We start from the raw sequence: 72,089 nt of genomic DNA on the forward strand, positions 1-72,089 counted from the left end.
TATTAAGGGCTGTCAATTAAAACTAGCAGACTCACTATCTGTTTTATAAGGACTTAAATAAACAAAAACATATAATACAATTCTCAAGTTGCCTATAATATTTAAACTGTTTGAATACGACATAATTAGAACCATAGTTAAAATAGACCAATGAAATCAAGTCTACATTTTTCATTTTTTAAGATAACATGGATTTAATATATTTTATATTTCAAGAATTAATAATTGCAAAGCATTGTGTTTCAAATTATGAAAAGTCTTGTAAAAATGCGAAACGATGACTAGTTAGTTTCGATCTTTCTGAACTGGCACTCTTCCTCTTCGTCACACATCCTATTACAAATTCCACGCCCTCTACCTGATTCTCTTCGGTGGGGGGGGGGGGGGGGGGGGGAGGGGGGGGCAGGGCCCCGGAAGAAAGTCTACCGCCCCCCCCCCCCCCCCCAAAAAAAAAAAACGAAATGAAAATTATATTGAAAATATATACTTTTAACAGTGTCCACCCCCACCCCCCGCCGAAGAAAGTTTACCGCCCCCACCCCCCCCCCCCCCCCCGAAAAATTTCAAGTGCCCCCCGGAGAAAAAAAGTTTGGAAGAAACACTGCCCCTAGATGTGTGACTGCATTTATGAACGACATCTACATAATACAAAATGCGTAATATTTTGTCTTTAAGCTTATGGTAAACGTCGACATTCTCTTCTCATGCCTCGTTGTGATCAGTCCTAAGTTCTTACTTGTTTTCTTTCCATCTACAGTTAGGGGGTCATTCATAAATGACGTCACGCTTTTTTGACGATTTTTACCTCCCCCCCCCCTTCCCTCCGTCACACGTCGTCACAAAAAGCCAGACCCCCCCCTAAAATAACGTCACACCTCAGCCTATAACCCCCCTCAATATTTCAGGTGAATTTTCCTTAAAATACGATACTTTTCCAAAATCTTGTCTGAACTCTGTCAACATAAGAGTATTTTAAGCAATTCCTATTACAATTTATTAAAACAGTTTCTAAAACGCGAAATAACGGCTAAAATTCGTTTTCTATATTGCTTTTTTTGTAATGCAAGTGTGACGTCACATCATATGAACATCCCTCCCCCCCCCCCCATACTCTTTCTCCACCTCAACACACACCGTCACAAAATTACGGATCCCCACTCCCCACTACGAGTGTGACGTCATTTATGGACGACCACCCGTATACACTCATTTAATCAACACTTCGATAAGCACATTCTCTTTTGGTCGGATAAAATTTTCATTTATTCTAACATATCTTACACCACACTATACAGACAAAGGACAAATGCAAGTCCGATAAAAAATAATTTTATGGGTCTTCATAAAATTTGAAGAATTGTTTATTCAATCATCCTGAATACCAAAACAAAAAATAGATGTTTGAACTACGATTATTAACTTATATACATATCCTGTATGACATAATATAATTCATTCTGTAGGACATAATATAATTAATCCTGTATGACATAATATAATTAATCATGAATGACATAATATAATTAATCCTGTATGACATAATATAATTAATCCTGTATGACATAATATAATTGATATCCCACCGTAAACATTAGCAGTGATATCAATGTCTAACATACAAGCAAGCATGGAAAAATGTATTTCGCCTGATAAAAATATCGATCTAATTAATTTGTTGTTGTTTTTTTCGTTAGAAGATCAGTGTGTATCCCTGAAACAACTGTCAGTATCAACATCATTCTGTAACAACATTATTTATCAACTATTTCATTCGGATTCAACATCAGTGACATCTCTATCCACATCAACACATCATCAACTTTCCTGCCAGATAAGCATCTGAATGAACATTTCTGGCAATATCAGCATTTCTGACATTATTAGCGCTTGTAATATTACCAACAATCAGGGACGTAGCGAGGGAAGGGGGGGGGGGGGGGTCGGGGGGTACGGACCGTACCGGGTGACACCATTTAGGGGGGTGACACCAAGGCAGAAAATAGCAAGATATATAGAGAAAAACTTGAGGGGGGGGGGGGTGCAAATCGAAAGTTTGAATGTTTGTCCCCGGGAAGGGTCGTTACGCCTCTAGGGGGGGGGGTGACACCATTAAGTTCCGCACCGGGTGACACTCGACCTCGCTACGCCACTGCCAACAATTCTAACAAAATCAACATTTCTAACATTACCTACATTCTATAAGTAGGTGTATCAGCATTTTTTCCAGTGTTTAAAAATGTATGGACAGATATTTTCAAGTTTGGCTGATATAATCAAAACTGTGTATCGTAAATAGTTATGTTCTTGCTCATTTCATGGTGTTTTCGTTTCCTATTATTTAATTACAAGGAATCAGTAGTTAACATTCTAATGCTCGCGTCATAGGACAGCTACACGTTAAAAGTCCTATTTCTTCCTTTACGACATAATATATAGGCCAGAAAATTCACCCGAGACAACATTACTACGCTTAGTAGATTCCATGCAATTTTTACAAGCATTAACAAAATTCTCATTTGATTTACTTTCATTACTCCGAGATAACTCTTTTTTTCCAGGAAGCTGTAAAAATGTCTTTGTTGTCTTTCTTGTTCAAGTATTACCTCCCTTAGATAAGATTCACATGTTAGAGTAGGCCTCTATATTGTCAAATTTAAATTATACATAGTTTTTTTATGTATATTAGGGAGGGGGGGGGGGCGGAGTGCTGTGGGAAGCAGTCATCACTATTGATTTTAACAGACTGTAGGGAAATGTTGACTTTTTTAAAAAATCCAGCACTGTGCATTTATATTCATTTATATACATAAAGTAACAAAATGGAAAGCTAGAACTATTAACTCCATCAGAGTTGTAAAGTTTGAGGCAAAGTTATACTTTGTTTTAAATTTTAAAAAACGTAGAAAGTGTTTCTGAACACCACGAACGTAAACTTGAAGTACAGTTTCATGGAATCATCAAACATAACCAAAGCCGGATTTTCCTATAAGCTTAACAAGCTTTAGCTTTGGGCCCCCGCTTTCCTTGGGTACACCTAAATTAGTATTTTCGTTTTAATGGTGGTCGACATTTTGGCGACAAATTTAGTTTTTATTTTTTAAAATTAACTTGTTTTGTTGTTTTTTTTAAACCATGGTAGAGACCAAACTATTTTTCCTATTCAGTTAACTTAGGCAAACTTTCTTTTTATTAAATAAAAAATATTTGACACTGTAATAGCCTATAGGCCTAATATCTGGACTTATAAAGGGCCTCATATTGAAAATAGCCTAGGGCAGGGGTCGGCAAGCTTTTGCGACGGAAGAGCCAAAAGTTACTATCTACAAAATTTCCTAATCTTCAAAGAGCCACTAACATTTTTATGCACTTCAGTAGTGGAAAGTTTTGAACAATTGCCACGGCGCTGGACACAGCACAGTTGTGGTGCTGGGCATAATGCCCAAAGTTTCTTCCAGGCATCTCTTCAGGGGTCCCCCCTCCCCCCTGAGAAAGTCTACCGCCCCCCCCCCCTCCCAGAGCGAAATAGAATCCATATAGAAAATATATACATTTAACGGTGTCCGCCCCCCACCCCCTTCCTGGAAATTTTAGTACCCCCCCCCCCCCCTCTGGAGAAAAAAGTCTCGAAGAAACGAAACACTGCTAATGCCCAGCGGCTGTCAGCTGTCCATATACGCTCTACTCCACCTACTCATTGTTTTTTCTTTTGTTTAAAGTTGTTTTTGTTTTTACGTTTTTACAGTATAATACTTAATGAGTTTTGAAAATAAAATAATATAATTGTTATGGAAATGGAGAGCCGCATATTGACATCAAAAGAGCCGCTTGCTGCTCGCAAACCGCAGGTTGAAGGCCCCTGCTCTAGTCGTAACGAGGGTCATGATCCATTCTCAGAAATTCAACTTAGTTTTTGCATTGGGTTTTTTTCCAAGGGAAAAAACTCAAAACTAGATTTCAAAATAACGAACTTTTAAAAAAACAAACTATGTCTTAAACGCTATAACACTATTTTTAATTGTAAACAACAAAATTTTAAGATTTAAAAGCAAATTTAAAAAATATTTATCTATTGCTAGTTAATTCAATATTATAGTGTATCATTAATCCAATAACATCAGTAATATGAAACCCTAATAAACATAACATGGTTGCTAGTTAAAATACAATCTTTTCCAAGTAATACTGTTTTGAAACATATGGACTCTCTTCTTTATTATTGGAGATATCGGATGATGTAAAGTGTATTACTAAATCGAACACAAATGCAAGGCATATGCATGTAGATATATTATAGATTGCCGGAGCGGGCGATGGGGCTAGTGTTAGTTTCTCGTATAAGGAGTATAGAACAGAGGTCGGCAACCTTTTGATACGGAAGAGCCAAAAGTTACAATTTACAAAATTACCCAGTTTTTAAAGAGCCACTAACATTTTTATTTCAATATAAAATTTGATAAGGATTATAAATAAATAAATAAATAAATATATATATATATATATATATATATATATATATATATATATATATATATATATATATATATATATATATATAAATAATTTAAAATAAATAGCTTTACATTTGAAATAATATTTATTCATTTAAAAATACACATGTTTTGCAAACAAAATATTAAAGTATTTAGGTATTTCTGCTAGAATAGTGAAATCATTAATCAAAGTATATAACTTTCATTATTGAATACTATTTACAATAGTTTGGCCTTGCATGCCTTTTGAAAGTTTGTTTCAACCTGGCTCAGAACTTGTTGTTTTTTTTCAAGCATTCCTCTAGATTTTATTTGTTAGTTGGCTTCTTTACTTTTTATTATATTTATACAAGAAAACGCTTGCTCGCATGAATATGTTGACCCAAATGCCAACTTCTTCACCTCAATGTAGCATCCTGGAAGACTATTCCATGCGTCACATGGTAGGGCCTCAACTCGCGGCATTTTTTTTACAGCTGTCCACCTGTGCAGCGAAACGTGCAGGTTTTTCTGGACCTCCAACTCTCCTAATTTGCTCTTGAGATCTGTGAACTTACCAAGCCAGAAACGTTTGGTTTTCAAATCCAGCAATTTCATTTGAAACGAACCAGCATGAATTCCAAATAGCTCAAAGTTAATCCCATTTGTTTTTGTGTTGAGGGAGTCTACTATGAACGTCAGAGTGCTTGCATTTGTTTTGAATTGCTCAAATCTCTCAGTGAACCCATCCTTCATTTTGTTTATTGTAGTAATTCATGTTAATAGTAGCATTGGTTTCATCGTGATTTTCGAAATTAAGCAATTTACCGCTCTCCGTATCTTCAATAAAAACAAGTATTTATTTTTCAAAACAATCCACTTCTTCAAGCAAGGTATTGTCTGGGTTTACATTTAGCTCGTTTAGTTTCTTTATGATATCCACCATGAAGTTGAATGTTTCAATTCGGGATGGATAATTTAATAGGACATTGAAATGGTGAGTAAATAAATAATCTAATAGAAAAGCGAGTGTTTATTGATTATATTTATTATTATATCGTTCATTACCGAGTGTAGCAGAACAATATTTTTTAAGTTTTGAAAATAAAATAATTATTAATATTTGTGCATGGAACTGAAGAGCCGCATTTTGACGTCAAAAGAGCCGCTTACGGCTCGCGAGCCGCAGGTTGCCGACCCCTGGCCCAGGGTTCTTATTAAGTCTAAATCCGGTCCTGGATATTACATAACTATATTTTTCATCAAATGTTAGTTTTAGTTAAAAAGCTACACATGCATACAACACAACACATATATGTTGACACAGATATGTTGACACAGATCATTCAATATTTACACACAACATATAGCCACATCCAGTTGGGACAATCATAAATTTAAAACTTAAAACGGATATTTCTTAAGAAACAATGTATAATTTACAGTATGAAAGAAATGGAAACGAAACAAATATTGCAAAATATAAGTTTAATCAATCTTAAATAATTCTCAAATCTTCAGCCGTGTCGTTTGTATTTAGCACAAGACATCCAGTAAATAAAATACCTAATGCACTGGTTTATACAAGACAAATGCAATCTGACCATGGAAATAAAAAATGGTTACAACATTCACATAGTTACCACTAGACTATCGACTTCACGTGTACAGTAGACCTGTAAACAAACAAAACCTTTTAAATATAATATCCTCAAGGCGGAAGTGTGCAATTCTGTATAACTGCAATGCATATGGAATGGTGTTCGGTTTGAAAGCCCTGATTATAAACAATATATTTTAAATTTATAATGGACGATTGGCCTCGTATGTAAACGAATGCTCAATTCCACCTGTTAAAAATGTGGCATATAATAAATACAAATTAAAAATCTAATGAGTTTTGAAATGCATAATTGGTTATGGTTGTGTAAACTAATTAGGGAAAGTAAAGGTGACTGGGCATAGTGCTGATCAATATCTTCGTTATCAGAGGAACAGATTAATTGTTTTTTATATACCTCATCTGTTATAATCTACCTCATCTGTTATTATCTACCTCATCTTTTATAATCTACCTCTAGTTATAATCTACCTCATCTGTTATAATCTAACTCGTGTTATATTCTACCTCATGTTATAACCTACCTCATGTTATAATCTACCTCATGTTATAATCTACCTCATCTGTTATAATCTACCTCATGTTATAATCTACCTCACCTCACCTGTTATAATCTACCTCATCTGTTATAATCTACCTCATCTGTTATAATCTAACTCTTGTTATATTCTACCTCATGTTATAACCTACCTCATGTTATAATCTACCTCATCTGTTATAATATACCTCATGTTATAATCTACATAATCTATTATAATCTACCTCATGTTATTATCTACCTTATCTGTCATAAACGGAAACATAACTATCTTTGCTTATAAAAATATTTTATAATTTTATTTATGCTATTTATTATTTAGTCATGAATATGACTCAGTGTTTGAGTGTTTTATTGAAAAAAAAATATTTGAAATGTCAAAAGTGGGCCTTATAAATTGGGGTTTTTAGAAAATGGGTGCCCCTACGTGGGCTATCAACCCACTACACATGTAGGTACAGAGTTATATAAAACTTGATATAATAATAAATATAATTCTTTAAATAAGCACATCTAAATCTAATAGTAATGGTTGTTAAATGACAAGCGATATGACTTAATTGTATGAGTAAGTAGAAAATATTTATCCGAATTTCTATCACAATTAACATTTTAACTAGATTAATATTTAAATTTTTATCTGCATGAATCAGAAATATTATAATGAAGAAAACTCATTTGAAAAAGATGATCTTCTCTTACTTTTTTGGTACTGTTTTAATTATCATAAAAATGAACTCTAAAAATAATAAATACTAGTTTTATGAACGATCATTGGATTTAATGTTTTTTAAAAATAAATGAACGTTTATTTTCATAACCGCGTAACACTTTTGTCAACATCACTTATATACCCTAGATTGTCCTTGCCCGCGTCTCCGTTTTCAGTGCCGACTTCCAAGGAGACTTTAGAAGTTTTCGTCTCGTTGACATTGTCAGACAATACATCTGGTGTGAGGCTGGTCTGAGAGGCTTTTAATGTGTTGGACGATGATCCCTTGATGGACATCTCAATGTCCGTTTTGGCCTCTTTGTCATATTTCTAAGTGGACGGGGGGGGGGAATCAAATACAGCAACATTGTCAGTAGAAAATTAATTGACAAAAAAATTAACCGAATGTCCTAGAGACAGATTTATTAAAATCTATAGTTGTAAATAGAATCACACTTTACCATGAAAAATTTAGAAGCATTTTAAAAATTAATGTGTAGCGATCGTTAAAAGTTATGTGACGCTTTTACCCCCATCCCCCTTCCCACACTCCCCCTCCCACACATCATCACAAAAGTCGACACTTTAATAATATTGACTTCTTGTATGGTCGATCTTTTATAAGAAAAAAGAAGTTTATAAAGGCTGCTTGTTTAATTAGAACATCACAAAATATGAATTAGTATTGGTCTACTCACCCCTTCGTGGACGATACCAAAACGAAAGAACTTTTTAACTTTAGCTGGCAGACATGGAATCATTTCCTCAAATACCGGGCAGATGAGACGAGGGTCAATGGTCTCTGGTCGGGTGTAGCCTGGGGTGATGTGAGCAGAGGATATTTTAAAAATGTAAATTATGCTGAAATGTACAGGTAACCCATCACAAATCTATAGTAAAGATGGCTCTATAAACCAGACCTACATGAAGCAAGGTATAGGTACACCCACACTTCATACTTATAGTCGCTAATATAGCCCTAGACTCCAAAGTTACCTTAGCAAATGTAGCCACACACCCAAGACATACATTTAGCATGGGTAGCACTATACTCTAGATCTACATGATGCATAAATAGCCCTACACCCCAGACCTACCTGTAGCAAAACTTATAGGTAGCCCTACACATACCTGTAGCAAAACTTATAGGTAGCCCTACACATACCTGTAGCAAAACTTATAGGTAGCCCTACACATACCTGTAGCAAAACTTATAGGTAGCCCTACACATACCTGTAGCAAAACTTATAGGTAGCCCTACACATACCTGTAGCAAAACTTACAGGTAGCCCTATACCACAGACCTACCTGTAGCAAAACTTATAGGTAGCCCTACACCTACCTGTAGCAAAACTTATAGGTAGCCCTACACCTACCTGTAGAAAAACTTATAGGTAGCCCTATACCACAAACCTACTTGTAGCAAAACTTACAGGTAGCCTTACACCTACCTGTAGCAAAACTTATAGGTAGCCCTACACATACCTGTAGCAAAACTTATAGGTAGCCCTACACATACCTGTAGCAAAACTTACAGGTAGCCCTATACCACAGACCTACCTGTAGCAAAACTTATAGGTAGCCCTACACCTACCTGTAGCAAAACTTACAGGTAGCACAACACCTACCTGTAGCAAAACTTATAGGTAGCATTATACCTACCTGTATCAAAACTTATAGGTAGCATTACACCTACCTGTAGCAAAACTTATAGGTAGCATTACACCTACCTGTAGCAAAACTTATAGGTAGCCCTACACCTACCTGTAGCAAAACTTATAGGTAGCCCTACACATACCTGTAGCAAAACGTACAGGTAGCCCTATACCACAGACCTACCTGTAGCAAAACTTATAGGTAGCCCTACACCTACCTGTAGCAAAACTTACAGGTAGCACAACACCTACCTGTAGCAAAACTTATAGGTAGCATTATACCTACCTGTATCAAAACTTATAGGTAGCATTACACCTACCTGTAGCAAAACTTATAGGTAGCATTACACCTACCTGTAGCAAAACTTATAGGTAGCCCTACACCTACCTGTAGCAAAACTTATAGGTAGCCCTACACCCCAGACGGCTAGCATGCCGAGTGCTGTGTAGTACATGTAAGACAACTTGTACATTTCTATGAATGGATCGCTGCAACACAAAACAATTGTGTAATTTAATCATATCAACACCAGGGACTACACATACATGAGCTAACGTTTCTGTACAGTCAAATAATTACTGTAGCTCTCATATCAAATGACAAATATAAATAGGTAAAGTTTGTTGTATTTTTAATTTGGCACGCAGTTTGGAACTAAATTAGTTTAAAGTGTAAGTAGGCTATAGTTGTTTTTGAAAAGTAAAGTTCCCAATTGAACCTGACGGTCCATATACTCAGCTGCCTTAACTTTCCCTAAAGTGAGTCAGGTACACATCAGAGCTGGGTGGATTCAGGGAAGTTTTACCGACTTAAACCCGGATTCGAACAGGAGACTTTCAGGTTAACAGTAGTATGCTCTACTATTCAACCATGTCGTCTCTTATTTGATATTTTTTTTTCACGAATAAAAAAAAATGTGTTTTCTTTATTGTGTCGTTTAAGAACATCGTTTAGTTATCTAACTCACAGAAACCAACTGCAGTACAACTTTTACATCAGTCGCTATCCTCTTCCTAATACTTCACCTTAACTCGAAATAAAAACATAACAATAACCATAATCCTAATGCCCAGCAGTGGTACGTCTAACCAACATCCCTCTCACAACAAGCCACTCACCTGGACTCTGTGGGGGTGGCCGGTGTGGTTGTCACGTTGACCGGAGAGGGGGTTGGCTTAGCCGTGAAGTTACAACCCGTCACGAAAGTGGGGGAGACGGGTGTCTCTATGTTGTAGACGAATGATCCGATGCCGATCCAGAACAGGATGGCTAGGGAGCCAATCAGACCACCAAAAGCGCCCTATAGCAGAAAAGGGGGGGGGGAGTAACATGATAGGAGAAGGCATTGTTTCTCTTCAAGGAAGTCTGTTACAAACATATTGTTTTAACAATAATAAAGCTCATGCTTGCTAAACCGAAAAGTCTCGAGTTCGAACCCTCGGGCAGATGAGGCTCGTTAGCTGGGGACAGCAACTCTTCTAGGAGAGACAACTCCAAAATTAAACAACTGCTGCCTTGTAGTTTGTTCTTGGTTGGACAAAGGCTATGGAAGCAAATCCAAAAAGAAAAGCAGGCTGAAATCGGAGTCAATGGCATCAATGGCGCATAACCAGTTGACACGTAACGCTTAATTGTGTTGGAGACGTGGTCGAGTAGGCAAAAAGCTCATGGTTGATAAATTCGAACAAAGTCTCGAGTTCAAACCCACTGGCAGATAAATCTCGATCCCCTTCAACACTAATAATTAAGAACGAAGAAGAAGAAGAAGAAGAACAAAGTCTAATTACAAAATACTTTTTAAAGAAGTCTACACTAAACACGTTTTTAATAGTCTTTTTAGCGTCTCTCAATATGCCAGATCCCCCCCCCCCCCTCCAAAGCCCAGGTTGTTCATATATCGCAACAATCATGTCAACCAATTCACACAGCGTGTATCTCAGGTAAACATTCAGCTATAAATAGATGAGATCAAATACTCACCCGTCTGTTGGCCCACGGGAAGAACATCCCCAGGGTAAAGACACCCAGCAGTGGCCCGTTCAGTATACCAAACACGATGTAAACAGCCTGAAAAAAATGCAGGTCCTTGTTTGATTTGGTTTCATTTTTTTTAGATTTGGTTACAAATTAAAGATTTTATTCTGATGGTGAATGGTCGTGCAACTGTTATATAACACAAGCATGATAGAGGAGGCTTTAATACCATACAAGGATGATACAGGTTGAGGTGTTCTAAACGTTGAATAGAATTTTCATGTTTCTAAGTGACTTCCCATGTATTAATTTCCAGCAATCAAGGGAGACAAACAATTCATATATTCTTATAAGTCGTTAACAGTTCCAGAATAATAAATTTAAAATATGCCTTCTTTTTTTTACATGTAAATATACATGGCTATTAACAATCAAAATTATTGTATATTTAGGTATTTGTGATGTTTAGATTTTGTAATTGCCATTAGAATTTTAATTTAAAAGAAAACTTTAATCGGTTTGAATAAATAAATTTTAAACCCAAGCAAGTACTACCTGACGAATGTTCAATACCTCAGATACACTTTTGTAGTACACATTGTCTATATAAATAATGTACATACTATTTCGCCCTTGGGGGCGGTGGGCGTGCAACTTACCTGTAATATAGACCCAAGGTGTGACACAACATAAGCCAATCCAATAGCTAGGACACCGTAGAAAAAAACTAAAAAAAAAAAAATATCAGATAATTAAATCTTTTATAATATATTGCATATACTCAAGATAAGTTTACATATAATTATCCACAACTTACCTATTAGTTTGGGTACAATATACTTACCTAACACGTTTGGATATAATTATCCACAACCAGTGCCGGCGCGAGGTTGTTTAGCGCCCTAGGCAAAACTTATTAAAACACCCCCCTCGCAATTTTTTGTCGGGCCCCCTTATTTTATATATATATATATATACATACATACATACATACATACATATATATATGTATATATATATATATATATATATATATATATATATATATATATATATATATATATATATATATATATATATATATAAGACGGTCTATAAATTAGAAGACTGTCTCACTAAGTTTTAAATTAAATTATTTCATTGCAAAGTATGTCCGTCACAAGACAACAAATCACACACAGAACTCATTTCTGGCTTGGAATAATAAAATTTTAAAATTTCTTATTTACGCCCAACAAAAATTAGGAATAGTAATAGTGTTCCTTCTTATTTGGCAAGTCGGTCAAAGACTATGAATCAAGGAAACTTGATTTTCCATTTTATAGCTTAGTTATTCGTCAGGATGCTAAAATTTAATAATTCTTAAGAGAAGAATTTTTAGTTTTAATTCGCTTAGTAAAAAACTATTGTAATTAGTTTTATCGGACCCCCGATTCGACTATTTAAAAGAGAGAATAAGTCATGGAAGTGGTTTAAAGATTTGCCTATTTTTATACTATATTGGAATTTATATAGAAAAAAATATTTTAAAAAGTCTTGAAGAAACACTGGTTATAAAAGCCCCCCGACCTTTTCAAATAAGGGAAGTGGGGGCGCATTTTCACCAACGCGAATACTTATAAATAGGTCTAATTTGAAGGTGGGCGCAAAACTGATAGTTCGTCCTAGGCACCTAAATAGGTCGCTACGCCTTTGTATATATAGTCAATGTAATCTAATCAAAGTTGTAAATTATTAGGTAGTTTTAAATAATTGCGATTTCATATTTTTGCGCCAACCCCCCTTCCCCCCCCCCACGGACAGCGCCCTAGTCGACCGCCTAGTTCGCCTTAAACAACTTACCCATAAGTTTGGATACAATTATCCACAACGTACCTATAAGTTTGGATATAATTATCCTCAACTTACCTATAAGTTTGATTATAATTATCCACAACTTACCTATAAGTTTGGTTATAAGTATCCACAACTTACCTATAAGTTTGGATACAGTTATCCACAACTTACCTATATGCTTGGATACAGTTATCCACAACTTACCTATAAGTTTGGATATAATTATCCACAACTTACCTATAAGTTTGGATATGATTATCCACAACTTACCTATAAGTTTGGATATAATTATCCACAACTTACCTATAAGTTTGGATATTATTATCCACAACTTACCCATAACTTTGGATACAGTTATCCACAACTTACCTATAAGCTTGGATATAATTATCCACAACTTACCTATCAGTTTGGATACAGTTATCCACAACTTACCTATAAGTTTGGATACAGTTATCCACAACTTACCTATAAGTTTGGATAGTTATCCACAACTTACCTATAAGTTTGGATAGTTATCCACAACTTACCTATAAGTTTGGATAGTTATCCACAACTTACCTATAAGTTTGGATAGTTATCCACAACTTACCTATCAGTTTGGATACAGTTATCCACAACTTACCTATAAGTTTGGATATGATTATCCACAACTTACCTATAAGTTTGGATACAGTTATCCACAACTTACCTATAAGTTTGGATATGATTATCCACAACTTACCTATAAGTTTGGATACAGTTATCCACAACTTACCTATAAGTTTGGATATGATTGTTGTCCTGAACTCGCTGATCTTGGTCAGGCTGGAACATGACTCTTGCATGATGTCACGTAACGTCACAGCTGACAGGGCATTGAGGCCAGATGACAGGGAGCTGTGGGGTCAAATGTCAAAGGTTAGATGACAGGGAACTATGGGGTCAAATGTCAAAGGTTAGATGACAGGGAACTGTGGGGTCAAATGTCAAAGGTTAGTTGACAGGGAACTGTGGGGTCAAATGTTAAAGTTTAGATGACAGGGAACTGTGGGGTCAAATGTCAAAGGTTAGTTGACAGGGAACTGTGGGGTCAAATGTTAAAGTTTAGATGACAGGGAACTGTGGGGTCAAATGTTAAAGTTTAGATGACAGGGAACTGTGGGGTCAAATGTTAAAATTTAGATGACAGGGAACTGTGGGGGTCAAATGTCAAAGGTTAGATGACAGGGAACTGTGGGGTCAAATGTCAAAGTTTAGATGACAGGGAACTGTGGGGTCAAATGTTAAAGTTTAGATGACAGGGAACTGTGGGGTCAAATGTTAAAGTTTAGATGACAGGGAACTGTGGGGTCAAATGTTAAAGTTTAGATGACAGGGAACTGTGGGGTCAAATGTTAAAGTTTAGATGACAGGGAACTGTGGGGTCAAATGTCAAAGGTTAGTTGACAGGGAGCTGTGGGGTCAAATGTTAAAGTTTAGATGACAGGGAACTGTGGGGTCAAATGTTGAAGTTTAGATGACAGGGAACTGTGGGGTCAAATGTTAAAGTTTAGATGACAGGGAACTGTGGGGTCAAATGTCAAAGGTTAGATGACAGGGAACTGTGGGGTCAAATGTTAAAGTTTAAATGACAGGGAACTGAGGGGTTAAATGTCAAATGTTAGATGACAGGGAACTGTGGGGTCAAATGTCAAATGTTAGATGACAGGGAACTGTGCGGTCAAATGTCAAAGGTTTTATTACAAGGAACTGAGGGGTTAAATGTTGAAGTTTAAATGACAGGGAACTGTGGGGTCAAATGTCAAAGGTTAGATGACATGGAACTGTGGGGTCAAATGTCAAAGTTTGGAAGCAAGGGAACTGCGGGGTAAAACGTCAATGTTTAGATGACAGGGAACTGTAAGAGAAAAGTTTAGATGACAGGGAACTGTGAAGGTAAAGTTTAGATGACAGGGAACTGTGGGATCAAAGTTTAGATAACAGGGAACTGTAAGGATAAAGTTTAGATAGCAGAAAACTGTAACGATAAAGTTTAGATTACATGGAACTATCAACTCCTCGCCACACAAACTATATATAATTCTAGTATTACACATACACTGGATGGAAAACACTGTGTTAGGGCAGGGCAACCTTGTGAACAAACCACTCTTGTGATCAAATCTCGCCACAACAACACAACAGTCCACATGTGTAAGTAAACAAACCGGCAGACAAACCGGAAGTAACGGCAGTGTTTTGATACCGTTGTTATGTTTGAAGCGAGGTCATGGATACGGATCAGTTGAAACTGGTTTGTTCGGCCTCAATACCCAAGTTCTATTTATTGCGTTCTGAAAAATATGCTAACAGCCCTGTTTCGGTGTTTTAAGTCTACTTCAATAAAATAGTTTTTGTGATCAGTTTCTTTCAGGCATCGCCCCTCCCCCCGAAGAAAGTCTACCGCCCCCCCCCCCCCCCTCGAAGAAATTCTACCCCCCCCCCCCCCCAGAACGAAATGGAATTTATATAGAAAATTTATATTTTTACCAGTGTCCGCCCCCCCCAGGAAAATGTTGTCCGCCCCCCTCCCCCCCCCCCCCCGAAAATATAAAGTGATAGATTTAGAAGACCAGAGGCGTAGCGAGGGGGGGGGGCAATTGTCCCCGGGCGCCGACCTTAGGGGGCTCCAAAATGGGTTGGAAAAATAAATTGAAAGCTCGAGGTGAGGTGCAAATCGAAAATTTGAGAGGGGGGGGGGTTGCAAATCGAAATCTTGAGGGGGGGGGGGGGGGTGCAAATCGAAAGTTTGTCCCCGCCTCTGAAGAAGACTAAATGAAAAAAAAAATGGAACCGAGAGGGTGCTAAAAAGAGACCGCAGGTAAAGCTAAAAGGTCAGACCTACCTGAGACTAGAGCTCAAAGGTCTGACCTACCTGAGACTAAAAGGTCTGACCTACCTGAGACTAGAGCTAAAAGGTCAGACCTACCTGAGACTAAAAGGTCTGACCTACCTGAGACTAAAAGGTCTGACCTACCTGAGACTAGAGCTCAAAGGTCTGACCTACATGAGACTAAAAGGTCTGACCTACCTGAGACTAGAGCTAAAAGGTCAGACCTACCTGAGACTAAAAGGTCTGACCTACCTGAGACTAAAAGGTCTGACCTACCTGAGACTAGAGCTCAAAGGTCTGACCTACCTGAGACTAAAAGGTCTGACCTACCTGAGACTAGAGCTCAAAGGTCTGACCTACATGAGACTAAAAGGTCTGACCTACCTGAGACTAAAAGGTCTGACCTACCTGAGACTAGAGCTAAAAGGTCTGACCTACCTGAGACTGCCGCTGACGACACACGAGACGAAGACACCAGGCAGGCCAGGAAAGTCTCCGAGGATGTCCATGACGTACAGAGGTACAAGCTGGTGGGGGGGGGGGAGAGGACAGGAGGTTGAATAATATTTTTAGAGCATTTTAAAAATATCCATCTCATAACGAATAGACATGTACCTGATAAATAATAAACTATTTAGAGATATTTTACAATACACGGCTCAAATGATTCCAGGGATGTGGAGTTGATAGTCATAATTACCTGATTCCATAGGGGGTAAGGGTAATTTTCATCTAAGCAGAGATGGGTAAAGGGGGGGGGGTCGTGGTAGTCATATTCACCTGGTCAGAGATGGAATGTTGTATTTACCTTTTCAGATATGGGATGTTGACATATTTATCGTGTCAGGTATGGGATGTTGTCATATTTACCTTATCAGAGAAGGTGTGGTAGACATAATTACCTGGTCAGTTTTGTCCACAAGACCGTAGGTGATGGGGTGGCAGTCGACGTAGAAGGCGAACATGACGATGCCGATCATGCAACAGGTGCTGACTATAAACATCAGACCCGGCAGGTTGATCCACATGGCACTGGTGTGATACAGGTGAGCACAGGTGAATATAATGTACACAGGTGGGCGCAGGTTAAACCAGTACACAGGTGGGCACAGGTTAAACATGTAGACAGGTGGGCACAGGTTAATCATGTACACAGGTTAGCACAGGTTAAACATGTACACAGGTGAGCACAGGTTAAACGTGTACACAGGTGAGCACAGGTTAACTATGTACACAGGTGAGCACAGGTTAAAAAAGTACACAGGTGGGCACAGGTTAATATAATGTACACAGTTGAGCACAGGTTAATTATGTACACAGTGAGCACAGGTTAAACATGTACACAGTTGAGCACAGGTTAATTATGTACACAGGTGAGCACAGGTTAAACATGTACAGAGGTGAGCACAGGCTAATATAATGTACACAAGTGAGCATAGGTTAATATAATGTACACAGGTTAATATAATGTACACAGGTGAGTACAGGTTAATATAATATACACAGATTAATATAATGTACACACGTGAGCACAGGTTAACATAATGTACATTGATGAGCACATGTTAAACATGTACACTTGAGATTTCTCAATTATATGTACACGTGATTAATTATTAATCATTTACATAAGTGATCAATCGTTATTTATGTACACAATTGATCACAGTTAGTGGTGTAAACAGCTGATCTCACGTTAATTATATTTACAAGTAATTTAAGGTTACAATTACGGATACATAAACACTTTCCACTACTTGGAGACATTGTTATAGGGCTGGTAAGTAGGTCAATAAACAGTTCTATTGCCCATGCAGGTTTTATTGAGCCATAGAACTGGTTGGTGACCTACTTACCAGCCCTATAGTGTAAGTAAACAATAAAAAAAAAATAACCTCATAGATGATGTGTTGAAATGTAGCCTTACATTTTATTGCGATTTTTAAAAATTAAGTAAACATTTGATCTTGTTTCTTGTTTTGTCGAAACTATTTTAAAATGTATCATTTCACGGACGTATTTTCACTAAACTGTGATTACCATATGCATGGAAAAAAGTGAAGTACACTTTTGAACCTGACGGTCCGAGGAGCAATGAAGTAGAGTTCACTTGTTTCAGTGACCTCGGCATATAGAAGAAATAGTGAGGTCATCACTATGCTCAGCCACTTTTTACTTTCCCTAACCTGCGTCAGGTACCCATCAAGCGTGGCGTCGTAAAGTAATAATTCCGATGTTTGTAACGAGTAGCAATGAATGAGGGCATGATGACCTACAGCTGAGCTTTCCTGACCGTGGGGCAGCTCAAACAGCGCTGGACCTGGGCCTGGTTGACCCCGTACAGGTACATCCAGAAGGCCCAGCCCCCAAACACCATGGACCAGATGGAGTGACGGACCTTGGGGTCGGGATTCGCCCTGTGGAGGGGGAGAGAGAGAGAGATTACAAAATTAGTGGAGCAAGTTTGATTGTAAGTGACTTCAATAACCAGATATCATCCTTCATAGTAGATGTAATCGTGAAGTCTACTACATGAATTGAAACATTATGTCATCTTGAGATTTGGCGGATATCTAAGCAAACGTTTTAGCTTATTGATGAAAAATTAACTTACTTATTGATGGAAAAGAAATTTACTCTTTCGGGTAAAACAGACTTACTCATTGATAGAAAACAGACTTACTCATTAGGGTAAAATATAATTACTCATTGGGGTAAAACAGACTTACTTATAGAGCTAAAACAGACTTACTTATAGAGCTAAAACAGACTTACTTATAGAGCTAAAACAGATTTACTTATAGAGCTAAAACAGACTTACTTATAGAGCTAAAACAGACTTACTTATAGAGCTAAAACAGACTTACTCATAGACCTAAAACAGACTTACTTATAGAGCTAAAACAGACTTACTTATAGAGCTAAAACAGACTTACTTATAGAGCTAAAACAGACTTACTTATAGAGTTGAAACAGACTTACTGGGCTAAAACAGACTTATATATAGAGTTGAAACAGACTTACCGGGCTAAAACAGACTTACTTATAGAGCTAAAACAGACTTACTCATAGACCTAAAACAGACTTACTTATAGAGCTAAAACAAACTTACTTATAGAGCTAAAACAGACTTACTCATAGACCTAAAACAGACTTACTTAAAGAGCTAAAACAGACTTACTTATAGAGCTAAAACAGACTTACTTATAGAGTTGAAACAGACTTACTGGGCTAAAACAAACTTACTCATCAAAGACAATCCGCCCGTGTAGGTTGGCTATCTCCCAGGCCTTGTCAAAGCCTCCCTCCACCATAGAGCCCTTGATGAGCACCGCCAACAGACCCGCTATGATCACACCGGCCTGAAAGGTGTCCGTCCACAGCACGGCTTTCATGCCGCCCTACAAGCAGGGATTGGGGGAGAGATTGGGGTAATGATTTGGGTAAAGATTGAAGTAAAGATTGGGGTAAAGATTGGGGTAATTATTGGGGTAATGATTGGGGTAAAGATTGGGGTAAAGAGTGGGAGAGATTAGGAGAGATTGGAGTGACAATTGGGAGAGATTGGGGTAAAGATCGGGTTAATGATTGGTGTAAAGATTGGGAGAGATTAGGAGAGATTGGAGTAAAGATCGAGATAAAGATTATGGTAAAGATTGAGGTAAAAATTGGGAGAGATAAGGGAAGATTAGGATAAAGATTGGGCTAAAGGTTGGGAGAGATTGTGGCAAAGATGAGGAGAGATTGGGGTAAATGGGGCAGAGATCGGTAAAGAAAGTTTGGGCAAAGAGTGAGTCAAAAATTCTCGTAGTCTCTGGTCTCGTGGTCCCTGTCTAAAGTGTCGTGGTCCCTGTCTAAAGTCTCGTGGTCCCTGTATTGTCTCTTGGTCCCTGTCTAAAGTGTCGTGGTCCCTGTCTAAAGTGTCGTGGTCCCTGTCTAAAGTGTCGTGGTCCCTGTATTGTCTCTTGGTCCCTGTCTAAAGTCTCGTGGTCCCTCTCTAAAGTCTCGTGGTCCATGTCTAAAGTCTCGTGGTCCCTGTCTAAAGTCTCGTGGTCCCTGTCTGAAGTCTCGTGGTCCCTGTCTAAAGTCTCAGGGTCCCTGTCTAAAGTCTTATGGTCCCTGTCTAAAGTCTCGTGGTCCCTAACCGAGGTGTTGAGTTACCTGTCTGAAGAAATCAAAGACTCACCAAGGTCGTGTAGAAGGTGACCACACATCCCATCCCTATGACTGACCCCCACAGGTGGACGCCAGTCACTGGAGAAAACCAATCAGAACAATTAGGTCATACAAATTATAGAAGTCACCGCCGATAGCACATAAAGCACATAATTAAATTAGGGCAAATTTATAGGATTAATTAAAGATAAAGGCAAGTTCCCCTTCCAAATCTGACGGTCTATAGGGGCAGGTGAAGTAGAGTTCGCCTGTTTCTGTGACCTGGGCATATAAAAGGGTATAATGTGGTCAGCACATTTGCCCAGCCGCGTGAGGGAACCCATCAGAGCTGGGTGAACTCAGCTACGGTCTACTGGCTTGAACCCGGATTCGAACTCTAGACTTACGTGTTAGCAGTCTAGCCCTCTAGGCCACTTATATAATGGTAATATGTAATACTAGTAATATAAATGTCTAGTACCAGACTGTTCTAACGCCATTATTCTTTTTTTTTCCGAACATATACATTGTTAGGTTATAAATCCACCTAGGCATGATTAAAAAAAAAATTAATTCCATTTTACCAAGTGCTTAAATACAAAAATTCTTAATGAAATGAAACTTTAAAACCTAATTGTAAACATCTTTCAAACTGGTATTACAACAGTCTGGTTACGGTGAAGCGAATATATTGACGATTAAATAAATAAATAAATAAATTTTATGTATATATATATATATATTATATATATATATATATATATATATATATATATATATATATATATATATATATATATATATATATATATATATATCGACAATACCAAAGTATAATTTATGTTATATCGGCGATACAAATGTTGACACGATGAATGATTAAATGAAATAATAGTGTATCTTCCCCTACTATCTCCCACCACCCCAACCCCTCACCTACCTGCATTAAGTGCCAGGGCCGGGGCATAGAGCAGAAACGCCATGTAGATCAGCTGTAGGGAGTAGAACAAGAGGTCAGGGGTCAGCTAAATCTTAAGATTGTCACGTCTAAACACGGCATACTTCACTTGTCCCACTAGATCAGTCAAATCTCGTGCACGAGATGTCTGAAGTATTTGTTGCTGAGATCTTTACGTCCTTGAGATAGTTTGTGCGTGGAAGATTTTGTCTGAGATATCTTGTCCTATCGTCATTTTGTCTAATGTATTTTTTCCTAGGACCATTTTGTCTGAGATACTTTGGTCCTTGAGATATTTCGTACTTGGATTATTTTGTATTATATATTCTCTCCTAAAATTATGATTATAAATAAAGAAGAAAAAGCGATCTAACCAAGTTATTTAAATCTTATAAAGCCTTACGAGCAGAATTGAGAATAATTGTAATGTTTACATATTAAATTAAAAATATAATCCACGTGATTGGTCTCAGCTTGACTGAACATCATCTCAAAGCTTTTAGAGAATAAACCGAACACCTTTCATTTAATCAGTCACCTTTCTGTCACCTGTCTGTCACATTTCCGTCAACTTTTTGTCACATTTTGTCACCCTTTTCTTACCGTCTGGGCGATGAGGATGTAACAACCAAACAGGCTGGTGGCCCTGTCAAATCTCATCTGCAGGTACTGGAAGTATACAGGTAGTTTACATTTAGTTTACACAGGTAGTTTATAGTTAGTTTACACAGGTAGTTTATAGTTAGTTTACACAGATAGTTTATAGTTAGTTTACACAGATAGTTTATAGTAAGTTTATACAGATAGTTTATAGTTGGTTTACACAGGTAGTTTGTAGTTAGTTTACACAGGTAGTTTATAGTTAGTCTACACAAGTAGTTTACATTTATTTTACACAGGTAGTTTATAGTTAGTTTACACAGACTGTTTTTAGTTAGTTTATACTTAATTAATTTACACAGACAGTTACATTTAGTTTATACATTTAGTTTACACAAGTAGTTTACATTTAATTTACACAGGTAGTTTACATTAAGTTTACACAGGTAGTTTGCGTTAAGTTTATACAATTAGTTTACACCGTTTGCAGTTAATTTACGAAGACTACAGAGGCGACGTACAATTTACAATTGCAGTTTACGACTAATTTACACTGGCAGTTTGTAGTTAGTTTGAACAGACAGACAGGCGGATAGACGAACAAACAGACAGAGTGATAGTTAAAACGTTTTTTCTAAAACGCGTGTGTAATATTTTATAATACTTTTTATTTTTATTTTTTTAAAAGCCAGTTTCACCATCGGAATAATTAATGCAGTACGACTAACCCCACAATAGCTTTCACTTACTTATGTTTTAAAATGCTTATTTTGAACATAAGCAGAGTTACTTGTATTTACGTGGGGTGGCGTGGCAGTTTTTATGAGTCCTGATCAGCTTGTTGTATATCACAGTAACACAGTAAATCAGAGGCGTAGCAAGGGTGTGTTGAGGGGTTACAGCCCCCCTTTATTCTTCCCAAAACGACAGCGGTCTCAAGTCGTTACGGCTATTTGCGGATATTAGGTAGCTATTTTGATCACCCCCCCCCCACACACACACTCCTATAATAAAATCCTAACAATGCTATGAGATCTAGATAGGCTTGTTATTGTCACATTGAAGACTACAAACATCAAGCACCTGTCACGTACTGTTGTTTTATATTTATTATTTTATTTGATTAGAAATTTAAGGCTGTTCTTCTTTCGTTTTCATGTTACGTTAGCTGGTCAGAATATGTTTACAACAGACTAATCCCAGACTACACCGCACTACGAATTATATATATATATATATATATATATATATATATATATATATATATATATATATATATATATATATATATATATATATGTATATATATATATATATATATATATATATATATATATATATATATATATATATATATATATATATATATATATATATATATATATATATATATATATAAATTCAGCTGTCTAGCATTTTGTGTAAGCTAGAGTGTAGTTAAAACTAGCAGTTGGAGAACGGAGTAATCAGTCAAAGGTAAGGCTGATTTAGAAAACTCACTGACGCGAAACATGACGATTAGTAACATGACTACAGTGTTGGATGCAATCATATAGGACAATTCGCTATTTGAAGCACGCTTAGTTAAATAAACCGGGAGTGATCTCCCCTAAACTTTCTCGAATATTCTTATATAAAATAACAGGGGATGGGAACTCGGGCTATAGACATGATTTTTAATCCATTTTAAATACTTAAAGTTTTAAAAATAGAATAAAATCTCGTAGACAAATTAATTGCACACCAAGTGAACGCCAAATAAATAAACCGGTAGTGATCTCCCCTAAACTTTCTCGAATATTCTTATATAAAACAACAGGGGATGGTAACTGGGGATATAGTTATGATTTTTAATCCATTTTAAATACTTAAACTTTTAAAAATAGAATAGAATCTCATAATTAAGAGACTTAAAAGATTTCTTTAAAAACCCGGCGGTTCAGTGGTAGTTATGTTGTTTTTAGTAGATAGTCTAAATCCAGATCTTAGCGACTACGTATAGTTTTTCCGTAGATCTAGTCCAGATCTAGAATCGAGATCTAGATCTATATCTAGAATCTAATTAGAATTTAATTAGATAAAGTAAAAAGTTATAAAAGTTTAGGCCGAGAAAATCGTATTGTATACATTTCTCGTAGACAAATTAATTGCACACCAAGTGAACGCAAATAAAAAAAAGCGCATAATAGTGCGCAATATTATTAGTACTTTTAAAATTTACATTAGTTTTTTGAGAAATCGGAAGTAGCGTAAATTACTACTTCCAGTCAACGGAAATTACTCAAACTTTAACAGAAGGTAGAGAATTAGATCTTTTACTTACATGTGAAATTTCATTTATCTATCTGAAATAGTACTCAAGTTATAGGCTTTTAAAAAATTCAAAGTAGGAAAAGTACCACTTCCGGTTATCGGAAATCGCTCAAAAGTTGATACGGATCTACGATTTTGATAAAATACTTATATATGAAATTTCATCAACCTAGCTGTAACGGTACTCAAGTTATCGTGTTTACACACGGACAGACACACACACGGACAGACACACACACACACAGACATACGGACAAGATTGCAAAATTATGTTTTTCCGTATCAGTGAGGTGTAAAACGTCGAGATTTGTAAGAATCTCGATTTTTTTTTTTGCACGATTACAATACTTTCTCTATACTACATATATACGAGAAAGTAAAAAGTAAAATTGCAGCACGCTTTATGATGTGTGACACACAATTGAGTTTTAATTAATTTTTGTATACACCGACTAAGACATTTTGTCGAAACCCTGTCACTGATTTCAGTATCCGGTTACATTGATTTCAGGGCGCTATGTAAACATTTTCATGACTAAGATATACTTCTTTTGTACACCCGACCAACACCATCCATCACCATATCAATTTACAAAGTAGGGTTTGACAGAGTGTATTCTTGTATTTTATTCTCTTGTTTTAGTTTAGCACTTGCCGCGTTTAAAACATTTAAAATATTTTATGAGCGACCATTGCTTTTATTTAAAAAAAAAAAAAACATTTTTCCTTTTTTATTTTCAGTACATTTTAAGCTTACTGTTATACAAGATTATTACATGTGTTAATGGAAGCTTTTATTTAGTTCACAATATATGTCTGTCTGTATGTGAGTGCAAATCTAGTAACTCATATTGGAACCATGTATTAGGTCCAGGATTTGGTTTTGCATATTCATTCTCAGCCGAAGACAGGCTAAATCAGTCATAAAAAGCTAATCAAAGGCCAATTAAATTCAATAACAACAGGGGAGAGAACAAGATTTATCTTCTTCTCCGTACTTAATTCCAGTGTTGGAAGAGATCCATCCCTCCAACACCATTAAGCCTTTGTCCATCCAAGAACCAACTACATGGCAGCAGTTGTTTGATCTGTCCGGGGGTTCGAACTCCGGATTTTTCGGGTCACCAACCATGATCTTAACCGACCCGACCACGTTAGGAAATCACACACGTTAGCGACCAAGACTTTTACTAAAAAAAAACTAATTTTTAAAATTATTATTTTTCTTGTCTTCGTTGCATTTTTAAAGCTTATTATTTTACATTTGTTTCATTATATAATATCATTGTCGTTAAACCTGAGACCACCGCCACGTCTAAATGCTATCCAACTCCAGCAGCCTAAAGAGATTAAAAGATCTCTACCGTTTTACTACGTGGTGTACTATCTACCGTGATAAACCCATTTAACGCTCCTGTATTGTATGGTAATGCGGCTCTCTACAACATGACAGTACCTGGATACAGGACAACGCTGGCACAGAGTTACGGGTTAACGGTTTAACTTGAAAATAGTGGTTGAGTTTAACCTTTACCTATCGGCCTACCTGGTGCCGTGTTTTATGGGTCGATTTTATACGGTGAAGACAATGAACGAGGTGTTGAGATTATGTTTACTAGGTCGCTGCTAAAAGCGAGATTATGTTAAAACAAAGTTTTAGATTTAATAGTATCATTAGAGATACAAGCTAGCTAGCAAAAAAAGTTGTAGACCCAATTGGCAGACAGCCAAAGGAACTAATGATCAATAGCTTTTAAGCCTTCAACATCAATACAATGTTACAAGTTATCTTGATTAGGTTGGGGTTTTTTCTGGTGTAATTTGATTCAATCGAAAGTAAAACCAAATAATGTTTGGTACCAGGTACCAGGTAGGCCTATGTATTTATAGAGCATAATGAGAAACTAATGATGGTTTGTCTAAAATTATTTAATGTACTAACAGACATTTCCACTGCCAAACCTGATTCAATTGGTTGTTAAAATAGAGAGTTAAGCATGAAATTGGAGGAAACAAGTTTTTAAAGTTACGGGATGACAATTTTAAGACTAATTTTAATCTAACAGTTGCGGCTCTTAAAATTTTGCCGTGTCCTGTTATCACCATACCCACGGTTTCTTACATACATTTTTCTCAGTGTGAGGCGAGGGGGTGTGAATTAAATATTTCCGGTGGGGGGGGGGGGGTCGCTTAAAGTTTCCAGAGAGAGGGGCGCAGTGTTTCTTCCAGACTTCTTTCTGAAATTTTCGGGGGGGGGGGGGGTAGGGGCACTGTTAAAAGTATATATTTTCTATATAAACTCCATTTTGTTCGGGGGGTAGGGCGGTAGACTTTTTTCGCCCCCCCCCCCCACGAAGATATGCCTGGAAGAATATCTGGAGGGGCGGACGCTGGTTAAAGTATACATTTTCTGTATAATTTTTTTTTTTTAAAAGACCAGAAGATTTAAGAAACCACGTGATAGAAATTACCGCCGTCGTCAGCACTAATAAACGTGCAGATGGCGGTTTTAAGATAATTGCAATCACGCCGCTAAATTAACTTAACAAGGTATGTAAGTAAGCAAAGTGTGTGAGGTGATCAAAATGGATACTAACATTTTATACTAGAGAAGCTACGATAAAACATAAAGGGATGGGAAGGCATACCTAAATATACTGAATTATTAAGTCACATTGATGCTAATACATAATCAAATATGTATTTTTATAAAAAAAATTTCAACATCAATTTCTTTCTATAATGCCAAGCTTTAACCATTTATTACAGCATAATGTTTTTGGTAATAAAAAATAGTTTGAGCTCTCAACTCAGAACACTCAGATGATTTGTTTATGTTGTGAGAGCGAGAAGATTCCCTTACCTCGAATGTGCTGGTTATCTGAAGATGGTAGAAGAAAGGTATGACGATGTAGGCGGAGAAAGAAATGGCCGTCACGAAAGCGACGATCAAATACCAAAACATGGTGTTGTAGTTGTAGATCTCCGCCGGGTTGCCCAGCAAGGTCATGGCCGACATGAAGGTCACCATCAAGGACATGGCCACGGGGAAGACGTTCATCTTCTTCCCGCCCAGCAAAAACTCGTCCGTCGTGTTCTTCTTCCTGTCAGCTATGGCGAACCCGATGCCGATCCCGGCGGAAACGAGAAGCGTCAAAGAGAAGAGGATGTAGTCGGCGATGCCGAAACTCTTGACCACACCCGTGTAGATGCTGTAGTCTTCAGACATCTTGTGAGGTTCTGCTCTATACTTCCTTATAACGCCTGGATTTCTATAACGATATCCGTATTTCTAGATGACAATACTTAGTTCTGTAATCGTACACTTCCAAGATTTTGTTAGTTCTTTAAGAAAACAATCCAACACTTCCCAGTCCAAGATTATTTTAGTTCTTTAAAGAAACAAGTATCAATTAACTTTCTCATAATTTAGAAACGTTCAGTCTTATTTTCCACGGAACATTTTCCTAGTACGTGCGATCCACTTCCCAGAATGTTAGCGTTTGTGAATTGATCCCGTTCCAATCACGACACTAACATATTAACGAATAAAAAATCACATTAAAATTTCGGCTCAAACATCAACATAAGACAGGCCTACGGTGCTATTACTGGAAGTTTTATACCAGGCTAAACCTGTCGGCACTTAACTAATTCACACCCCCTTGTAACATTTCTCTGAAATTGACAGTACGATCAGCCATAAACTTTTATGACCTGAAGACAAGGTCATAGACCTAACATTGTGGTATTTGTTATGTTTTGTGGAGAAGATATAGTGTTAAAAATGGACATCAAAGTTTATAGAGTAAACTAAACATTTGTCTAACATTAGGGTAAACATTAGGATAAAATTCAATATTAGAGAGTATTTCACGTTAAAATAGCTATACTAGCAGTAGGACGGGAAGACTAAGAAAAATGTATCCGTTGTGATTGTGTCGTCAAATAAGACTGACAGTGGTAGATATGACATAAGGATTGGGAATATAGCAGCAGAGAACTAATGTTTTGAATAGAAGTCGAATTTTTAATCACAACATTTGGAATAATCTTTGTAATACTGAGGGTATGGCGTGATCGGATAGTACAGAATACGACTGCCAACCCGAAACTCTCGAGTTCGAACCCAAGTTTGTGTCAATAGAACGTCGCTGAGTCCACCCAGCTCTGATGGGTACCTGGCTCACGTTAGGGAAAGTGAAGGCGTAGTGTGCATAGTGCTGACAACACTATCCCTTTCTATGCCGAGGTTACTGAAACCGGTGATGTTATGAAGAGAAGATACGGTGTTAAAAATGTAATTTTTTAATTGATAAAATGCTTTGAACACTTTTTTGTTGTTGTTGTTGTCTAGAGACGAGAGAGTTGCTATACTAATTCTATTAAACAACGCCATTAGACGTCAATAATGAGTCGAAAACTAAACCTAACTTGAACTTTAAAATCCCCAAAGAAAGTGGACATAGATAGTCCAACTACCATCGAGACTGGATGCTCTAAAACAAACACAAAAGTTCGGCCAAGAATGACTGGACACTGATTAGCAAGATAGGGGCAGATGGGCAGCTATTGTGGGCATATGCCCAGGGTAGCTCAGAACAGGGTAGCGTGAAGATTGGTCAAAGATTAAAAAAACAGGCTCAGACCGTTCACGGTATGTAAAACATGTTCACACTTTGCATTCGTTGTAAAACATGTTCACACTTTACATTCGTTGTAAAGCATGTTCACACTTTACATTCGTTGTAAAGCATGTTCACACTTTACATTCGTTGTGAAACATGTTCACACTTTACATTCGTTGTAAAGCATGTTAAAATATTAAATGTTCAGATTCTGGCTTCACTGGTTGAATAAAAGAGAGTCAAGACTGAATTTTATTTAATGAATACACATTTGATTACTAGGATTCATTATCCACATAAATGACAGAGACGGATTCACCGAAGCAAACGACAGTACACGAAGCAGAAGTGCAGCAGACGAGATATGTAACTCGGTCGTCTGCAAGACAGAAGAGCCTTTATTCTGTCTCAACTTACATCTGCCTTGCTGTAATAAATCATCGCTGGCAGGTCAAGGGTTAAAACTGGATTTTGATGTTCAGTGCACTAGCTGTCGTGTTGTTCTTGTTATATAGTGCGGTATGGGTTTGTGTTTGTGGTGTTTTTTGTGTGTTATATAGTAGGGTATTTGTTTATGTCTATGCTGTTGTCTTTTTGTAAAGAGCAATATCTGCAAATGTATGTGTCATTGTTTTTCTTAATATATTTTATTGTTCGTGTTGGTTTAAGTACAACATACGTTTTAATTTGTGTGGTTGTATATCACATCTAGTGGTGTTGTTGTTGTATAGTGCGCTATCTGTTAATATCCGTCTTGTTGTATAGAGCGCTATCTGTTGACATTAGTGTTGTTCTATCTCATTGAAAAAAGTAGACCTCACTGACGCATGCGTCACTGCATCTACACATCTATATACTACTAAAAGTCAAGTTTGTTTACATGTTTGAATATTTGTTTGTTTGCCTGATTGAAAATTGTGATATGTTCGACTCTATCTGGAGAGCTGTAAAATAGTATGTAGGTAGAGAATAATTTTTTAATGCAGACAGACTGTTAATCACAAATTTATTTAAAGACGTTAATTAATTTATTGATTTATTCATACGTACAGTAACCCATTTTTTTAAAAAAGATTTGAAAAGCCACTAGACTCGGCGGGACCGTGACGTCACAGGTTTTTGTTTACTCTTTAGTACAATAAAATGGCGGCGTCTATCGAAGAAAATTGTGTTCCCATTCACAAGTTTAACGCGTTCTAAATCTAATTTTCTGTCGGTCATAACTTTAACAATACGTCCGTTTGCTGTATTTATTACGTTCCAACACTTATATCAATGTTCAACTGTCTTTTTCATTTAGTTTTACAATAAATTTCTCTAGATCTAAAGATCAGCTGTCGAAGAAAAGTTATGAATCTAGAATCTAGCCTAGGGCCTAGATCTAGATCTAGATTCTAGATCTAGGTCACTAGACTCAATGTAAATTCTAGATCTAGATTAATGTAAATTCTACATCTAGAATCTATTTCGGGCCTTAATTATTTTATATAAATCTTTGTTTAGCTTCAATGATCATCTAATTCGAGAATACATGGGATTTTTTTGTTATCTACGTTCCATATCTAGATAAAGTAGGATTACTCACTAACTTGGAGGCGTGGTCGGCTGCTAACAACAATATGGCGTACGGACCGGACGCATGTCTGCCGATCATTTTTAGGCCATGTTTACCACGAACAAAATGGCGGGTGTTCACATTATTTAAACATTGTATAGGTGGCCAGGGCTAGATATGCCAGAAAAGCATTTTAAAATTTGCTTTGGAGAGTGAAGGCTAAATTTTAAAGTCAGTGTCATAAACATTAATAGAACTTTTTTTTTTTTTACGTTTTCAATTATTTTTTCTTAAGCCCTATATGTGAATGATAAGGTTGACTATCAGGACCTCGCGGGGCACAGGGCAGGTGAAGTAGGGTTCATCTGTTTCTTTGTCCTAAGCAAATTAAGGGATAGTGTGGTCAGAGACATGCTCGGCTGGAATAGTTTTTGTTGTCTGAGACTTGGCGGGACACTGGGCAGGTGAAGTAGAGTTGAGTAGGTCACCTGTGACGTCAGTATATGAAGGGATAGTCCGAAATCGTTGTTTTCGGTGTTTTTAAAAGATAAAAAACATATTTTTGAATGTGGGGTCTGTTTTTGTGACGATAAGTGACACTGCAGTAGCGTAGCGAGGAGGGGGGCGGGAGGGGAGGGGAGGCGGGGGGGGGGGGGAAGGGGAGGTGGAGGGGGGAAGGGGGGGGGGGACATATGTTGGGGCGCTAAAATGGTTTGGAAAAATAAATTAAAAGGTTGAGGGGGGTTCAAATGGAAAGTTTGAGTGGGGGGGGGGGGGGGTGCACATCAAAAGTTTGAGGGGGGGGGGGGGTTGAAAATCGAAATCTTGGGGGGGGGGGGTTCAAATCGAAAAGTTTGTCCCCGGGCGCCGGGAAGGGTCGCTATGCCTCTGAGTGACAGACGTGATGTTTTTTGATGGATGACCCCCGAAGCCCACAGTTATCCAACGGATGACGGGTATTCTAGTCTCTATTGTTTCTATCGACTCACCACCGGATGTAGTTTGACCTGTGTAGCCTTGATGTGTTAGGTGTGTAACGTGTGTAAGGTGTGTACACAGAAGGCAATGACACATATATACACGAAACACGAGATGCGTGTAAACAAATCTAGGTAAACTTTCGAGCAAAGAGCAATTTAGTTCATTTAGAAATTAACTGATCAAGAGAACTTCCAACGAGAACCTAATAGAAACAGAACCACAAACTTCTATTGTCTGCGTACTTGGCTATATACTATGTTAAAACGATGTTGAAATTAAGTAACAATAAAGTAAAGTAAACCACTAATGGAAAGACCTTAACTTGTTTTGTTTTTCAAACCAGCCTATATCAAACTTTAAAATTAGATCTAACCTACAGCATAAAACGATTAGAAAAACCCCAACAGTAACCAAATGCGCTACCTAAATAAACAGCGACATCACATATATTCATGTGAGGGTTATTCGTCCCAAAGTAATTTATCTACAAATTTAAACATCTAATTACGAATTGTACTAAATTAATAGGTCAGAAAATAAAAACTACATCCAGGGCCAATAAAAATGAATGCAGAACAGAATAAACCACAGGATTTTAACTACGATTATCTACATATTTTAAACATCTAATTACGCTTTTCTCTAATTACGAATAGACTAATTAAAAAAACCACATCCACGGCCAATAAAAATGAATGTAGAACAGAACAAAACACAGGATTTAAACTACTATGATGTCACACACTATGTGGTCTTGGTGGAGACTACAAACCACGGAAAATTTAATTAGGTTTATATCATGTGAAAATTGTGTCAACGTCGTTAAAAAAAAAGATGAATGTGACCAGGCTATAATGTGGGTCAAACCTAGACGTTATACCTGTACCACGTGACTTGGTGGTTATACCTGTACCACGTGACATGTCCTGCCTGGGACCTGCCACAGGAGACTGGCAGGCGGCGTCCACGTGTTGCTAAGGAGGCAGGAGTTTTTTGGGGCGCTCCACCCTCGGGTGTATACGGTGTTTTTTCCAGACTTTTTTCACCGGTAGGGGGGGGGGCACTTAAAATTTTCAGGAGGGCGGATTAAAATTTCCGTGTGGTGGGGGGTGGGGGGTGGGGTGGTGGCGGACACTGTTACAAGTATATATTTTCTATATAAATTCCATTTCGTTCGGGGGGGGGGGGCGGTAGACTTTCTTCGGAGGGCTGAGCCCCCTCTCTCGCGAAGAGATGCCTGTAAGAAACGCTGGGTGTATAGGGCGGTATATGGTACGGGTGGGGTTAAGAACTGAGACTATATTTTTAAAAAAAACGAACTCAAATTAACTTTTGTTTTAACTTTTCTTCAAGTCATCAAATGTTATAACAGAAAAACCCAATACCAGAATTGAACCTTCTGACCATTAATCAACTTATACATGTATCCCGGCTCGTTTAGTAAGATACGCAGGCTAGAATTAGCTCAGGTTTATTTACATGCGTTGTTTCTCATATTGCCTATCTAAATTACATTACAGTCGTAGACAGTGTAGTATCTTGTAGCGATAATATTTGTTTAGCGGCACATTAAGGTAAGGAGCACCACCTAGGATCCTCCAAGCTAGAAAACTTGGGCGTATGCAAGAGTTCTTGTAAGGGGAGATCACTCGTAGGCGGAACCTGGGATTTTTTTTTTAAAGGAGCTCCCTTAATTTTAATAATGTACTATTTTATAAGAGCTAAATAATTTGGAAATTCACTTTCAAGGGTCTGGAGTAAATACAAACTTTTGTTTTTTAGAAAAAGAATTTTAAAATTTAGTTTAAAATTAAAATAAAAATATTCTTGCTGGTTTTTAATATTTATAATGTTAATGCTTCCTGTTTGAAATTTGTAAAAACTTCTGAGCGCTGAAGAGTGACGTGATTTTAGATAGGTCTTCATTTTTCTCAATGTTTCTTCCAGACTTTTTTCTCCAGGTTGGGGGGGGGGGGGCACTGTTGAAAGTATGTTTTCTATATAAATTCCATTTAGTTAGGGGGTGGTGTAGGTGGGGGGAGGGGGTAGACTTTCTTCTGACCCCCTGTAATAAAGAATGAAGGGGATCCATACTTTTAAAAAGTGGCAAGATTATGGGTGAGCACTTTAAATTTGTAATCACTCACTCTATCACCATGCACTGTGCTAGAGAGTTATTTAAAGCGCTCGATGCCATAAGGACTCCACCTTCAACCTACCCTCCTCCACCTAATATCTTTATACAACAACAACCCATGTTACACAGACCACCCATTGCGACCCACCTATGACTGGATAATTGACCACGCCGATGAACGAACCTATTAACACATAATCGAGCAATTAGCCTTGTAAAAACAATACATGGGCATTCTTCTGTTTTTATTATGTAATGTACATGCATGGAAGAAAAAGAAAATGTCAAAGTAGATATGACAGAAACTTGTCGGTAAAAACTCTGTGATAAGGGGTGTCGGGGATCTAATTAGCCTCTCCGCCAAATTGATAGAGGAACAGATACAGTCTGAAAATGTATCGGATAATGGATCGTGATTTACAAAGTCCAACTATATAAACCGAATTCAGAGTTTCTTCCAGGCATCTCTTCGTGAGGTGGGGGGACCCCCGAAGAAAGTCGAAAGTCCCCCCCCCCCCGGACGAAATGGAATTGATGAGTCGTAAATTTAGGCCGCCCAACCGAAAAAAACCCGGATCCGATGACTACGGGTCAACGCAATGCCCGCAGTTTACGGCCTGTAATAAAAGTTTAAGTTACTTAATCAACACATCGTTAAATGCCCTAACCCTAACCCTAAACCTAGACCTAGCCCTAAAACTAAACATAAACCTAAACCTAACCTTAACCTTAACCTTAACCTTAACCTTAACCTTAACCTTAACCTTAACCTTAACCTTAACCTTAACCTTAACCTTAACCTTAACCTTAACCTTAACCTTAACCTTAACCTTAACCTTAACCTTAACCTTAACCTTAACCTTAACCTTAACCTTAACCTTAACCTTAACCTTAACCTTAACCTTAACCTTAACCTTAACCTTAACCTTAACCTTAACCTTAACCTTAACCTTAACCTTAACCTTAACCTTAACCTTAACCCTAACGCTAACCCTAACCCTTCACAAATCATGACTACATCTAACATAACATAACAGTAATACTAAACAAAATTAACAAGTTTCAATTTTTTATTTAATTTTCAGAAATGTAAAATACCCGTCGTCCCAGTGACTAGCTCCAACGTAAAACGTGTCACAAATGGGTAAACCGTCACTCCCGTTTAATTTTGTGACGTCATTTAATTTTGTGACGTCATATAAGGATACAACTTCTCTCACCCACCGCAGAACCCCCCCCCCCCCCAGCCCCTAAACATTAATATCAACTATACCATCAAACAAAGAACAGCTGTTTTATGCAAATCTCTCAGCTAACCTTAACTAATCCCGCTAAATATTTCAGCTAACCTTAACTAATCCCGCTAAATATTTCGGCTAACATTTATTTCAATATTAATCACGTTAAATACAAGACATATAAAGTTATATGTGAAGCTATTGTTGAAGGGCCGAGCCTTAATGAGGCACGGATATTCATGTCACTACTTAATTAATCCGTGCCGTCAGACTTTCAACACACGCATCTAGAGACGCACCTTGGTCAACGGACGTAGCTTGAACTGTATCGTCACGCTAAGGGTCGTGGAGGGATCAGAAGTTGGACGTACCCCTGTAATGGGATATCCGCACTTTTAGTAGGGGGGGGGGAGGGTTTAAGGGATCAAGGTTGTGGGAAAATTTGGTGGGGGTTAGAGTGGAGTGGGGGATTAAGCTGTAGTGGAGGTTATGGTGGAGTCGGGGTTATGGTGGTGTGACGGTATGGGTGGAATACAGTTTAGGTTAAAATGTGGTTAGTTTGGGGTGAGGGCTAGAAAAAGATAAGGGATTGAGTGGGTTAAAATGGAGATAGAATGCAAGGATCGTCGGTACAGTGCCTTCGGCTCAGGTAGTGAACATTTAGGTTAGGGTGGTGTAGGTTAATGCTAGGGGTGTGTAGGTTTGGGTTAGGGTTGTGTAGGCTTATGTTAGGGTAGTGTAAGTTTGGGTTAGTGTGGTGTAGGTTTGGGTAAGGGTAGTGTAGGTTTAGGTTAGTGTGGTGTAGGTTTGGGTTAGGGTAGTGTAGGTTTGGGTTAGTGTGGTGTAGTTTTGTGTTAGGGTAGTGTAGGTTTAGGTTAGTGTGGTGTAGGTTTGGGTTAGAGTAGTGTATGTTTGGGTTAGTGTGGTGTAGGTTTGTGTTAGGGTAGTGTAGGTTTAGGTTAGTGTGGTGTAGGTTTGGGTTAGGGTAGTGTATGTTTGGGTTAGTGTGGTGTAGGTTTGTGTTAGGGTAGTGTAGGTTTAGGTTAGGGTTATGTAGATTTGGGTTAGGGTAGTGTAGGTTTAGGTTAGGGTAGTGTAGGTTTGTGTTAGGGTAGTGTGGGTTTGGGTTAGTGTGGTGTAGGTTTGTGTTAGGGTAGTGCAGGTTTAGGTTAGTGTGGTGTAGGTTTGTGTTAGGGTAGTGTAGGTTTGGGTTAGTGTGGTGTAGGTTTGTGTTAGGGTAGTGTAGGTTTGGGTTAGTGTGGTGTAGGTTTGTGTTAGGGTAGTGTAGGTTTGGGTTAATGTGTTGTAGCTTTGTGTTAGGGTAGTGTAGGTTTAGGTTAGAATTGTGTAGGTTTGGGATAGAGTAGTGTAGGTTTAGGTTAGAGTTGTGTAGGTTTGTGTTAGGGTAGTGTAGGTTTAGGTTAGAATAGTGTAGGTTTGGGATAGGGTGGAGAAGAGTGAGAGATGAGCTAGAATCTCCTGATGTATTTGCAATACACGACATACCGTAATATGAAAGAAAAGTACGAGGTGTGTAACACGACATCCTAACCACATTTCTCGTGGACGTATATTTAAAGAGTTATACGTTGTGGGGATTAAGTGTGTTAGTGTGTGTGGAGAGGGGATGGTAGCAGGCAATTATGGGATATCTAATCACAGGTTTCCTGTGTCTACACGTTACGTTTGGATTAATGGGGGACACAGACCTGGCCTTATAGCTTCCAAAATATTGTCTTTTCATTGTTTACTGTTTTAACCCTGTATTCATAAAAGTTAGAACAAAACATCAACCCATCCCCCTTACATTGTCGTCTAGAGCTGACATTTCATCCACACAAAACCTCACTCGTCGACTTGCCTGTTATTACACATATGAAAATTTACACATCCTTATTCGTGCCAAATTTCAAAATATACAAAACGTGAGGCCAAAAGAAATAATCAATGATCCTCATCCGAATATACACCAATTAAAAAAACGGATAAAATAAGACGGAGTTTTCTGGAGTTACTAGGCGGCTTACTGATATACAGTAATATATCAATAAGCTCGGGAATTACTGAATACCGTAGACATTACTTTATACCGGGGGCTATTAATTAAAGATCAAATTTTGTCGTGTTTGAAAGAGTAATTTGTCATTCTGTAATTCTTACGTCTTCGTTTAATGTTTTTTTTTAAACTATATTAAAAGCTAAATGTACCTCACCTGGAATACACTCTCATTTTTCAGGTTGTAGAAAAACGGCGTGTATACGGTACACGTGGACCACATGGCCAGCACCATCCCTACCACCAACCACCAAAACATGGTGTTGTACTTGTACATCTCCACGGGGTTGCCCAGCAAGGTCATGGCCGACATGAAGGTCACCATCAAGGACATGGCCACGGGGAACACGTTCATCTTCTTCCCCCCCAGCAGGAACTCGTCCGTCGTGTTCTTCTTCCTGTCAGCTATGGCGAACCCGATGCCGATGCCGGTGGAGATGAGGAGGGTCAGTGAGAACACGATGTAGTCGGCGATGCCGAAACTCTTGACCACACCCGTGTAGATGCTGTAGCCTTCAGACATCTTCACTTTTTTTAGTTTAAAGTGACCAGATGGTATAAAATTAGAATGAAAATACAATCCTTAATTCCAAAGGCAGATGAAAAACAAACACATCCAATTTACACAGAAATATCCGATTTAGTCTGATAGTTCTTTGGCAGAAGTCACAACAAAAACACTCAGACGTTTATCTTTGGAAATTCCCCGAATCGCACCGAAATTCGGACACAGTAAATCTATGATTTCTGTACCTTTAACCTCAAAGAGAACCGTACGGTTGAAATGTCCACCCTATATAAATTTAAACATGCTAATTAAATTAAAGTGAAGCCAATTGTGGGGTCACGGTTCTTGAGACCGTGGGGCTCTTCATCTGGTGGGGATACATTCTTGACCAGAGTGACGTAGGTTTCCTGTCACCGCTTTGTTGCTTCAGTATATGACCAGTCCATGCATATCTCACTAAACCACTTCACTCACCAGGTCTGATAGACGGAGTTGGCTCATGGAATCTCAGCTTTTAACTCAGAGAAATTTATTTTAAAATATTTTAACCAGATAGCGAATAAGTTCAATAGAGTAATACTGAACACAAGTCATAAGTATGTGGTGAACGATGGCAAGTAAACAAATCCAGTTTCAAAATAAAATAAACAACTACAAATTATCCAGAATTGTTAACACCTCGTCTTTTTCATCTCGTATTGTCCACACAACGAAAGTACAAAACTTATCTCACCACTATAAACCACATATTATTTAACAAGTTAATTGACTCTAAGTGAGGCCAATTATAAGATCACGGTGCTAATTACACTGAACACCTCATTAATAGAATATTAACTTTATCCACAGTGCTGCGTCAGCTTTCTGTCGATATTTGTTTTCTGGTTACGACAACCTTAAAGTATTTCATAGTATACACACAACTTCATAATCCCGGGCTGCTGAATTAAATTACTTGACTTTAAAACTAGAATCACAAAGTGGGTAATTAAAAATAAACATTGCTACGCGTGGTATCAGCTAAAGAGTATGTAGAAAAATGAACTGTTCGTTGGCTCGTCCCCCATATCCTGTTTTGTCGTTTACCTGCCTGTCAACTGGGTTGTCGGCTATACTTACGTCATTGGTTTCTAATATATATCCTGCTCTGATCCTTAAATACTTTCAAATTTACACTGGCCGCTGTTTTGAGTAACCTTTAAAGTGCACTTCACACACACACACACACACACACACACATACACATTTATATATATGTATGCCTATATATATATATATATATATATATATATATATATATATATATATATATATATATATATATATATATATTCGCAATTTGTACTATACAGATCTCACACTAGCACAAGCTTGATATTTTATTAATCTTTAAGTGTGTTTAGCTTCTCGGATTAGATTGAATACCCCCAACCTTCTCCTCCCTCTCAGTTTTAAAAACTGAAACTCGGCCAGTATTTAAATTATCCTATAAAAGACACCACAGTCTTCACGGTATAAAGTATTTCTCTATGTAAGTTGAACGGCCAACGGACGAAAAGTTTGGAAATATAGGCCTATCTTCATTTTTATAACACCATTGACCACTTAGAGTGACTTAAATTGGACCAGAGCCGTCATATATGGCATGATCGGACCCAGCTAGTCAGAGACGCATTAACATTCGTAAGACTTATAGATTTAATAACATGTACTTTGCTGACTTTACACTTAAATAAGGGGCGTAGGCAGATTTTCAGGGTATTAGGAGCGCTGAATGCACGAAATAGCCCCAACTTTTTACTTTGCGGTCTAAATTTAACACATCTTTCAATGTTATTTGGTTTTTAAATTTTTCCGAATGACTATATAAAAACAGCGGCTCTCTAACTCAGTTATCAAGGAGGGGTGGGGTGATAGCTCCCTTTATTAAGGTGGAAAACAACAAGAAATTAAAGTACAGCGGGTGACTGTATTAGCGATACAAAAGCGGCTGACAACTAGGAACACACACTCAAAGAAAATATGATGAAACATTAAGCGCGACTGAAGCTATTATAGATGGAATCTAGGATATTAATGTTACGTTTTCTATGTGATCTCATGTCATGGTCAGAGCTATTAATACGTGAATTGAACAGGCAAGTTGAAATACATGAGTGAGTATATTTTAAATACAACATGAAATCAAGTTTGTTGTAAATATTAAGTGGGTATATCTAAAGTACAAGATGTAATCAAGATTATTGTCAGTCTCTGTGGGTATATTCAAATGTTCAAAATGTAATCCAGTTTGTTGTAATTCTAAGTGGGTATACCTTAGTTTAAAATGTAATCAAGTGTGTTGTAAGTGTAAATGTAAGAGTTTACATGATAGATTCAAGATGTAAACAACTTTGTTGCAAGTGTAAGTGTAAGCTTTGTTGGGTATATTCTAGACACAAAATGTCTGATGTAAGTGGGTATCCCATATTTTAGACTAAATAGTCCCCAGATTTCATGTTTGTTGATACAGCAGGTATTAACTAGTAAAACCTACAGTATTGTACCTCCTCCTGAGTGAGATTATTATAAGATTATAGAGTAGCATTAAGTTATTTATATTCTATAGCTCGCATTAAGCTAAAAATAGAAGAACCATACCTCGAAGACACTTTCAATCTTGAGGTTGTAGAAGAACGGCGTGAAGACGCTACACGTAGACCACATGGCCAGCACCATGGCAACCACCAGCCACCACCACATGCTGCTGTAGTTGTAGATCTCCGCCGGGTTGCCCAGCAAGGTCATGGCCGACATGAAGGTCACCATGAGCGAGCAGGCGACGGGGAAGGGGTGCATGCTCTGCCCGCCCAGCAGGAAGTCGCGGGTGGTGTTCTTGTGGCGGTCGAGGATGGCGTAGAAGAGGCCGATGCCGCAGGAGACGACGAGGGTGGTGACGAACATGGCGTAGTCGACGGCGCTGAAGTGGGGGATGATCCCGGTGTTGATGCTGTGGTCACCATCTTTCGGCATCTTCGACAGGCCTGGGGAAAATATAAAGGATGTATGTTAGTTTAAGGGACAAAGGAACTGAAGACAAATGATCTCAGGGCAATTGATCTCAGGACAAATGATCTCAGGGCATATGATCTAAGGACAAATGATCTCAAGGACAATTGATTTCAGGACAAATGAGCTCAGGACAAATGAACTCAGGACAAATGATCTTAGGACAAATGATCTCAGGACAAATGATCTTAGGACAAATGATCTCAAGGACAATTGTTTTCAGGACAAATCATCTCAAGGACAATTGATTTCAGGACAAATGATCTCAGACAAATGACCTCAGACAAAATATCCCAGACCAAAAGTTCGCGCGTGAAAAAACCTACAAACCTAAACTCCTCAAGATAAAAAGTTTTTATTTTGAGAGGGTTAGGTTCGGGGAAAAATAATTTCTTAATTAATAAGTTTTCTAAAATTGTTTTTGTGTATCTAAAAATACTTAAGGACAAAAATTTGCCTGCATCAAGGATTCTTCTCAAAATAAGTGACCATAGCATTTGGCGGCCATCTTGAGAAATATAACTTTTGAAGATGTCTAAAGGTTTAAAAACGAACATATATATTGATCATATAATCATTTATATTAATTTGCCTAACTATGTTAGTCAGCTGGCTAGTTATGTATAAAAAAATAAGCTAGAATTTATTTTTACAAATTTTCAAATATTTGCCCTTAAATGCCCTACCTTAGATAAAGAGTTTCTTCCAGGCATCTCTACACACAAACAAACAAAAAAGGTTTATTAATTAATGATTATTTTTATTTCGAAGCCTAACCTCTCTTAAAAATACATTATCCTTATAAAATGATATATTTAATAATGAAAGTTGGCCAAGATTATTTTGACATGAACACACACGGGTTCTCTGTGCTAGTTTTTTTTTTACTCTGTGGGTGTTGACTGATAGAGAAAAAACGTGAAACGAAAATAGAAATCTGTAATTTTATTAGATTTTTTTTTAAAGAGTTGTAATTTTATTGCTGTATATCGGGATCGCATATAAATTCGGAGTGGTTTTTTTTAGCTGGTGTGGTGTTATATTTAATGTAGTGTTGTGGTATGTGTGGGTGAGGTTGTTAGTGTGGTGTTGTGTTTGACGAAGTGTTATAGATCGCGAGATGCTGATGTTGGGATTTTGATAAAGTTGGTGAGGTGGTGAAGTTGGTGAGGTGGTGAAAATGGTGAGGTGGTGAAAATGGTGATGTGGTAAAGTCAATGAGTTTGTGAAGTTGATGAGGTGGTTAAGTCGATGATGTGGTGAAGTTGGTGAGTTGGTGAGGTTGGTGAGGTGGTGAAGTTGGTGAGGTGGTGAAGTTGGTGAGGTGGTGAAGTTGGTGAGGTGGTGAAGTTGGTGAGGTGGTGAAGTTGGTGAGGTGGTGAAGTTGGTGAGTTGGTGAGGTTGGTGAGGTGGTGAAGTTGGTGAGGTGGTGAAGTTGGTGGAGTTGGTGAAGTTGGTGAGGTGGTGAAGTTGGTGGAGTTGGTGAGGTGGTGAAGTTGGTGAGGTTGGTGAGGTGGTGAGGTGGTGAAGTTGGTGAGGTGGTGAAGTTGGTGGAGTTGGTGAGGTGGTGAAGTTGGTGAGGTTGGTGAAGTTGGTGGAGTTGGTGAGGTGGTGAAGTTGGTGAGTTGGTGAGGTGGTGAAGTTGGTGAGGTGGTGAAGTTGGTGAGGTGGTGAAGTTGGTGAGGTGGTGAAGTTGGTGAGGTGGTGAAGTTGGTGAGGTGGTGAAGTTGGTGGAGTTGGTGAGGTGGTGAAGTTGGTGAGGTGGTGAAATTGGTGAGGTGGTGAAGTTGGTGAGGTGGTGAAGTTGGTGGAGTTGGTGAGGTGGTGAGGTTGGTGAGGTGGTGAAGTTGGTGAGGTGGTGAAGTTGGTGAGGTGGTGAAGTTGGTGAGGTGGTGAAGTTGGTGGAGTTGGTGAAGTTGGTGAGTTGGTGAGGTGGTGAAGTTGGTGAGGTGGTGAGGTTGGTGAGGTGGTGTGGTTGGTGAGGTGGTGTGGTTGGTGAGGTGGTGAAGTTGGTTAGGTGGTGAGGTGGTGAGGTGGTGTGGTTGGTGAGGTGGTGAAGTTGGTGAGGTGGTGAGGTGGTGAAATTGGTGAGGTGGTGAGGTGGTGAAATTGGTGAGGCTGTGAAGGTGGTGAGGTTGTGAAGTTGGTGAGGTTATAGTTTTTGTGGGTGTCTTTATCACCACATTTTCTAAACTGTGAATGGCTTTTAAATGCTGTTTGATAAGTAAATCTTTAAATATAAAAATAAATAAATAACAGTGTATGCAGTAGGTCAACATAGAAGGACATCCATCTTCAAAGATTTAAATACATAGACCCGACCTGTGATATCAGCGATGACGTCACACCGTAATGACGTCACACAATGTGGGAGGCATCTAATAAAGTGTGTCATTAATTCGTGTTTCTTTCTAAATTTAGTCTACAGCGATAGCAAATTCTACATTCTGTGTGCTTATCCAATATAGACACGACTATCAAGAACAAAGTGGATAATATAATAAATCAGAGGCATGGTCTATCAATATAAAACAAAAGCAATTGCTGAGGAAGGGAAACATCAGCTAGTCCAGTATCTGAAGCCGTGCTTTTAAACATTGTAGACTGAAAGTTATAAAAGTGTGAATTAAAGGGCGATAACAATTTATATTTGATAACCAAGCAGCGACGCAGTGCATGATGGAGGGAGGGCGTGGTCTGGTAGTATGCGGATTTTAGAGATACCTTGTTGCTGTCTTTGCCCAACCACCTTCCACCCACCTAAAGAAAGTAGGTAATGGTTTTGGAAATGGTAGATTTATTTAACTTTTAAAATAAAATTGACTTATTAGCAGTAATTAATATATTTAGCATATTTTATGTGTTATATTTTGTCATGGTAATTTAAAAGTATATAACCGTTTGCCTACTATATGTGATGTGTGCATACTATGTTGTGTATGAGTGCTGTGTTTGCCTACTATGCTGTGTATATCTACTGTGTTTGCCTACTATGCTGTGTATATCTACTGTGTTTGCCTACTATGTTGTGTATGAGTGCTGTGTTTGCCTACTATGCTGTGTATATCTACTGTGTTGGCCTATTATGTTAAGTATATGTCCTGTTCAGAGACGTAGCGACCCCTCCCGGCGCCCGGGGACAAACTTTCAATTTTGCGCCTCCCCCCCCCCCCCCCCCCCCAATATATTTTGTATATTTATAATTCAAAATAGCAGCTAAATAAGCTTATTTTGGCCCTCCTAGGGTAGACGCCCATGGACATATGTACCCCCCCCCTCCCCCCGTTGCCACGCCTCTGGTGCTGTTAGCCTACTTTGTTGCGTATATGTACTGAATTTTTACCTACTATATCGTACATGTGTGCTGTGATTTGTGTTGTGTTGATTCTATTTAAACACACACTACAACCCGCGATGCTATAAATAACCCCCTGTCGTGCGCACCTGCTATCTGTCCTATATGTCAGCATCTCTCGTGAGTCTAGCACTACGGGATGGGAAGGGAGATAACAAAATGGTGCCAGTGAACCTTTTAATCAGGCCCCTGACCTAGTTTTAAAGCTACAGTATCTGACTATTACATAAGTGTGTTCATATATTTATATATTTACACAAAATATTTTCTTTGATTTTTTTTAAATATAAAATAAATATTTTGAAATTAGATTAAAAAGTATTTTAAAAAAAACCAACACGTGGTCAGATGACCACATGGTTTTTGACCGTAGGCTACAATCATCAACAGTTATAAAATTATGATTTTTTAAAAGCAGAACGCTAAAGAAAAGGTAACATTAGATGAAAACAAAACCTACAAAGAAAAAATTGAAACAATAGTGTTACACTATTAAATTTTTAAATTATGGCAAGGTTATAAAAAACGAAAGCGAAGATTGTAAACTCTATGATTTTTTTTATATTTATTTTTTTTAAATAAATTAAGAAAAAACAAATCTGAAATTGGGAAGCTTCAGTAATCTAAATTTAACAATAAGACGTGCGATGTTTACGTAAAGTGAATGTTGAAATACTTACTTATTTAGAAAACTCCGAAACGGTAAAGCGCTTACTAGGCCTGTTGGTAAAGAAAGTTCATCTAGCGTGAGTGCAGCGCGTGCATACTGAATGGATGTGTGAGGTCAAGCGTGCAAGGGTGAGTGGTTTATGTACACGTCCAGGAAATTAGAATCATTGCAAGGTGTGTGGGGGGGGGTAGATGGAGAAAAGGGCGGGATAATTTTATTGGGGTGTGAGGGGGAATGATAGTAGAAAGTGTGTAAGGAAGTTAAGTCTTGAGTACGATAATCAAAATGGTGAGTCGACTGTGCGCGGTCATGTGTGTAGGGGATGGAGGGGGGGGGTATTGTATGGTGATCAGATGTTTAACGTGTGTGCTGTTGTAGTATGTGTTTGGTTATTGTTTGGCTTGTTCAAGACATATATGTGGGTTTTGTGTGTTTTATGCTTGTGTGTGTTCGATTTGTGTTTGGTTTGTTCAAGGCATATGTGTGGTTTATGCTTGCGTGTTTGATTTATATTTAAATGTGTCTGAATTTTGTTTGTATAAAACTTGATTCATCTCTTTCGCTTTCTGTGTTTGGTTTATGTGTGTCTATATACATATTATAAATTTTTGTTTTTTGTTTTTAGTTGGCTATATTTTGTTTTGTGTTTGGCTGGTTTATAATTTATAGGCTATTGAGTTTATATTTGGTTGGTTTATAGGCTGTTTAGTTTGTGTTTGATTTGCATGTGTTGTTTTTGGTTTGTCTTTGAAAATGTCTTCAAATCTTATCCGTGTTCTACACAGTGCCATAATTCCAAACATTGATTTAAACAACGAAACTACTCGAAACCAGCCCGAGTGGCCAAAAGCTTCCAGTATCACCATAGCAACCCTTACCTCTCTTTCAACTAATAATCCTCGTCTGCTCCACCATCGTCAGGCGGGAAGATGAGTCGCATCACGCAACTTTTGTTGTTTCTGATGGTCTGAATTTCCTGCCATGCTAGACTTGACGTGTCTGTGGCCTTCTGTTCCATCGCCCCCCCCCCCCCCACCATACCCTTCCACACACCACCCTCTCAACCCCACCCCATCCCACTGTTGATAACATAACCCGCTGTAAATCAAGTTGTTACACAGGGGATAATTTGTTAAGGAATATTACGTTAGAGTGATTATTTCCTCTAGAAATAACGTTCCACTCCAATTACGTTATTAAAAATTGTATTAGGGAAATAATGAAAAAAATCAATGATGTGTTCGACAGCGTAACGTGGAATTTCAAAAGTGACAAAATGTTCAGTACAATATTAACGTCTTTTTTTTTGCCAGTTGGACGTTATTATGTTAAGGTATTGGTCTTTTTTTGTCAGCGGTTCAATAACTATACAATGTTATTTTTTTTTTTTACGAAATGTGGTTATTGTCAAGTATAAAAAAAATGTGGGAGGGTGGGGGGGGGGGGGGGACCTTCTGAATTTTTTTAGGGCGCATGATTAGAAGTTAAATAGAGGATGGGCATGTAAAGTTCAAACCGTAAAGTCCCGAGTTCGAATCCACAAGCAGATGAGGATAAATAGCTGAGGACAGCAATCCATCTAGGAGGAACAACTCTAAAATCAAACTACTTTTATCTTGTAGTTTGTTGTTGGATAGACACAGGCTATGGAAGCAATTCCAGAAGGAAAAGCATTCTGAAATCGAAGTCAACGGCCTATATGGCGCATAACACGTTGACACGTAATACTTAATTGTGTTGGAGGAAATTCCGTCCATTATTACAATAAAGAACGGGGGAAAAAGTTTAGTGAAGAGCTGTCCAGTATTGTTGTATGATGAATCGTGTTGATGTGTCCTCTTTATGTTCACTGTTGTATGATGAATCGTGTTGATGTATGTTCTCTTTATGATCCATATTGTAGTTCTCCTTCTGTGTGTTTCAATGATATTGTAGGGGGTATCCCCCAGCACAATGAAATATAGTGCGCCAACAGGTGCGGCTGTATGGCCACTTGACTCTGACTTCAGCCTGCTTTTTTTTCTGGGTTTGTTTCCGCTTTAGGACCAAGCGAAGCAAGAATTTTTAATTTTTTATTTTTTTATTTTAGAGTTATCACGCTTTGAACCCTCATCTGACCGCAAGTCTAACCGCGAGATTGTTAAAGTTAACAAGCATCCGCCCTCGTGACCAATATAATTAAAAATTAATTCAAGGTACAATAAACTGTTATTATAATGTAAATTTGCCGTTGTTATTAGTCATAAATGATAGCTGATATTGGAAGTAAATCAACGTGGTAAAAATGATACATTATTTCCCATGTTTTGATTAATTAACAAACTAGGGGAAACAACCTAGAGTAAAAATTGTGGGATTTATAACGGTAATTAAATTAAGATGTTTTTTTTTAAGTACATTATAGATCCGTTTGTTGGTTTGCATATTTATAATATATTAATTATTTAAAGAAATACTTGGAAAATTTGTTACTTTAAGACATAATATTTTTTTAAAATTTAATATTTTAAACTATCGAAGCAATAAACTTTAAACATTTGTATTTGCTTAAATAAAGCAAAACACATAAACTGTCGTTACCTTGTAAACAAAAAATACAAGTTATTTAATATGATACTTAAAAAAAGAAAAAAAGAAAAAAAAAACTTAATAAAATAAATAATTAAAAGCATTAAAACATCATATGCAAATGGGTAAAATACAAAAAAAAAAAAATACAGTATTGATATCGCGGCCCTTTGGCTAAGATCAAAGTATAGTACCTGTTATGGATCTACATAAATCTTAGTCATTTCGTTTGTCAGCCCCTTTTAGGGTTAGGCAGCCGGGGTCGAGAGGCGGTCAAATCTACTACTCAACTCATCAAGCAATCAATTGCAAATCTCGCCATCGATCGCTGTGGTGTTGCGCCCACACATCCCTCGAAGTGTACCATGCCCAAAATGAGTCAACCAGTGCTTGTATTGGATGGCTTCAAATGTACAAGTGGCTAATTTTTAGCGCAATTTCCATTCTGGAGAATTGCGTTTATTAACCCGTCATTTCTGGATGTATGAATGAATGGATGGATGGATGGATGGATGTGTGTCCGCAGCTTTAAGTCGTATCTCCTCCTCAACGAAGCAATATCGATGACTAGTTCCAAAAGCAATTATGTTAAGCAAGTTACGAGGATGAACATAGGCCATAAAAATTACGGGTTTCTTTCATGGATTTCCCGGAAAAGCCAAAAAAACTCGAAAAAATGCAGTTTTTGGCCCATATCTCGGCAACCAGACCACTTAGCGACTTGAAACATGTACCAATCGATTCCTGCCATAATTTAGAACAATATTGCCGAAGAAAGTTTTCAAAAATATCCTTTCGTTCGGTCACACAAAAAAATTTGAATTAATTAAAATTTGGACCGGATTAGTAGGCATTTTATGCAACCACACCACACGCGTCATCACGTTCAATAGCTGCGCCATCACGTTCAATGGCTGCGACGTCACGTTCGGTAGCTGGGCGCGCAATGGTTATTAGTTATGTTACTCTATTGTAAATAAAACATGTAAAATACTGAAAAAAAAAATTAATAAAAAACGTTTTAATAACTAACCAATGGTTTTACTAACCCTGCTCTTGATTTACGCTACGACAGAGCTATTTTTAGATAACACAAGGAAATTGCGCTAAAATTGTCACTAGACTTTTTTTAATTACTTGTTTTTATTTTTCAGCTTGACGACACCCACCTAGGAGAAATCTTAGGTGGGAGGTTCCGTCACAAATGCCATCAAATCAACTCATCATCTCTCAAAGATCAACTACGCAAAACTTATTCATCTACGATACACAATTAGTTCGATATCAACAACTTCACGATCACTCTGACGACACCCACCTAGGAGAAATCTTAGGTGGGAGGCTCCGTCAAATACCATCAACTCGACATCCCTCAAACATCAACTACTCAAATAACTTCACGATTACTCAACTCTCGTAAAATAAACACTCGTCAACAGCCTCACTTCGCCCATTTCAACTACTCGACCACTCTCAAAGTCTTCTCATCCACAATCCTCGACACAGCAATTTCACGAAAATTAAACATTCTTCAAACATCATTTCGCCCACTTCATCAAATTGACTACGCAAGAATACCCTACGATACAACGTCACTCCCTCTACAATAAACAATAAATCAAAGCAACCGATGAAAAAGGACATCTCAACACGAGGATACTACCTCAACTACCCTCTTCAAGCTCTACACCACTCGATGAACTCTACCATCAACGACAAGACACCAAACTCATCCTCCCAATAACGGAACATCCCTAATTGACACTCAAACTACAACTACCAACTAAGAATCAACCACTGCTCAACCAAGATTTTAATACGCGCAAGAGGCAAGGCCAAATGCAAGAAGCGATCATGTATTGTCCTGTACTCTATGTTATATCAAAGGAACCAAGAAAACGGAAATGAAGACAAGAAATCAGAAGAACACGAAAAATGAAACCAAGAAAACGGAAGGAAAATCAAGAAAATGATATTGTAAAAATTGTATGCAATACTATGTATTACATGTATATTTTAACATACAACCTATCCACACAGCTAGCTCCTGACTCGAAGGGAGTGAACTGTGTGAAAGGAAATCTATTAAACGATTAAAAAAAAAAAAAAGAATTACAGTAATGACACGCAGAATCGTGAAGCGTTACCAAATTTTTCGAGAAAAAAAAGTTTTCTACGTGTGACGATTAAAAAAGAAAAAAAATCTACGTGGACGATCTTACAACATATCTTCATTGAGGGGTATTGGTTCTTAGTTAAACTCATGAGACTCGCTCATGAAAAACACAGCAAAAATATCACAACCAGAGGAAATGTCCCAAAAACATTGAAAAACTCTGAAGACAAATACTCTGTAGGACCGGCTCTGATGGCTTTGTTTCTCCTTGTTTGTGGATCAGCTGTCTTCCAAATCATTCAGAGCATCCGCATATCATGACAGACGTCCCTAAAAGAAGTAAATCTTATGTAAAAAAATTTGATTTATTTAAAATAAATAGCTTTAAGTATGAAACAATATTTATTCATATAAAATCATACAAATTTTTCGCCAGAGTAATAAAATCAGTAAACAAATAATATAACTATAGGACTATCCCAATCCGCTTTAGAAGCTGTAAACTTTTTTTTTCTGTCTTTACGGATATCACCGGCTCAGAAGGTGTCTCCCAATTAGCCATGCAGGCCTCAACACGGTAAACGCCGACTAACTGGCTTCGATATCGGTTTGATAACCGTGTATCTGTCCCTTCTGTCCTTTGGTTCTCCCAAGGCTTATCTTCCACCCCACTGAACGCAGGGTAAACTCGTACCCCACCGTCCAGTACCCGGCTCGACCGTAGGATGCTAATAGCTAAATACCTACGTCACTCAGGTCAAATTAATGATTACTGACAGGTATGGAAATGCATTCTGAATAAAAAATAATATTCCCCATTCAACGATATTCGAAAAAGTTGGCACTTGAGCAGTGGCAAGCATGGAATTATTGCCACGGGGCTGTCCATAGCACGGCTGTAGGGCTGGACCTAGTTCCCAAGCGGATGTCAGCTGTCCGTATAAGTTCGACTGCACCTATTCTCACTGTTCTCTGTTGCTTGTTTTTATCCGGTTTAAAGTTGTGTTTCTTTACAGTGTAATATTTCTTTTGAATTTTGAAAATGAAATAATATGACTATAATATTTGTGCAAGGAGCTGGAGAGCCGCATTTCGACATCAAAAGGAAATGTTTCAAAGGGAGGTAATACAACAATAACAATCTATTTCTTTGTCAAAAGGTAAGTAGATTTCTTTCCCCTTAATAATTAATAACTTCAAGCTTGTAAGTAATCTAATAAGTCAAAGTCTCTTCCGCTTGCAGTTCGAAATCTCGTTAGCCAGGTAAATATATACATTTTCGAACTAAAATAATTGTTGTGAACATGATCCCATTTGTTAAAAAAAAAAATCACGGCAGCTATTTTTTTGTAAGCATCGCTTCATGATTGTGAAATACTAAGAATCCCCAAAATGCTACAATTGTTACAATTGTACTAATAATAAAAATTAAATGAAGTACTGTATGCATAGGCTATTATTATTAAATTAATATTGTAGCTACGTTTAGAATAACTCGTTACTTTTTATTTTTTATTTTTTTTTACCGATTTAATGAAAAAAATTTATATTTGTTTTGAAAAATAGTAGCTGGCAAGTACGAAAATTAGAAGTTAGTGACCTACTTATAAGCCCTATTATTCACAACATAATATTAAATTTGTGAAGCACAATAAAGCACGATAGACCAAAATGTGTGATTTTTTGTTACACTGGATTTCAACTTTACTATCAATTGAAGCTCTTTCATAGAAAAAAAAAACTTTTTTTAAAAAAATCATAAAACATTCGGAATCTAAGAGAAATCAATTTAAACTTATAAGCCTTTCATATGAAAGTCAGCAGCAAAGTATAGCAATAATGTCAAATGGTAAGTTTAGGTAGCAAAACAAAAATTAATAGCAATGAAACATACATGAACTTTAAAAAAAAAAGAAAAGTAAAAGTGTATTTATTATCCGTTTATTTAATCTAAAATAAAAATATGATTTTGTTGATTTTGTTATGTCCAGTGTGTTGTTTGTATGATGGTTTGTGAACCTGGCATATGATTGTGTTGTCCTCTGCCTTTCTGAAGCTCATTGATGGTGGTCCAGTCACTACTGTGTAATGCTGCATGGACTCGGTACACATCAAAGCTGAGTAGGCTCAGGGAAATCCAACTAACTCCCATCTGGGGAAACGACACACAACATGCGTATAAAAATGGTATGGTTAGTGTTAACATTACAGAAAACGTCACAGATTTGCTTGTAAATGCGAAAGGGTTAGGTTTTATGTTAAGTTCTACAAAGTCATTTTTCATTAGAGAAGCAACTTAACACTGAGGTGGTGACCTTGAACTTCTATGTCAAACCTGTAACCTCGGTGTTATCAATGTAATCCTGGTGACCTTCTAGTTAAGATAATCCCAGGTCACTTTCTAGCTCAAGATAATCACTTTTAATCTGTTGAATAGGTAATTGTTTAACAACATGTAGGTCTGCACAAAAGATGTATGGATACCAATGTTCACATCAGTCATTATGGCAGAGGCGTAGCGATTGGGGGGGGGGGTACAGGGGGGGACATATGGGTTGTAAAAACAAATTAAAATGTCAATTTAGCTGCATTTTTGCAGTTTGATAGGGGGGATGCAAATCGAAAGTTTGAAAGGGGGGGGTGCAAATCGAAAAGTTTGTCCCCGGACGCCTCTGCATTATGGTGAGGGATCTTTAAAATTTACACTGGCCTACAACTAGAGTCGCGACATACTGCTGGATTTGTGAAGGATCTGAATGTGGTTGTCCTAAAATTGTCTACTATACACACCAGACTTTGGAGTAAAATAAAGGTATTACTTCCCTTACTGAACGAAGGTTGGATTTTTTTTAAAGGGGAGACTACCCTGTTATTTTTTTTACCATTGTGAGACTAGAATAGATACTTGGTTACATTATTAAAACTAATTGCAAAATTCAATGCAATTACTCAGTTTTGAAAATACTTAATTTAACTTTTGACTATGTTGATTTAACTTTCTTATCCACAGTTATTGCCAATTATAATAACTGCACAGACTTTGATCGAAACACAAATTGCAACTAGCAGTAAAGCGTGATTCATAAAAAAAGAAAAGACATTTAATTTCATTACGAACCCAACTAATGCAGATTATTAATTACAAATTAAAAATCTTTGTAATATATTGTAATATATTGTATTACTATTTCGTTTTCATTTGATGTTCGAAATTATGTAAGAATTTGATGTTGATGTACTTGTTTTAAATTGCAAATAAAAGTATTAAAAAAAAAAAAAAAATACTTGGAAAAATTTTTTAAAAGTTTTGACATTGCGATTATAGAAATATAGTAAGCAATACTGAGAAATAGACTTGCAACTCTCACCTAACCAAAAAAACTATAGGGAAAAAATAAATAAAGTATTAATATTAATTAAGGCATTCGCAAGCCAAACATCCGTTGATTAGCCATCTAGTAAATTAACGTAACATTCGGTAGGTTTCTCAGGTTATAAAGGTTATATTTTTTTTTTAAATTATCATTGATGTATTGGTCTAGAACCTGTGCCACCCGCATGCAAGCCGAGTACACTAACAACTTAGCTATTAGCACGTCTATAAAGGTTATATATACAATCTGAATTGTAGAAAGAGAGACCGAGTTGCACACCCTATTTTAGACTGGCTCATATGCCATTTTACTTTCTCCATTTAATTACTATACATACAATTGATGTTCATGTCTTTGAAACTGTGTAAAACTATCAAATAAATTAATATTACTAAAAAAAAAAAAAAAAAAAAAAATCTTCGAATAAACTACATTTTTTTTTGTAGAGACTTGCTTGAAAAAAAGTAATGTATACATGATTAAAAAAAATTTCATGAAAAACGTTTTAATAACAAGCTTATATGTACTAATGCACTAAAAAGTAGAAAATAAGTTATAGGCTACTATTTAAATAACTATAAAGAAAAGCGTGGGTCACTTTAGTATCTTTTGGATACCTTTACTAATGTTTAGAAATAGACCCACGCTTTTCTTTATAGTTATTTAAATAGTAGTCTATAATTTATTTTCTACTTTTTAGTGCATTAGTACATAAAAGCTTGTTATTTAAACGTTTTTTATGAAATTTGTTTTTAGTACTTTACATGTTTTTATTTACAATAGAGTTACATGACTAAAAACCATTGTGCATCTATTGAACGTGATGACGCGTGTGGATAGAACTGCCTACTAATTCGGTCAAAATTTTAATTAATTCATAAAAAAATTAGTTAGACATCCAATTAAGTCACATTTAATGTCACGGTCCATTGTCTTCAAGTCTTGTCCCACGTGCCAACTTTGAACCGAATCTGTCAGTTAGAAGTGTCCGAATTTTCGCTCGAGCGTTTCGATCCAGACAGACTGTCGTTAAATAAAAGCTTGTAAAAACAGACAATTCCAACCTTATTTATAGTTTGTCCTTGTAGTTGTTATGGCAAACGCCAAATTGAACTAGAAGGTCTCATCTTCTGAGAGCAAAGTGAACTTTTATGTGCGTTGATGCTAATTTTTTTTAAACAATATTCACACTTTTCATCTGTCTCCTTCAAAATTTTCACACTATTTAAATTCGTTTTGTTTTTAAATGATTCTATTGCAAAGTCCTTGTTGAGTGTTTAGATTTCTCAAATAAAATTATTAGGCAATACATATATAAACATAGTTAATGTGATGGTATTCCTAAAGGAGCTTGTTCATTTAGAAATGTAACCGAGTAATATTGCCTCTTTTCATCATTTGTGTAATCAGTTGAGTCATCACGACGGTAATTCTTCGCATTCCAACACTATCTGATTGAGTTCATCAATACCTAAGTTTTATCATAGACTTTATAATATATAAAATATTTTATAATATATTATAGCTCGGCTGGAATAATATTACAAAAAAATTGTTCAACATGTGTTAAAACAGCTAATGTGTAATCAAAAACATTTACTTTAATATTCGATATTAAAAAATAGTGTGTTACATTGCATGCAACTCTTCTTAGCTTGTTCAGTGTGTAAGTTATTTCTTTTTTTGAACTTAAAATTAAGTATTTGTCTGTACTTTAAAATAAATGCTTTATTTTCCCCTTTCATGCCTAAGACACATGGGCAGATGAAGTAGAGCTAATACGTTTCAATTACCTCGGAATAAATGAGGATAGTGTAAAGTTTCCCTTTCAAACCTGACGGTCTATGGGGAAATTGAAGTAGAGTTCACTTGTTTCAGAGACCTCGGCATATGAAGAGATAGTGTGGTCAGCACTATTACCAGCCGCTTTGGTTTTCCTACACTGAGTCAGGTACCCTTCAGAGCTGGGTGGACTCAGGGACTTTGTACGGACTCGAGACTTTCTTGTTAGCTGTCGAGCGCTCTGCTGTTCGACCACACTGTACCAAAATAAATCCATGAAGCTTTGAAAAGAGTTAGTTCTTTTTTTATAACAGAAATAAACTTACAAAAGAATGTTTTTGTTTTTTTTTAATTTAGTTAATGAAAGTAATAGAAATGTAAAACGTATTCGAATATACAAAAATCAAAACGAAGTAGTTTTCCTTTGATATAAAAAAAAAACGTTACAGACAGACATACGGACATACAACCCAGCCAGTTACATATAAAGACAAATATCAGCTGCAATACAGGTTAATGTGAATGTCTAAACAACCTGGTTAACTGTTAAACCCAGAAGGCATAGCCTTGAACATACCCTATCGTGTAATTATAATCGAAACTTCTGTCCTACAACTACACGTTATCTAATCCACGATACTCATGATTCATTCAGGGGAGTATCGTTTAGAGGACAGCCCATATCGATACTGTTTAGTACACATCTTCGCTTTAAACAACGTATATAAAAATCAAATTTTAATCTTAGTTACGACTAAATGCTCAAGATTTTAAAACATTTACTAAGTACAAAATGATACTAATGTAGTTGAATATGACACCTGCAGAAAAAAAAACCCAAAACAAAACAGCAAATTCCCTGTACAAATACACGGAATGTTAGCTAACCCATTAGTTTAAACCGCCACACCGTCATTAATTATTCAGATTTACATTTCTGCTTATAAATAAACCCTTTTTTGTTGCACCATAAATGTCCCGCTTACAGCACAAACCATCTCTTCAGCTTCTACTTTTAGCCCGTGTCGCGACACAACCTATTTATATCTCGGCTATTTTTTCTTGTAAGTTGCCATAGCGGGAATTAAAACGCCATTACAGGGGAGGTCACCGAGAAAATTCTACTAGGGACGTGTCTGCGAGACAAATACTTTGTCTACGCGACTTTGCTTTTCTGACCTTTGCCCCTTTCTCATGACCAAAAACTTGCATGTCGTACTATCATCATCAACAACTGGAATGCATGCATCTTGTCTTTTTTTTTGCGTATTGCGTATTCACATGCCCTTTGGGTAGTGTAGATCTTATGCATCTATTAGATATCAAAACGTCACAAATGTCTATTATTAAATTCATCTTCTTTGTTTAAACAGAGGATATTTATCCATCTTTTTATGTTTACTTTATAATCCGCACGTCACCCAATATACATCCATGTGGTATAGGTGATGGAAGTGTAACATACATCTACGTACGTCTTAGGGGCTTAGGGATAGTCCATAAATAACGTCACAAAAGTGCAGGTGGTCGGAAAATGAGTGGCGTCACAAGTGTGTCGATTATAAAGTGAGGGGAGGGGGACTATGTGTGACGAGGGGGGGGGGGGTCGAGGATCAGTAAATGTAATGTCACATTTGTGAATTTTAATATTTTAGGTAGGTCTGCTGATTTTATTTTTTTTTGTGACGACTGAGAGGAGAAAGGACAAATTGTCAAAAAGTATAACTTCTTGAATAAACGTTAAAAATCCCCCAGTGAACTCAACACACACACACACAGACACACAGACACGCACACACGCACACACGCACACACACCACTTACATTTACCCATCACATTTAACCTTGTGTAACATCACAATGCTATGAACTGAGCTGCTTCATCTATTGAATCTAATGCGTAGAATGCCTGTATCCCCCCCCCCCCCACCCCAATAGTCGACACAAATCAATCATTTCATTACATCACTGATCGGCTAAGGTATCGATGACAAAGTACAAATGACTTTGAAAATCACCACTGATCTGGTTAAACACCAATGGTGTTTTAAAAAGGTAAGCACTGTTCTTGTTTGATGTGTATTTGGTGACTAACGGAGTGCCATATGGAAATAGACCTTTCATGATTACTTTAAAACAATAACGTTACGAGTGATTGTAGGCACATATTCTCATTTAGACATTTACATATACATACATATTAAATCAGACTCTGACATATATGTGTGTTTGTGTGTATCTGTCAGTGTGTGTATATTTATATTCATGATTGCATGTATATGTGTATGTATGTGCAGAAGCATAGCGACCCTTCCCGGCGCCCGGGGACAAAATTTCAATTTGGCGGCCCCCCCCCCCCTCAAGCCTTAAATTTGCACCCCCTCCCCCTCAAACTTTAAATTTGCACCCCCCCCCCCCCCCCTCTAAAATTTTCAATTTGTTTTTCCAACCCATTTACATATGTACCCCCCCCCCCCCCACCTCGCTACACCTCTGTGTATTTGTGTACGTATTGGTATGTGTCTATGTATAGGCCTATATGTGTGTATGAGTTTTTATGTTTCTTAATATGTGTGTATTTATACATAAATTGTGTATATTGTATATCTGTGTACGTGTGTAACTGTGCGTGAAATGGCCCACGATAGATGAGAGCTAACCGGTTCGTTAAAAAAAAATAAACCTAGTGATTTCCCTTTGAACAGCAACACAACATGGCTGCCCCAATGTTCCTGTAGTGCTGTGTGGTTTTTTACCAAACCGGAACTTGTCACCTGTTTCATGCTACAAGTAACGGTCACTCACACACTACCGAGTTGTTGTTCTTTGTACACTGATAGGGCTGATGAACATTTTCCCATGATCCGTAGTCTCACTCTCCTTCTGCGGAAGTCTCACCATTCTCCCTTCGTTAAACCATCTCGTTAGTCTCACCATTGTGCCTTCCTTAAACCATCGCTGAAGTTTTATTTCCAACATATTGTTCTGTTTACTAAATCTATCGATGATTTTACCTTTCTACAACTTTATGCGTACACTACTTCCGTGTGTGAAGTTTCACTTTTTGTCTATCATTTACCCGCTTTGATAGTCTCACTTATTAAAACTCACTGTGTCGATTTCATACTCCACTAGGAGTTATTTTGATAACACCAAAGCATTTATTTCACGATTCGTACGAAATTACTCTAATTAAACGACAATCTATAATTCATATATATATATATATATATATATATATATATATATATATATATATATATATATATATATATATGTATATATATTCATTGTTTATAAACGACTTTTCTTCGTTAAGTCTTTCCTATGCGCTTTTTTCCTCGTGACCTTTTTTTATCGTCTCCCTATTCAATACGGTCACCACTATTCTCTTACAATATTTACATAACTAATTCAAAACCTTTGTTTTATAACCAGGTCTACATAGCTACTGTAAGACCCATGTTCTATATCTGTCAGTATTGTAAAACCACTGTTCTATATTATGTCACTACTCTAGGACCTCTGTTTTATATTTACGTCACTAGTGTAAGACCCCTGTTTTAGTAGTGTCACTACTGTAAAACCCCAGTTCTATCGCTACGTCACTACTGTAAGACCCCTGTTCAATGTATCTGTCACTGTTGTAACACCCCTGTATAATAAATCTGTCACTACTGTAAGACCCCTGTTCCAAATCTACATCGCTACTGTAAGACCCCTGTTCTACATCTACGTCACTACTGTAAGACCCCTGTTCCAAATCTACATCGCTACTGTAAGACCCCTGTTCTACATCTACGTCACTACTGTAAGACCCCTGTTCCAAATCTACATCGCTACTGTAAGACCCCTGTTCTACATCTACGTCACTACTGTAACACCCCTGTATAATAAATCTGTCACTACTGTAAGACCCCTGTTCTACATCTACGTCACTACTGTAAGACCCCTGTTCTACATCTACGTCACTACTGTAAGACCCCTGTTCTACATCTACGTCACTACTGTAAGACCCCTGTTCTACATCTACGTCACTACTGTAAGACCCCTGTTCTACATCTACGTCACTACTGTAAGACCCCTATTCTACATCTACGTCACTACTGTAAGACCCCTGTTCTACATCTACGTCACTACTGTAAGACCCCTGTTCTACATCTACGTCACTACTGTAAGACCCCTGTTCTACATCTACGTCACTACTGTAAGACCCCTGTTCAATATATCTGTCACTATTGTAACACCGCTGTATAATATATATGTCACTACTGTAAGACCCCTGTTCTACATCTACGTCATCAATGTAAGACCCCTGTTTTACATCTACGTCACTACTGTAATACCCCTGTTCTACATCTACGTCATCAATGTAAGACCCTTTTTCTAAACCCTCCATGAAGTCCCTAACTTCTCCACTAACCTACACCTACCCAACCATTTAAACCAGAGTGTTCTTTAACCGAACAGACCGCCTTTAAAAACAAAAGCCGATTTAATGTCTGTTGCCTGCTGAACGTGCAAGACAGATAGGACTTAGACAGACAATGGCAGCGCGGCAGACAATGGCTGATATGCAGACAATTTATGGCGTCTCGCATACTGAGTCGGCCTTTCCTTTGTCGGGAAATCAATGCCACATTTGCATGTCATCCACAGGTGTCATCAATAAGTGACTCGACGCTCGGCTTGACTGACATGGGACCTTGTTCAAAATATTCCTACCTCCCCCCCCCCTTTTCGATCTTCCCAATGTCTACTCCTAACCTCACCCCCCTCCCTGACCTCTAATGTCAATCTTTCTCAAAGTTACCGAGCACGATTTGAATGTAATGTTGTTTTGAGTTGGTATCCGAGTTTTAGTGTAACCCAAAGTGGCCAAAATGTTAAACGGCGCCAGAGGCGAAGTATCGCATGGCCAGTTGTACTTGGGCTTTTTGTTAACTGGCCACATAAACACAGTCCTAGATGGCCAATGTTTGACATGGCCACAATGTTATATGGCCACAGTCCTATATGGCCAATAGTTCACATGGAACCTTGTTAAAAGACTACAGTCCGAAATAGCCATTGTTTGACATGGCCCTAATGTTGTATGGCCAGTCCAAAAAAGACAATGTCTAAAATGGCCACAAAGTTGTATGGCCATATCCAACATGGCAAAAAAGTTGAATGGCCACCGACCCACATGAAGTAAAGTTTCCCTTTCAAACCTGACGGTCTATGGGGCAAGTGAAATAGAGTTCACTTGTTTCTGTGACCTCGGCATATGAAGAGATAGTGTGGTCAGCACTATGCCCAACTGCCTCTACTTTCCCTAACGTGAGTTAGGTACCCATCAGAGTTGGGTGGACTCAAAGACGGTTTACTGACTTGAACCCGGATTCGAACTCGAGACTTACGGGTTAGCAGTCCAGCTCTCTACTGCTAGACCACTCCGTCCCATGACCCACATGGCAAATGTCTAAAATGGCCACAAATTTGTATGACCATATTCAGCATGGCCACAATGTTGTATGGCCAATATGTTTGAGATAGCTACAAGAGCACCACGATGCAGGATCGACCTAGACTGAAGGTATGCACAACTGTAACTCCCTCAAACCCCACTCCTGTGATCACCCAAGCTCCGTCGTCTCACTCAGCCACCAACAACCTCTACACCATCTACAACCTTTGTTTAACATAGCATCTCACCACAGCAACTAATTCTGACGTGGGTATTTAGCCGAACCTCTAGGCTGAAATATAGCGGCGATATGGTGGTTCACATCGTTGAGACTTTGTGGTGTGATGTGATCAGTTTTAATGGGTGGTGTTCTGTTGCACGAGAATGGCCCGGCCTAACTATTATTTTGGTAGCCTGGTGATAGAAATGGTGGGCTTAATATTTGGTGGGCTTAATACTTGGTGGGCTTAAACCTTGATGGGCTTAATACTTGGTGGGCTTAAACCTTGATGGGCTTAATACTTGGTGGGCTTAATATTTGGTGGGCTTAATACTTGGTGGGCTTAATATTTGGTGGGCTTAAACCTTGATGGGCTTAATACTTGGTGGGCTTAATATTTGGTGGGCTTAACATATGGAGGGCTTAACACTTGTTGGGCTTAAAAAGTGGGCCAAATAAATGGTGGTCTTAGCATTTAGTGGGATTTAGCTTACCACTTAGTGGACCCAAAACTTTGTGGGCCAAATAATTGGTGGGCCTAACAGTTAGTGGGCTTGGTGGGACCAAAACTTGGTGGGCTAAATAATTGATAGCCTGGTGATATAGCCTACTTTGTAGACTTAATATTTGGTGGGCCTAAAACTTAGTGGGCTTTTTTGCCCTAACACGACGGGCTTAATACTTGATAGCCTGGTGACATGGTGGGCCTAACATTCAATGTGTCTGACACACAATGTGCCCTAACACGGGGGGCTTAATGCTTGATAGCCTGCTGACATACAAGGTGGGCCTACCATTCAGTTAGCCTAACACACAATGTGCCCTAACAATACTCTTCCATCAGCTGACCTTACACTTTCGGTGGGCCTACTAAGGTCACGGTTTCCAATGACACGACAGTGAACAGGCATTGTTTTGAGGCCTACCATCTCCAGCAGACGTCTAGCTGGCCTAGCAGACGTCTGGCTGGCCTGGGAAAGTGCGAGCAGAGACGGCACAATGGGACATTATCGCTGGTTATCTTCCCCTGCGTGATTGTGGGTGGGGGGGGGGGGGAGTGGTGAAGGCGTAGGTAATTAATTATACCAAGCGAATCAAAATTTTGATGCGTGTCACTATTCCTTCCCAGGCGTGTTAAGAATTGCTGCAAAAGAGATTATTAATGAAAATATTTGAGACAAAATTGTCCAGGCTTTATTGTGGGAAAAAAAATTAATTTAAAAACATTTAAATAACAAGCTTTTATGTGGCGATGCACTAAAAGGGAGAAAATAAATGATTTTTATTTAAATAAAAATAATGCATTACTATTTAAATAAATAGATCTATAAAGAAAAGCCTGGGTCAATATACTATCTAGCGGATACCTTTACTAATATTAAGTACAGTTGCATGGCTAAAAACTATTGCGCACCAAATGAACATGATATTCCGTGTTTGATAGTGCGGAATATAAGTAGAAGACACCCTACTAATTATATAAAATTTTAATTAATTCATAAATAATTAATTAGGCATCAAATTAAGTCGAATTTGAAGTCAGACTGCATTGTCTTCAAGAATATTTTAAAGAAAGTGATGCTTGTGATTTAATTTTTCGACCTAAAATGTGCGTGAAGGTTGGTGGTGGGATCACTGCGACATTAGACAAAACATTTCGTCCACATAACGTCCACGGTGAACGAAAAAAAAAGTCACAGGAAAAAAAAACATTTAACAAGTCACAGATTTTGCTAGGAAAAAAGTCACAGAAAAAAAGTCACAAAGAAAAAATGTGTGCCGGAAAAGTTACAGAAATGAAGTTTTTTCCTCTGTCACTTTTATTTTCTACAATCAATGTCCAACTCCCCCCCCCCCCCATACACACACAACACGAGAACCAAGCCATCACTGCGATATTGTACCATGCATTTCGCCCCCCCCCCCCCCCCCCATCATTTTCCACCCCTCCACAATAATATGACCAGTATTTCTTTCAGACTTTTTTCTATGGGGTGGTAGGGGGGGGGGGGGTTGGACTACATTTTCTGGGGGGAGGGGTGAGAGGGGGGACGGACACTGGTAAAATTATATGTTTTCTATATCAATTCCATCTCGTTCGGGGGTCGGCAAACTTTCTTCTGACTGTGACATAAGATAAAACTAGGCCTACACGATGCTCAGTTTAAATAATTTAGAAAAAAATTTGCGACCGAACGAAAGGATATTTTTGAAAACTTTCTTCTGCAATATTGTTCTAAATTATGACAGGAATCGATTGGTAAATGTTTCAAGTCGCTAAGTGGTATGGTTGCTGAGATATGGAGCAAAAACTGCATTTTTTCGAGGTTTTTTGGCTTTTCCGGGAAATCCAGGAAGGAATTCCTGGAATATTTTTGGCCTATGTTCATCCTCGGAACTTGCTTAACATATTTGCTTTTGGAACTAGTCCTCGATATTGCTTCGTTGAGGAGGAGATACGACTTTTAAAGCTGCGGACACACATCCATCCATCCAGAAATGACGAGTTAATAATCGCAATTTTCCTGTAATGAAATTGCGCTAACAAATACTAGATAAACCATACCTAATCGTCCTCCTCCCTTAAAGTCCTCTCATTCTCCCACAACGCAGAACAAAACTAGGGTACAGTTAGCTATTATATGAGAACTTGTGTTTGTGTAAGCCTTGTTGAATTTAAACAATTGTATGTGAAGTTTTTGATGTGTGTAGAAAATAAAAATTATGGACGAACTTGATTGCTAATTAACCTAATAAGTGTAGTTACCCTCTCCCATTCTGCCCCTCCCCTCTAATCATGTTATTACCCTTATAAACGTTTACTAGATAACAAGCACGGATAAGGCCACGCCTATCTGCAATGTAAGTGTGTGTCGCCGCCTGATTAGTGTGGACGTGCTGTGCCTTTCTGCAACACTTGCAGAAGGACAGGCGGATCTCACAACAAAGACGGAATGTAATTCAATGGTAAGGGACGGCGTGTGTCGGGTGGTAGAGCGCACGACTGCTAACCCGAAAGTCTCGAGTTCAAATCTCGAGTACTAATTCACGTTAGGAAAAGTAAAGGCTGCTATCCCTTTATATGCCGAGGTCACTGAAACAGAAGAACTCTACACCACCTGCCCACTGGCCAGTAAAGTTCGAAATGAAGCTATACTTTTTTTTAAATAAAAATAATAGACAATATGCACGTGAAGTCAATTCTTACTACATCTCTCTTGTGTAACTATGATTAACGCATCATCTTTTTCTATAAATTCACACTTGAACCAGTATCCAACAATGTCAATCAAACAATTAAACAATAATGCTGTCAATTGCATGAATTAAGCAGAATGCCTGCTCAAACTACTTCAATTAGTTAATTGGATTTTTGTTTTAAAATGTGAGAACGCACTTCCTAGTTGAGATATTATTTCACAACTCAGCGTCATGACAAAAAAAGTGGTGTGCGCGCCATATCTAGATGTGGGTGGTGACTAAATGAACCAGACAGCACTTGAACAACACTGAATACAAGCCTGGCTATACCGATGTAGGTCACGTCATTTGGTTGGCCAATTGTATGTCTGGGTGTTGCTGTGTTTTAGATAATTTTAAACCAACACAGCAATAGAAAAGTAAATGTTACAACTATTACAACAAAAAGTAATGCGAAAACAACAATAAAAACAAACTTTACAACAAACTTTACAACAAACTATACCGAAGTGAGTCACATCGTTTTGTCCACCAACTTTATGTGTGGTTATGTTGTATTTTTTTTATAATTTTAAATCAAGAAAACCAACACAGAAATAAAGAGTAAATATTACAACATTTACAACAACGAGTAATGCAAAACAAAAACAATTAAAAAAACCGTTACAAAAAACAATACCAATGCGAGTCACATCGTTTTGTCGGCCAATTTTATGTGTGGTTATGTTGTATTTTTTAAATAATTATATTTTTTTATAGATCAAGAAAGCCAAAAACAGCAATATCAACTACAACAACCAAAACTATAGCAGCAAACAACTAACACATCAAACAACAAACATTACAACATTACAAGATTTCAAATCATTACACCATTTCCAATCTTAAAAATAAAATCACCTAGTATAGTAAACATTGGTCGTCACAAGAAAAACGAATGCAATAGTTGAAATTTTTTTTTACCACAATCGTTACAAGTTATTTCCCCTAGTGGGTAGATTTTACTTCAGCAGATTTTCGCGAACCATTCTGAAAAAACAAAACGTTTTGAACATAGCACAGATAAAAACTTCATTTCAAATCAATTGACTGTACAAAATGCATCCGGAGACTGGATGGAATATTTTATGTTTGTGACATATTTGTCCCAAACACATGTGTATAGATCAAAGAGTGTTTAGTATAAACTTAAGTGTAGAACAAAACTTCATGTTTATCTGAACTACAATGTTCAGTTATACAAAAGATAGAATAGTTTTATCCTAATAGTTTCATCTACATTGAATTTTGAGGTGGCCAGCTACCGATGCGGTATATACAGGGGCGTAGCGAGGGGGGGGGGGCGGGGGGGGGGTGCAAATCGAAAACTTGAGGGGTGCAAATCGAAAGTTTGATGGGGGGGGGGTGCAAATCGAAAACTTGAGGGGGGGGGGTGCAAAGCGAAAATTTGAAAGTTTGTCCCTGGGAAGGGTCTCTATGCCTCTGGGGGGTGACACCATTAAGTGCCGCCCGGGTGACACCCGACCTCGCTACGCCACTGGGTATATGTACTGTAGTCTATAAGAGATATTTAAATATTTAACTATTACAAGTTTAACGCTAACCCTAGTCAATGACTAAAAAGGTATATTTGATCGTCAAAAGTTTAATCGTAACCTAGGTCTATAACAAAACATGATATATTTGACCTTCAAAAGTTTCATCCTAAACTTTGTAACAAAATAAGAGGTGCGTGATCTATTTATAGAACAAAACAAACCACGAAATAAAAATGTGGAGTAATGCATTCGCTGCGGATGAACTTTAATGCGAAACAAATCCTATTTATTTTTTACACATCCCATTAAGTGATATATCAAACATAAATAGCACATTAATATATCATACAGCGGTATAAAAATATTACAATTAAATTAACAAAAACATGAAATCTTCATTTAGATCTGGCGGAGACAAGCTTTTCTCCCAACCATAACGGACCTTTTAAAATACGAGTCACATCGTTTGTTTACATTTTTAAAATTAACGGCCCCCAAGATGATACATTTCGGATGTCCAATTCACTCATAAGCAAGGTTATCTCTGAAAAGGTAAACATCTGTATGAGGTAACATGACATCATAAACAAACATACGCATATGTGCTAAGCCCCTTAAACATGCAGAAATTATTGTTTTTGTATTTCCGTTTTAGCAGCGCTCTTACTCGCATGTACAACCTATTTATAGAGCTATATAGGTTGTAGATATTTATAGAGTATATAGGCTGTATATATTTATAGAGCTATATAGGCTGTATATATTTATAGAGCTATATAGGTTGTAGATATTTATAGAGCTATATAGGCTGCATATATTTATAGAGCTATATAGGTTGTAGATATTTATAGAGTATATAGGCTGTATATATTTACAGAGCTATATAGGCTGCATATATTTATAGAGCTATATAGGTTGTAGATATTTATAGAGTATATAGGCTGTATATATTTATAGAGCTATATAGGCTGTATATATTTATAGAGCTATATAGGCTGTATATTTTTATAGAGCTATAGGCGGTATATATTTATAGAGTATATAGGCGGTATATATTTATAGAGCTACTATGTAGGCTCTATATATTTATAGAGAAACTATATAGGCTGTATATATTTATAGAGCTATATAGGCTGTATATATTTATAGAGCTACTATATAGGCTGTATATATTTATAGAGCTACTATATAGGCTGTATATATTTATAGAGCTATATAGGCTGTATATATTTATAGAGCTACTATATAGGCTGTATATATTTATAGAGCTATATAGGCTGTATATATTTATAGAGTATATAGGCTGTATATATTTATAGAGCTATATAGGCTGTATATATTTATAGAGCTATATAGGCTGTATATATTTATAGAGTATATAGGCTGTATATATTTATAGAGTATATAGGCTGTATATATTTACAGAGCTATATAGGCTGTATATATTTATAGAGCTATATAGGGTGTATATATTTATAGAGCTACTATATAGGCTGTATATATTTATAGAGCTATATAGGCTGTAAATATTTATAGAGCTGTATAGGTTGTATATATTTATAGAGCTACTATATAGGCTGTATATATTTATAGAGTATATAGGCTGTATATATTTATAGAGCTACTATATAGGGTGTATATATTTATAGAGCTATATAGGCTGTATATATTTATAGAGCTATATAGGCTGTATATATTTATAGAGCTACTATATAGGCTGCATATATTTATAGAGCTACTATATAGGGTGTATATATTTATAGAGTATATAGGCTGTATATATTTATAGAGCTATATAGGCTGTATATATTTATAGAGCTACTATATAGGCTGTATATATTTATAGAGCTATATAGGCTGTATATATTTATAGAGCTATATAGGCTGTATATATTTATAGAGCTATATAGGTTGTATATATTTATAGAGCTATATAGGTTGTATATATTTATAGAGCTACTATATAGGCTGTATATATTTATAGAGCTATATAGGCTGTATATATTTATAGAGTATATAGGCTGTATATATTTATAGAGCTATATAGGTTGTATATATTTATAGAGCTACATAGGCTGTATATATTTATAGAGTATATAGGCTGTATATATTTATAGAGCTATATAGGCGGTATATATTTATAGAGCTATATAGGCTGTATATATTTCTAGAGCTACATAGGCTGTATATATTTATAGAGCTATATAGGCTGTATATATTTATAGAGTATATAGGCTGTATATATTTACAGAGCTATATAGGCTGTATATATTTATAGAGCTACTATATAGGCTGTATATATTTCAGTGGCGGAACTACAAAACAAGGGCCACCCCGCAAAAAAGTTTTTTAGGCCCTCTTATAATCCCGAACAGGCCAGCAATGAGTATCCTATGTTCGTATTTTGTGCTTATATATATATATATATATATATATATATATATATATATATATATATATATAAGCACAAAATACGAACATAGGATACTCATTGCTGGCCTGTTCGGGATTTGAAAAACATCAATTTAATGAAATTTCAACATTTTGTCATGTGTATAAGTGCATTAGTCTGTTTTGTGGGAAAATCAGTTTTAATTAATTGTTGACAGAAGCCCTCTAAACCTTTAGTCAGTCAAAATAATATAAAACATGAAAGCTTTGTTATAAGTAATGGTATCTCAAGTTAGGTTTATTTTATGTTTGTTTTTTTGTATTTATATTAATAATTTTTTAAATATTTTAGATTTAATACACTTCCTTTTTATACAATGTTATTATTTAAAAATTACTTATAAAAAGTAATAATTAAGGGAAGATATTTGCTTTTTAATTTGTTTAATACGAATCTATTAAAAGGAACTTATGATCACCCCTATTTGACTATTTTAAAAATAAGGGAAATAAGTCAGGGAAGTGGTTTGAACATTTGCTTATCTTTGATAAGTTTAATTGTAGGAGAAAGACTCGGCTTTCACAGTTGTTTAAAACAAAGGGAAAAAGAAGATACAAGAGCGTGGGGTGGTGTCTATAGAATAAAGATAATCCAACCGCAGCTACTGTAATTTTTTTACAAAACAACCATCAAGTCAAAAATGCAAGAAAATTTACTTTTTTTTAACTATAATTTTTTTTATTATGGTCGGCTCTGGGCCCCTAAATGGCGTGGGCCCCCCCCGCATTGCGGGGTCTGGCGGCACTGTAGTTCCGCCCCTGATATATTTATAGAGCTACTATATAGGCTGTATATATTTATAGAGCTACTATATAGGGTGTATATATTTATAGAGCTACATAGGCTGTATATATTTATAGAGCTATATAGGCTGTATATATTTATAGAGCTATATAGGTTGTATATATTTATAGAGCTATATAGGCTGTATATATTTATAGAGCTATATAGGTTGTATATATTTACAGAGCTATATAGGCTGTATATATTTATAGAGCTATATAGGCTGTATATATTTATAGAGCTATATAGGCTGTATAGATTTATAGAGCTATATAGGCTGTATATATTTATAGAGCTATATAGGCTGTATAGATTTATAGAGCTATATAGGCTGTATATCAGTGGATGTTCAAATGATTACCCAAGTTAAAGATACAATCTTCAATCAATGTGCCAGAAATCAATCAGATCACGATCATAGTGTTTAGATCGATTTGATATCGATTTTTTTTTGTAAAGAAGCGAGTACAAATAGCATGGTATTTCATTATTCCGCATCAACTGAGAATAGCAGTTGATCGAATGTTGGATCAAATTTCTTGTTATGATATCGTTCATCGATGTATCACGCTACACATTAAATACAAATATAGAAACTAACAATCTCATGAATTAAGTGTAAAGGCATCAAATTCGACATAGGTTATTCACGATAGAAAAATTATTGAAATGTTTTATTTTAGAATTCTATTTGAGGGGTAATTTATGAATTATGTCAAACAGTGAGGGGAGTGGGGGGGGGGTGGATTTCAGATTATTGTGACGTATGTAACGATACATAAGTGAGCCAGGCTCAATAAGTTGCATACGTTTTGAAAAGTAAACTGTCAATTTACCATAGAACCTGTTAATAGTTTGAAGTTTTGTAGGCCTACATCTTCATTTATGTATGAGTTTTTATGACGACGTATGACGATAAAGTAGGATGGAGAGCCTCGAGGGGGGGGGGGGGGTGGTTAAAACAGCACGACCTCAATACCCGCAAGTGTTCTTTCTTAAAGCTGGAACAAAACTTTGAAACGCGATCGTATTTAAGCCGAGAGCCTGGGCTAATCCCGGGCAGGTAATTTAATCCCAATTTAAAAAGCGTTTAAAAAGATAAAAGGCGGGCCTGAACTTGCACATGGAGCCTGTAATTAGCGGTGAAAGGGTGAATATTTTAAACTCGGCTTCGTCCTCATAAACGGCATGGCTGGTGTGTACATGCGGTAGGGAGTGAGGGTGGGGGAAGGATATGGTGGGGGTGAGGTTTTTTTTTTTTTTTTTTTTTTTTTTTTTTTTTTTTTTTTTTTTTTGAAGATGAGAAATTGGATATGAAATGAGCAGTCAAAAACAGGAAACATCAAGCTATGATAGAAGAAGGTCTTCGTGATGTTTCATTGAGTGTGAGAAACAAAGGTGGATTTGTCTTAAAGAAATAAAAAACAAAACGTTGTTAAAGTTTCGGATTATGGATGGTAAAAAACAACCTTTTGGCATTGAGAGTTGTGTGGCTTGTTGTAAAGTCGGGGACATCAAAGAAAGCACATAAAAGACAGGAAATACAATATACAAGGCAGGGGACATAAGCCTACAAACAGGGGAAGAAATTCGACAGACAGAGGACACAACCAACCAGACAAGGGACAAAACACAACAGACAAGGGACACAACATAACATACAAGGGACACAACCCAACATACAAGGAACACAACACAACAGACAAGGGACACAACATAACATACAAGGGACACAACCCAACAGACAAGGGACACAACATAACATACAAGGGACACAACCCAACATACAAGGAACACAACACAACAGACAAGGGACACAACATAACATACAAGGGACACAACCCAACATACAAGGGACACAACACAACATACAAGGGACACAACACAACATACAAGGGACACAACACAACATACAAGGGACACAACACAACATACAAGGGACACAACACAACATACAAGGGACACAACACAACATACAAGGGACACAACACAACATACAAGGGACACAACACAACATACAAGGGACACAACACAACAGACATGAAACACAACCCGGCACACAAGAGACACACCACAACACAACAGACAAGGGACACAACCCAACACACAAGGAATACAACCCCAACAGACAGGAGACAATTGTTTCAAATATAATCCTCAAAAGAAAAAGAAAAGAAAAAAGTGCCTATTGGTACAGTTATTAAATACAATGTTCTACCATGCTTGTTAAATTCATTGAAATATACGCTGCCACTTAAGAGGTATAAATAATATACGTTTCAGCCAGCTACTTTTTACAAATACTTTACCATTGTACCACCAACTCGGGGAAGCGTTTATACTATACTAGGTGGCACGCAGTTACATCAAGAAAACGTATTCATTCAGGGAGGTAACACACCTGAACGATCTGATACACCTGCGGTTATGGTTCGTGAAACTAGCTGACATTGATGGCAAGTGGGGTGGGGGTAGGGGAATGGAGGATGTTCCGTTGAGATAACGTTTTATTCTTGCATGAGTAACTTGACGACTGCCTTGCAAACACTCGCTTTCATTCATGAACAAAAATATGAATGAAGTTGTCTGAGGGGAAACAGAGCAGACCCCATCTTAGGGGATCAGTGTGGGATGGATATATATATATATATATATATATATATATATATATATATATATATATATATATATATATATATATATATATATACATCACATGAAATCTACACAATCAGAGCAGTCAACACGTAGCTTTGAATCCCACCCTTTAAATCAAACATGTTGTCCTGTTGTCATCTTCACAGTGGTGCTATCTCTAAACTGTCCCTAGCCCAGCGGTTCTCATATTTTAGTGACCACCGTCTCCACTTAGATCTCACATCTGACAACTTTAAATAAGAGCAGGATTTCAAATAGGTTGTGAACTCTAGGGTTGTCACAGTTAAATCCTTTACAGTTTACATTAGAAAATAAGAAATTTTTTAAGCAACCACTTGTAATAGACAGGGAACCACTGATAGACATCTGATATTTTAGGTCACCTCGTATCTAGAACGGGCTGTGTATCTTACCTCCCTTTCTTGCACTCTCTTAAAAAACATGTGTATAGATAGTTGGTATGTCGTATGTAAACATCAATGTAGGACCATGTTGTGTATAGTTGGTATGTCGTATGTAAACATCAATGGAGGACCATGTTGTGTATAGTTGGTATGTCGTATCTAAACATCAATGTAGGACCATGTTGTGTATAGTTGGTATGTCGTATCTAGACATCAATGTAGGACCATGTTGTGTATAGTTGGTATGTCGTATGTAAACATCAATGTAGGACCATGTTGTGTATAGTTGGTATGTCGTATCTAGACATCAATGTATGACCATGTTGTGTATAGTTGGTATGTCGTATCTAGACATCAATGTAGGACCATGTTGTGTATAGTTGGTATGTCGTATCTAGACATCAATGTATGACCATGTTGTGTATAGTTGGTATGTCGTATCTAGACATCAATGTAGGACCATGTTGTGTATAGTTGGTATGTCGTATCTAGACATCAATGTAGGACCATGTTGTGTATAGTTGGTATGTCGTATGTAAACATCAATGGAGGACCATGTTGTGTATAGTTGGTATGTCGTATCTAAACATCAATGTAGGACCATGTTGTGTATAGTTGGTATGTCGTATCTAGACATCAATGTAGGACCATGTTGTGTATAGTTGGTATGTCGTATGTAAACATCAATGTAGGACCATGTTGTGTATAGTTGGTATGTCGTATCTAGACATCAATGTATGACCATGTTGTGTATAGTTGGTATGTCGTATCTAGACATCAATGTAGGACCATGTTGTGTATAGTTGGTATGTCGTATCTAGACATCAATGTATGACCATGTTGTGTATAGTTGGTATGTCGTATGTAAACATCAATGTAGGACCATGTTGTGTATAGTTGGTATGTCGTATCTAGACATCAATGTATGACCATGTTGTGTATAGTTGGTATGTCGTATCTAGACATCAATGTATGACCATGTTGTGTATAGTTGGTATGTCGTATGTAAACATCAATGTAGGACCATGTTGTGTATAGTTGGTATGTCGTATCTAGACATCAATGTATGACCATGTTGTGTATAGTTGGTATGTCGTATCTAGACAGAAGAAGAAGAAGTTCAATTTAAAAAACAATTATTTCGAGTCACAATGTTACCTTATAAAAAAAGTAAAACAGTAAAAACATTGTGTCTTCTTAAATTTATTAATATTTATACGATATATATATATTATATATATATATATATATATATATATATATATATATATATATATATATATATATATATATATATATATATATATATATAGTTAAATTTAACTTAATTCCTATTTATCATTCCCATCAGTTGCCACTATCTCCCACACCCTTCCCACACACCCCTCACATAAACACACTGACACACACATATACACACACCGAAGCCAGACCAGGCCCCGTCAAGGAAGGGGGGGGGAGGGGCGATAAATCACGGTGAGGGTTTAGATAGTGTTACCTGGCCCTGGCATTCTTTACATTCTGATAGCCGGGTCTGCAGGAGTTGGGTTCTCTCCCTGTGAGAGGGTGGTTTTCTAGTCGCCAAAATGTGATAGTGGTATTCAAAACTGCATTTTATACCTTAAATACAGACTGAATGAACAGTTGGTTACATGGCAATGTTTTTAAAAAACTTACCGTGC

At 37.2% G+C, this 72,089-nt stretch overlaps 1 protein-coding gene across 4 annotated transcripts; it reads right to left on the reverse strand.

Annotated features, from left to right (window-relative positions):
• Positions 1–5,950: 5,950 nt before the first annotated feature.
• On the reverse strand, positions 5,951–43,928 carry LOC131938747 (sodium-coupled monocarboxylate transporter 1). 4 transcript variants are annotated; one of them, XM_059296890.1, is made up of 17 exons: positions 43,873–43,928; positions 39,430–39,812; positions 21,377–21,442; positions 20,756–20,807; positions 19,847–19,914; positions 18,907–19,061; positions 17,937–18,077; positions 16,563–16,692; positions 16,099–16,187; positions 13,564–13,685; positions 11,630–11,697; positions 10,977–11,063; positions 10,115–10,296; positions 9,384–9,484; positions 8,039–8,157; positions 7,483–7,670; positions 5,951–6,145 (listed from the first exon to the last, which is right to left on the reverse strand). In XM_059296890.1, exons 2-17 carry the CDS (start codon positions 39,799–39,801, stop codon positions 6,115–6,117), a joined length of 1,971 nt encoding a protein of 656 aa, XP_059152873.1. In that variant the 5' UTR covers positions 39,802–39,812; positions 43,873–43,928; the 3' UTR covers positions 5,951–6,114. The 4 variants fall into 4 exon arrangements, with proteins under 4 accessions (XP_059152873.1, XP_059152870.1, XP_059152871.1 ...); XM_059296887.1 differs by having other exon boundaries at positions 5,951–7,670; XM_059296888.1 differs by lacking the exons at positions 39,430–39,812; positions 43,873–43,928 and adding exons at positions 26,550–27,219; positions 31,596–31,656 and having other exon boundaries at positions 5,951–7,670.
• Between the last annotated feature and the right edge of the window lie 28,161 nt (positions 43,929–72,089).

The sequence above is a fragment of the Physella acuta genome, unplaced genomic scaffold (assembly GCF_028476545.2).
Source record: "Physella acuta isolate Inbredline_101_S28 unplaced genomic scaffold, ASM2847654v3 ptg000256l, whole genome shotgun sequence".
Taxonomy (NCBI): domain Eukaryota; kingdom Metazoa; phylum Mollusca; class Gastropoda; family Physidae; genus Physella; species Physella acuta.

Bases quoted from the DNA above. Each gene is read 5' to 3' on its own strand.
- LOC131938747 (XM_059296887.1), bottom strand. From the start codon at position 39,801: ATGCCGAAAGATGGTGACCACAGCATCAACACCGGGATCATCCCCCAC. The intron at 18,078-18,906 runs GTAAGTTTGTTT...CCCCCTCCACAG, and splicing joins GGGCGGATTGTCTTTGATGA to GGCGAATCCCGACCCCAAGG. The intron at 16,693-17,936 runs GTAGGTCATCAT...GTATCACACCAG, and splicing joins ACGGTCAGGAAAGCTCAGCT to TGCCATGTGGATCAACCTGC.